Source organism: Zingiber officinale, chromosome 9B, assembly GCF_018446385.1.
Source record: "Zingiber officinale cultivar Zhangliang chromosome 9B, Zo_v1.1, whole genome shotgun sequence".
NCBI lineage: Eukaryota > Viridiplantae > Streptophyta > Magnoliopsida > Zingiberales > Zingiberaceae > Zingiber > Zingiber officinale.
The window spans coordinates 45,137,458-45,209,546 of record NC_056003.1 but is presented as its reverse complement, the minus strand read 5'-3'; the positions used below and the strand labels follow the sequence as shown (position 1 = coordinate 45,209,546).

The following is a 72,089-nucleotide window of genomic DNA, read 5'->3' as shown; positions in this document are numbered from 1 at the left end:
AAATATTCTAAAATTCCAGAAAAATCATAGAATATTTCTAAAAATCATTTTGAGAATTTTCGGGCATTACAGCATACTTCTGTGGAGTGCTGCTCTATAAGCTCTAGCAGAGAGGACAGAGCTGGCTAGTCTCTTCTGACAGTATCTTTCAGTTTTTCTTTTATAATGTTGAAGCAATGTCGTATGCTGTGTTTTGAAGGAGAAAAGGAGGAATCTAGTTCCCATATCTTTTGGCCAATAGATCTTCTCAGTGTAAGTTTCTCCTACTAGGAAGTAATTGTCTGGATCTGTCAAGCGATCCCAAGCCCAATTAGTTCCTTGTACTGATGCTGTCCAATGCTTTAATTGATCTTCAATAGTAGGGAGAGCTTCCCAATGGAGATCGGGGTCAGATGGGTAATCTTCAAGTTCTGTTTGGATACCCCCGACTTCATTGATATCCAGCTTAACCAGATGTTTGGCTGGTTCAATATTAAGGTTAAGTCATTCCGGTGGAGAGCTATCAAAAGTACATACAACAAACATTTCCTCTTCTTCGAGGGCCAGAGAAATAATAGTACCAAGCTTTTTAGGAAAATCTTTAACAGAATCTAGATCATATACCCAAACTTTGTATAGTAGTTTGTAGTCCATAAGAAGAAAATGAGTGATAAGCCTTCCTTTGTATGAAATTGCTTTATACCTTTCATAGTCTAAGTTGGCTTTTCGGAAGGAATATAGCAGCTGGCATGGACATCCGTATTTAGCAGAGTCTTCACAGGTTGGCCCAATTTTCTAACATTTAAGTTTTGGGCCAAATTCTGCTTCATGTGTAATAGTTATCCCAAGAGGGGGATTTTTGTGGAAGACCTTTAGTGCTTCACATAATTCAAAAAATGTCTGTAGTATAGATTGTTCTGCTAGGTTCCAAACGTAGGAGTTGATATCCTCGGGTATGGTGTTGGGCAGGCCCAATATATGGGCTGCGGATGTTCTTTGAGCAAAAATTGTAGCAGCTTGTTCTTTTAACTGGGCCAGTGTTAGATAGTTGGCCCGTTGTGGTTTCTTTTCTTCTAATGTTGTGGAAGAGGAAGAAGACCCATGAGTTCCTTCGGTAATTTGTGTATATGTAGGAGGCTCTTCTGATTGTGAGCTAGTTGGCACCATAGTTGTTGTTTTTAATAAAGCGCTAATAAAGAAATTAGCACCAAGTTGAGTTCTGGCAGCATTAAAAGCTTCTTCAAGTGAATAATACCCTTTGAAGAAAGGATGTTCTAGGCCTTGTATGGCCATATTTGTTTCCTCCCAAGTAGCATATACCCCAGCTTGTGGCCCAGAAAAGACTACATAACAAGAGAATTTCTTGCCTGCTGGCTTTTGTATGGTTGTTAGAACCTAGTTTGTTAAAGCATTTATGACTGCTATCTTGTGTCCTGAGCTACCAGGGATGGTAGGAATGTGCCAAATGTTATCTATCAAACAGTGTTGAATGTGATCTAGTTTGTCTCTGAATAAAGAGCGAAATTGATCTTCTTGCTTTGTAAACTGTTGTAATTCTTGTATTCCAAATCTTAATGTTTTAGTAGCAAATGAGGTGCATACTTTCCTTGGTCGATCCATTACCTAAACAGAAAATGTTAGTGGAGTAAACGAGATAAAGTATCAGCTAAAGAATTGTTAATTCCTTTTATATGTTCCCAGTGAATGCGTAAACCTTTATTAATAATAGTATCTGTGAATTTTAGCCATCTCTTAGTACTTAATCCTTTTCTTAATCCTTTAGTTTGTTAACTATACTTGACTATAGCTTCGCAGTCGGTTCGAATGGTGATTTCTTGCTTATTACAAATGAATAATCGGAAGGCTTCTAGACAATAAATAACTGCTAATATTTCAAAATCTAACGAGGTAAGATACCCTTTTTCTTGAAATTTTCCAGAGGCATATCTGCATAAGGTTTATGTAGTTTTAGGGTCATACTTGGATGTTTTTCTAAATAAAATTTCTCCCCATCCTGTTTCACATCCATCTGTTTCGATGACTAAGTAGTCAGCATCAAGTGAGAGTGTTAACATGGGAATTATTTTTACTAACTCTTTAATCTGTTTTACAAGTGCTATATCTTGTTGATTAAAGTGTTTTTGTCCTGTTAAGGAGGTTTTGTTGTATAAGGGGCCGCTGATTTTTCTTATATTTTTTAAATAAGGTCTAGCATAATTTAGGAGTCCTAAAAAGGCTCTTAGAGTTTTAGTGTCTTCCATCTTATCTGGAAAAGCAAGGATTTTAGCAGAGATATGAGGTTGAAGGACTATTTGTCCCTGTCCTATCTCTGCTCCTAAGAAATCAATATGAGTAGTAGGTATTGCCATTTTCTTTCGAGAAATAATCAGACCATGTTTCTCAAATAAGTTAAATATAATATGAAGATGAGCATAATGTTCTTGTTTAGTCTTAGAGAAGATTAAGATATCATCTATATATACACAAGTGAAGAGAGAAAAATCTCGAAAAATGTCATCATATCCATTTTCCTTTGGAATATTTGAGGAGCGACCTTGAGGCTAAAAGGCATAACAAGCCACTCAAATTGTCCCTCGGGACAAGAAAAGGTTGTTCATTCAATGGACTCAGGATACATTTTGACTTGCCAAAATCCTGATTTCATGTCAAATTTTGAGTACCATTTTGAGTTTTGGATTTTATTTAAGAGTTGGTCTTTGTCGGGGATTTTATAGTCGTCTTCTTGACAATTATCATTTAGTCTCTTGTAATTAAATATCATTCTAGATTGGCCATGTTTTTGTTCTGATCCTTTATTAACTATAAAAGCTGGACTTCGGTGCCTAGATGTAGACCTTTGAATGGCTCCTAAAGTTAAGAGTTGGTTAAAATGCATTTTGCATTCTTCAGTTTCCCAATTTGTATATTTTAAGTCTTGGGCCTTAATTGTAAGGTCTGGATTAATGATTGATAGTTTACAGTATACTTTGTCTCTGTCCCAATATTTAGTAGGATTTTCTCTAATTATTTCTAGTTTTTCTAATCTAGAAATGAGAGAGTCTAAATCAGGTTTATGTGTGTTTATTAATTAAAGTAACTATTATGGGAATATAAGATCATGTGGGATCCAAGTGTCATCAGTTATAGGGCTTGACCAGCTAAGTGAGGCTAGTTTCCGAGTCTTGGTAGTCAGAAAAAGCTAGGGCACAGGTCTTGTTATCCGGTTGTGCCTTCTTACTAAGTTATTTACAGGCATTTTTAGGAGAACATTGACAAGATGTGTTGTCTGAAGGTAGGAGTTCTATGTGGGATTTTGTAGTTAAGGGATGGACAATAGAGGGATAGTCTAATACTATTGGGGATATTATGGGTGAGGAAAAGAAAAGAGCATAATCCTTAGTTAGAAGACAAGCTCTATCTGATGCTACTAGAAAATTTAAACCTAGGATTAAGTGAATATTAGGATGTAATAGTGGTTTAATCCATAGCTTAGGAAGTGAGAGTGGTGTGCCGTATTTACTGCAGTTGTCATAAAACCTTAGATGGGTGTTAGTAACAAATTGCGTGCAAGCTAACTGTTGGCCATCAAATTGTGTACTTAGTAATGGTTGTGATGCTGTTTTTATAAAAGTTTTTGGTAAGACAGAAAGAAGTGTATTTTCATCTATGGTAGAGTTGGTAGCTCCACTATCTAAAAAGACATATAGTGTGAATTCATGGCCATGGATATTTACCAAACATTTGACTCTAATGTCTAGAGTTTTTCCTGTATTACATAAACTAGAGGCTTTTATAAAGACTAGATCTCGATCTATTATATCGGTTGGTGTAAGTTGTAAACCTTTACCTTTATCAAGGGTAGCCTGAGAAGAAGAATGTGGAGGAAGGTTTTCTTTTATTTGTTTATCTAGGGTCTCAATTTCTATTTCTAATTTATTATTACGTGTTTCTAATACAGAAACTCTTGTTTCTAATAAAAAATTTCTAGTGCTTCCTTTAGAGAGCTGGCTTATGGGTATCGTAATAGAGAACAGTTATTGAAGACAAAGATTACAGGCTTGTTTTTTACATATTTTGCAGGTTCCTCTTTTATCTAAAGATGGATAATAACTACAAAAGAAACAAGGAATGTTATCAGTTCTTGTTTTGAGTATCCACTCATGTAGGCAGTTAAGTTCTTCTGTAGTCTTATTATTGAGTTGTTTAAACATTAGATTTGTATCTGGAAATGGAAAGTCATCCCCTAATTCATCTAGATTGTCTAGTGTATCATAGGGTATGTAATTTTCAGGATATAGGTTATACTGCTGATGCGAAGGTTGCAAGAAAGAGTTTACAAGACTGTAATCAGAAGAAGGAACAACTTCTTCTATGTCATCTACAGAAACAATAGAGTAGATGGAGGATGTATCAGAAATGTCTGATTGTACTTCTATTAAATCTAGATTTGTACAGGTAACTAGTTTTGCTTCTCGGGTATATAAATTCTTTTTATTTGGGCAGGTAGAGGATAAATGACCTGGTTCATTACAGGCAAAACATATGATAGTATTGACATATGTCTTCTTTGGTTTGAACTTCCGTACATGTTTTTCTTTATTTAAGTAAGGTTTCTTTTCTCTACTTTTTTTAAGATAATAAGTCTTTTTAGGTTTTATTGCCTTTGGCCTTGTTACCAATTTTCTGGGTGTTCTTGATGAATGATTTAGTCTTGGTCTAGGTTGGGTGAGGCCATATTGTTGAGGGGTATATATCTGGCTACAAAATCCATATTGTTGATTTTTTAATTGCTTTTGTATGTGGATATAGCTACATTTTTCTTTAAGTATGAAAATAATGTGTTGATTTCTTACTCCAATGTTATCGTATTGTGGTGCTACATTCATGTCTGTCCAAGCTTTATGTATTTCCTTTCCTAAGTCTCCTGGAAGTTTGCTAAAAAGTCTTTCCCCTAGTTCCGGGTTACAATAGTTTCCCGAGACTGCTGTTAATGCTAGAAAGTCATTATAAAAAGGTTTAATCCAGTTTCACCTAAAGAGTTGTAATTGTTCTAAGTCTCTCATAGCTTCTCTTTGTCTTATATCTAATCCAGTATTAGCATCTCTGGCGGTAAACAACCTATGAATTGTATAGCAAAAATTGAGTATGTTATTTCCTTGTGATGCCATCCTAGCTACTTCCTCAGGATATGTAGTTTTATAGGCTTCCCATGCTGCTCTCCCATGCTGCTCTGGCAATATCACCTAGGTAATTTTCTCCTACTCTTATCATGGCTTCTCCTGTTTCTATGTCTAGTTCATGTTTAGCTTGATAATCTCTTTTAAGAGAGACTATTTGTTGGTGCGGGTAGCCCTAACGGTCTAACCTAGGTTTTTGATGAATGACAAATAGGTTAAGTTAGTTTTGTTGTTATCTGACACTTTGATCGAGTGTGCAGGAGAAGTCCAGCTAGGTCGACGGGCTGACCGGATAGCTGGCGAGAAGTCCAAGCGGGTCGACGGGCTGACCGTGTTGGAGTGTATACTGAAAGCCTAAGCTTTGTAAACATTCATTATGAATAAAGAATCACATTTGGTCAAATTGTCTACATTTGTTTGTAGTTGTTCATATAATTTATATTGTAGATAACATAGTATGTGGTGTCACATGCAGAAGATGATGTTATCAGTACCTTATAAATTATAAACAGTAGCTCACGACTAAAATGGAAAGGAACAAACCATTAGAAGGTCGTAGTGTAATTAGGTATTAGTTTATCTTGACTATATAATTACACTAGTACACTCAGAGTGTATTGAGTAGGACCATTAGAGGTCGTTTCTTTTATACTGACTTTATAAAGGAACAAAGACCTCAGTTATTGTGGAAGTGTGTGCTCTTAATCCTAATATAATAACAAGCACATATGTTTGATATTTATTTCTTTAATTTATCAATGGGTGAGATTTAGTTCGATGAATCAATAAACCCGATAAGTTGGGAAATGGTATCACTTATAGTGTGTGTTGTTGATTATAGAAGGAAACTGTGTCCTAGAGATACTAGGTTGATAATGTCCTCAAGAGGAGCTCATAAAGATTGTCATGTTAAACCCTGCAGGTGGACTTAGTCCGACATGATTATAAGGTTGAGTGGTACTACTCTTGGACTTAGATATTAATTAAATGAGTTGTCAGTAATTCACTTAATTAGTGGACATTCGATATCTTAAACACAGGGAGACTAACACACTCATAATAAGAAGGAACCCAAAAATGTAATTTGGGATTGGTGCGGTAGTTCAATGATAGTTCTCTAGTGGAATGAATTATCATTGATAAAATTAAGTTGTGTGTAAACACGGGATGCTTAATTTTATCGGGAGACCAAAACCAATTCCTCCTCTCGGTCCCTATCGTAGCCTCTTATTTATAGAGTACTATACCCACCTATACCCACCTTCTATACCCACCAATAGGGGGCCGGCCAAATTAAATTAAAAAGGAATTTTAATTTTAATTTTTATTATGTGGAAGAAATAATTTATTAAAGAGAATTTAAATTAAAATATCTCTCTTATAAAAGATCTACAAAAGATTAAAGAAAGAGATTAGATCTCTTTCCTTATTTGTAGATTGGTGAGATATTTTATTTTCTCTTTAAAATTATTCACATGTTGATAAAATTAAAATTATAGAAATTTCCTTTTATCAACCATGAAGAGATTTTTAAAGAGAAATTTTATTTTTTAAAATTTCCGGAAACAAATTAGGAAGTTTTAATTGTTGATTGAAACTTGTCCAATTTGTTCTCCAATGATGTGGCCGGCCAATGTAGTTTTAATTGGGAAATTTTATTTTATTTTTCTAAATTAAATCATGTCAAGGAAATTGAGGAAATTTTATTGTAATTAAATTTCCTAATTTGCCTAGGCCAAGGAATATAAAAGATGGGGTGAGGGTGCCTTCATGAGACACAACATCTATTATTTCTCTCCCTCTTTTGTTCCTTGGTGTGGCCGGCCATCCTCTCCCTCTCTTCCTCTTGTGGTGGCCGAACCCTTCTCTTCCATTGGAGCTCTTGTGGTGGCCGGATACTACTCGGAGAAGAAGAAGAAGAAGGAGAGAAAGCTAGCATCTCTTGGAGCTTGGTTAGTGTTTTGATTTTCTTCCTTGGTGAAGCTTCCTCTTTGTTGGCCGAACCTAGCTAGGAGGAGAAGAAGGTGATTGGTGGTTTCTCGTCTCGGAAGATCGTTGCCCACACAACGTCCGAGGTTAGAAGAGGAATACGGTAGAAGATCAAGAGGTTTTTCTACAAGGTATAACTAGTAATTTTTCTTTCCGCATCATGCTAGTTATTTATGGAAATAATACCAAATACAAGAGGCTTACGTTCTAGAATTTCGAATATGTTTTTCGATGTTGTGTTCTTTTATTTTTTTCTTTTCCTTGTGATTTGATTGTTCTCTTTGGTTAACCTAAAGTTATTTTAGGAAATTAAATATTATCTTTCTATAAAAGGTTTTGTCTAGTCGGTGGTGGTTGCTCCCATATCCAAGAAGGTCATGTGCCTCGCCACGTCAGTACTGGGAACCAATTATGGAAATTAATATTTAATGGAATTAATAACTTAAGGAGACTTGGGTCGAACGTGTTAAGTTTCGCAGGAGATCCAAGTCAAAACCTAAAAGAACAAATAGATTAAGTTTTGGATCAAGCGTGTTAAGTTCCGCAGCAATCCAAAATTTAATTTAAAAGAACACATGGTAGCTAGGAAAAGGTTAGACCTTTGTACAAAATTTTTGCACAGTGGAACCTATAAGTGTTCGAGTAGCAACCAAAAATTGGTATCGAGCTAGGGTTTTGCCTCCGTATTTGGTATTTAGTTTAATTATGCATATGTCATACATAATTTAGGAGTTAATAGTAGGATGTGCTAACTTTGTGGATGCAGGATCCAACTATTATGGCTTTTAGTTATTATGTGTGTGATTGGACCCTTGGACATGTCAAGGGCATTTATATGTGTGTGCATGATTGTATTAAAATACAGCAGGAGCTGTATTTAGTTTTATTAGGATTTTATTTTTGATCTAGATACATGTACATTCCTTTTATGGAATATAGGATCAAAAATGTAAAATTCTATTTATGTCGCGGATCGAATCTTGCAAAGCGTGGAACCTTCTAAGGACCAGATGCGACAGCTAGACCCGGTAGCGGTGGCCAAATATGGCAGCAGCTTGGGATGACAACACACGGAGGACAACTAGAGATAAAAGCCATAATAGTTGAAAATTAGATTTTCTATTTATTGCTTTTATATTGTGCTATGTGTGCATGTTAGTTTACAAGTTAAGTAGGCTAGCATAGTTAAAATTCCTCATTTATAAATAACTAAGTGGGAGAGGGATTTTTAAGTAAATCCCATGGTCTCCATTAGCTATTATTTTCTCTGCCTCTTTTGTTTCTTGGTGTGGCCGGCCATCATCATCATCATCTCCCTCTCTTCCTTTTTGTGGTGAGAATTAAGAGGGTGTGATCTTCCCCAACGGAAGGGGCATAATCTTATTAATGGACTTAGTGTCAAGTAATGGTATACACTTAGACACATCTAATAGTATCCTCCCCAACGGAGTCACTGCTATTATTTGTGTGACCAAATAATACCAACTATTGATTTTATTTGTCAAAAGTTAGGTTGACAAGATAATAAAATTAATGGGTTAAAACCCTCCTTTTACAAATGTTGAATTTGTAAACGTCCACACTAACGTGGCATACAAAATTCACGGTGTTATAAGGTGTTGGTTAATTTAAAATAGTATTGTTTGAGGAATCAATATTATTCTAAATTTAGAGTTCTAACCAAAAATTATTTGTGATTCTTAGGATGACTTTCAACCCATTCGTCCATCATACTTCAACAAAATAGACTTCGGACCTAATTACATAGATTGGAAAAGGAACGGACATTGTTACATTGAAAGCTATAAATTTGATCAACCTTGTCTGATGCACCCATCGGTGAATCTACCCAAGAGGAGATTGAATATCATAAGAGATGGGTAAAGGCGGATGAGATGGCGCGGTGTTACATTTTGGCTTCAATGTCAAATGTATTGCAACATCAACAAGATTTACCAACAACTTATGATATTATGAACAATCTCAAGGAACTCTTTGGTCATCGGGATAGGGCTTCTAGACAAGAAGCTATGAGAAAGATAATGACCGCCACCATGCAAGAGGGTACCCGTAAGGGATCATATCCTAAAGATGATGGCTTATCCGAGCGAGATACAGATCCTTGGAGGAAAAATTGATGGGAAACCCATATCGATATGATCCTCCAAACGCTACCTAGAAGTTTTGAGAACTATAATATGAATAAAAGGATTTATTCATTAGGGAAACTACTGATAGAACTTAGAAGGATTATTTCGTCACAATTCTCAAATTCACTTTCGAAAATGGTTCTACTTCTAAACCGAAGGAAAGAAGAAGAAGAAACAAGTCGCTAGCAAAGAAAGTGAATAAATCTCAGTATGGGATTTAAAGTTGGAGTGAAGAAGCCGAAGGGCAAGTGCTTCATCCGCAAGCAGACAGGGGCAGACTGTCCTCGTAGGAACCAAAACAAAGGTATATCTCATGCTCTAATTGTTGAAACATGTTTAGCGGTGTTATCTACCAAACCTGTGTAGATACAGGAGCCACGATCATGTCTGCAATTCTTTGCAGGGTTCCAGAAACCCGACGACTATGAAAGGGAGATTACCGTCTACATGGGCAATGCTACTAAGGTGGCAGCTATTTGGGAGACGTCTACTTATCTTTTAGTAGAAATAAAAATTTGGTTTTAAGAAATTGTCTTTATGTACCCTTTAGAAAGAATTTAATTTCAGTTTCTAAACTGCTTTTAGATGGATATTCGGTTTCTTTCAGATACGATGTAGTTATTAAGAGAAATAAAGTGATTATCTGTTCTGGTGCATTAGTTGGCAATTTATATACTTTAAATCCAATTTCTCCCACAAGGCAAAACATGGAAATTTATAACTCATCTTCTAACTCTAATAAGAGAAAAGAACCTTCAGAAATGAACCAAGCATATCTTTGGCATCTAAGGCTTGGTCATATTAACTTAAGTAGGATTCAGAGGCTTATAGCCGATGGACTTTTGGGTTCATTAGAGTTGAAAAATTTTCCAACTTGTGAATCTTGCTTGGAAGGTAAAATGACCAAGAGGCCTTTTAAGGCCAAGCGGTATAGAGCCAAAGAAGTGTTAGAATTGGTTCATTCTGATTTGTGTGGTCCTTTGTCTGTCCAGACAAGAGGAGGTTTTGAATATTTTGTCTCTTTTATAGGCGATTATTCAAGATACGGATACATTTACCTAATGCGCCGCAAGTCCGAGTGCTTTGATAAGTTCAAAGAGTACCAGGCTGATGTGGAGAAACGATTAGGTAAAAGTATCAAGACACTACGATCTGATCGTGGTGGCGAATACCTCGTTTAGGAATTACTTATCGAGGTCGGGATTCAATCCCAATTATCTGCACCTGGAACACCCCAACAGAATGGTGTAGCGAGCGAAGGAATAGGACTCTTATGGAGATGGTTAGATCGATGATGAGTTATTCAATTACCAAATTCATTTTGGGGATATGCTCTGGAAGCAGCAGTTTCCTTCTAAATCAGTTTCTTCTACTCCCATAGAATTGTGGAATGAGCGAAAACCCCTAAGACATATTCGGTTTGGGTAGTCCACATGTCTTTGAAACCAGATCTTGATAAGTTAGAATCTCGCATGAAGTTCGCGTGTTTGTAGGGTATCCCAAAGGAACAAAAGGTGGTTTATTTTATAGTCCTAAGATCGGAAGGTCATTGTTAGCACCAATGCCCGCTTTTTAGAAGAAGACTATATAATGGATCACAAGCCCGAAGAGGAAAGTTGTTTTAGAAGAACTTAGAGAGGACACGTCTACTTTAGTACCAACAAGACAAGATACAAGAGACTGCAACACGTGTCACATGATACACAACTACAGGTGCCTCGTCGTAGTGGGAGGGTTGTAAAGCACTGAAAGATTCATGTTTTGGGAGAGTCTTGGACTTGATCCGGGTAAACATGAACCTGATCCTAACGAGACACTCCAAGATATAGATGCACAGATCTTGGCAAAAGGCAATGAATTCGAAATAGAGTCTATGTACTCTAATAAGGTCCGGAGCTTGTAGAACCACCGATGGTGTAAAAGCCGTTGGATGCAAGTGGATCTACAAAGGAAAAGAGGGATGACGGAAGGTAGAAACCTTCAAAGCTAGGCTTGTTGCGAAGGGTACACTCGGAAAGAGGGAATCGATTATGAGGAAACCTTTTCACAGTAGCCATGCTTAAGTCTATCGGATACTCTTATCCATTGCTCCTCATATGGATTATGAGATTTGGCAAATGGATGTCAAGACTTTCCTTAATGGAAGTCTTGAAGAAAACATCCATAAAGCAACCGGAAGGATTTATTGAAAAGGCAAAGAGCATCTAGTGTGAAGCTCAATCACCATTTATGGACTAAAGCAAGCTTCAAGATCTTGGAACATCCGGTTTAATGAAGTAATCCATCATATGGATTTATTCAAAGTCCGGATGAGTCTTGTGTATATAAGAAGTGTAACGGAAACGTGGTGGTATTTCTTGTACTATCGTAGATGATATTTTGTTAATTGGCAACAATGTCAAGGTATTATCGAACGTAAGGGTATGGTTGTCCAAACAATTTGATATGAAGGACTTAGGAGATTGTGCACACATTCTTGGGATCAAAGTTATAAGGGATCGTAAGAAAAGAATGTTGTGTCTATCCCAAGCTTCATATATAGATACAATCCTTGCTCGCTTTAGCATGTAAGATTCCAAGAAAGGTTTCTTACCTTTTAGACATGGAGTAGCTCTATCTAAAGAGATGTCTCCAAAGACATCGAAAGAGATAGAGGACATGAAAGCAGTTCCTTATGCTTCAGCTGTAGGAAGCCTAATGTATGCAATGCTATGCAGACTTGATATCTGTTTTGCTGTGGGCATGGTCAGTAGATATCAGAGTAACCCTGGACAAGGACATTGGACTGCGGTAAAGCATATATTAAAGTACCTGAGAAGGACTAGAGATTATATGCTAGTTTACCAAGCAGACGATCTGCTCCCTGTGGGTTACACGGATTCAGATTTCCAATCAGATAGGGATAACAGTAAGTCTACATCAGGCTATGTGTTTACTTTAGGATGGAGGAGTGTTAAGTAGAAATGTGTTTCGGACTCAACCATGGAAGCTGAGTATGTAGCAGCTTCTGAAGCAGCTAAAGAAGCAGTATGGCTCAGGAACTTTCTAATGGACTTAGATGTGATTCCTGGTTTGCCCAAAATCATCACAATTTATTGTGATAATAGCGGTGCAGTTGCAAACTCGAAGGAACCACGAGCTCATAAGGCAAGTAAACATATAGAGCGCAAGTACCACCTGATACGAGATATCGTGAAGCGAGGAGAAGTTGTCATCGCCAAGATTGCATCAGCGGATAACCTGGCAGATCCTTTCACTAAGGCCCTGCGAAATCTTTTGATCGGCATGTGGAGGGAATGGGAATCAGATGTATGGTAGAAGATATGACAGCTTAGTCATTAGTATAAGTGGGAGATTGTTGGAGTGTATACTGAAAGCCTAAGCTTTGTAAACATTCATTATGAATAAAGAATCACATTTGGTCAAATTGTCTACATTTGTTTGTAGTTGTTCATATAATTTATATTGTAGATAACATAGTATGTGGTGTCACATGCAGAAGATGATGTTATCAGTACCTTATAAATTATAAACAGTAGCTCACGACTAAAATGGAAAGGAACAAACCATTAGAAGGTCGTAGTGTAATTAGGTATTAGTTTATCTTGACTATATAATTACACTAGTACACTCAGAGTGTATTGAGTAGGACCATTAGAGGTCGTTTCTTTTATACTGACTTTATAAAGGAACAAAGACCTCAGTTATTATGGAAGTGTGTGCTCTTAATCCTAATATAATAACAAGCACATATGTTTGATATTTATTTCTTTAATTTATCAATGGGTGAGATTTAGTTCGATGAATCAATAAACCCGATAAGTTGGGAAATGGTATCACTTATAGTGTGTGTTGTTGATTATAGAAGGAAACTGTGTCCTAGAGATACTATGTTGATAATGTCCTCAAGAGGAGCTCATAAAGATTGTCATGTTAAACCCTGCAGGTGGACTTAGTCCGACATGATAATAAGGTTGAGTGGTACTACTCTTGGACTTAGATATTAATTAAATGAGTTGTCAGTAACTCACTTAATTAGTGGACATTCGATATCTTAAACACAGGAAGACTAACACACTCATAATAAGAAGGAGCCCAAAAATATAATTTGGGATTGGTGCGGTAGTTCAATGATAGTTCTCTAGTGGAATGAATTATCATTGATAAAATTAAGTTGTGTGTTCGGGGCGAACACGGGATGCTTAATTTTATCGGGAGACCAAAACCAATTCCTCCTCTCGGTCCCTATCGTAACCTCTTATTTGTAGAGTTCTATACCCACCTATACCCACCTTCTACACCCACCCAATAGGGGCCGGCCAAGCTAGCTTGGGAACAAGCTAGGGCCGACCTAGGTATGAATTTGGGTGGCCGGCCCTAGCTTGAACCCAAGCTAGTGGGGGCCGGCCAAATTAAATTAAAAAGGAATTTTAATTTTAATTTTTATTATGTGGAAGAAATAATTTATTAAAGAGAATTTAAATTAAAATATCTCTCTTATAAAAGATCTACAAAAGATTAAAGAAAGAGATTAGATCTCTTTCCTTATTTGTAGATTGGTGAGATATTTTATTTTCTCTTTAAAATTATTCACATGTTGATAAAATTAAAATTATAGAAATTTCCTTTTATCAACCATGAAGAGATTTTTAAAGAGAAATTTTATTTTTTAAAATTTCCGGAAACAAATTAGGAAGTTTTAATTGTTGATTGAAACTTGTCCAATTTGTTCTCCAATGATGTGGCCGGCCAATGTAGTTTTAATTGGGAAATTTTATTTTATTTTTCTCAATTAAATCATGTCAAGGAAATTGAGGAAATTTTATTGTAATTAAATTTCCTAATTTGCCTAGGCCAAGGAATATAAAAGAAGGGGTGAGGGTGCCTTCATGAGACACAACATCTATTATTTCTCTCCCTCTTTTGTTCCTTGGTGTGGCCGGCCATCCTCTCCCTCTCCCTCTCTTCCTCTTGTGGTGGCCGAACCCTTCTCTTCCATTGGAGCTCTTGTGGTGGCCGGATACTACTCGGAGAAGAAGAAGATGAAGGAGAGAAAGCTAGCATCTCTTGGAGCTTGGTTAGTGTTTTGATTTTCTTCCTTGGTGAAGCTTCCTCTTTGTTGGCCGAACCTAGCTAGGAGGAGAATAAGGTGATTGGTGGTTTCTCGTCTCGGAAGATTGTTGCCCACACAACGTCCGAGGTTAGAAGAGGAATACAGTAGAAGATCAAGAAGTTTTTCTACAAGGTATAACTAGTAATTTTTTCTTTCCGCATCATGCTAGTTATTTATGGAAATAATACCAAATACAAGAGGCTTACGTTCTAGAATTTCGAATATGTTTTTCGATGTTGTGTTCTTTTATTTTTTTTCTTTTCCTTGTGATTTGATTGTTCTCTTTGGTTAACCTAAAGTTATTTTAGGAAATTAAATATTATCTTTTTATAAAAGGTTGTGTCTAGTCGGTGGTGGTTGCTCCCATATCCAAGAAGGTCATGTGCCTCGCCACGTCAGTACTGGGAACCAATTATGGAAATTAATATTTAATGGAATTAATAACTTAAGGAGACTTGGGTCGAACGTGTTAAGTTCCGCAGGAGATCCAAGTCAAAACCTAAAAGAACAAATAGATTAAGTTTTGGATCAAACGTGTTAAGTTCCGCAGGCGATCCAAAATTTAATTTAAAAGAACACATGGTAGCTAGGAAAAGGTTCAGACCTTTGTACAAAATTTTTGTACAGTGGAACCTATAGGTTTTCCGAGTAGCAACCAACAGACCGGACGCTTGGCAAGAAGTCCAGCTAGGTCGACGGGCTGACCGGATAGCTGGCGAGAAGTCCAGACGGGTCGAAGGGCTGACCGGACGTCTAGCAGGTAAGTGATGTAAGTCACTAGAGGGGAGTGACTGCGAGGACGCGTTCCCGGGAAGGGAACATTAGGCGTCGATCCGGCTTAGATCCATTTTGGATGTCTAAGTCGAGATCGGAACTAGATTCCGGTCTCGGAAAGACGGAATCTAAGTCATACTATTTTTGCTAATTCATACTCACTTTGCTTTTGCTAACAATCTGTGTTGCAGGGTAAATTTGCCTCCGGACTAACGTTTGTCCTGCAGGACGGTTTCTGCGGGAAAACAGGGTCCGGGCGCCCGGAAGGGATCCCGGCGCCCGGAAGGGATCCGGGCGCCCGGGAGGCAAACTTCATCCAAACTCGCGCGTCGCCACGTGGAGCATCTCGGTTTGAGCAGCTACGTCACATTCCAGGCGCCCGGAAGGAATCCAGGCGCCCGGAGCAACATATAAAAGAAGCCCCAGGCAGGAGCTTCAAAATCAACTTTTGCATCTGAGAACTCTGAGATTACTCGCTCTGCTGCTCTGCGCTCCAACGACGCTCACAAAGCTCCGACGACACAGTCCCGCTCTTTTAAATTCCTTATCTATCGGTACAGCTTTGTTTTTCTTTTCATTAGCATCTTTTGTACTTAAACTGTAATTATCCGAATTGATAGTGAATTGCCCAACGAAAGTACTCAAGGAATACGGGCCTTCGAGTAGGAGTCGTCACAGACTCCGAACGAAGTAAAAACCTTGTGTCTACTTTACTTTTCCGCTGCGCTTATACTCGTTGTTTTTCGAATCGATATTCACCCCCCCTCTATCAAATCTAACGGTCCTACAAGTGGTATCAGAGCAGGTACCGCTCTGATTTGGTGCAACCACCAATCAGACTGGGGGTGAAATTTTTTTCTTCTTATTTTTTTCGATTTTACACTTAATTCCAAACTGGTTTATCATTTTGTTTAATATTTTTTTGTTGCAACTAAATCTAAATTGGTGCAACACCAAGCTAGATTCTTCTACTATTTTTTCTTCCCACACTACTAATCCAAGACCAAGTCTTGGGATATTTTTTTGGTTATTTACTTGTGCACAGGATGTCCCAACAAGAAGGCTTCAGCACAGTATGACCTCCACTCTTCAACGGGGACGATTTTCCGTACTGGAAGAAGCGCATGGAGGTTTACCTCAAAACAGACTTCGACCAGTGGATGAGCGTTACGAGACCCTACAAAATTCCAGCAGACACCTCCGGGAATATACTGGATCCTGAAGACTGGACAGCAGATTTGAAGAAAAAGGCGTCAACACTCTACAGTGCGGACTAACAAGAGAAGAACTTAACAGAGTCGGTCCACACAAAAACGCTAAAGAGCTGTGGGACAAATTGATCGAGCTACATGAGGGAACAAGCGACGCCAAGGTAACAAAACGAGACCTGCTTTTAAATAAAATTTTTAATATAAAAATGCAGGAAGGTGAAACGGCGAATCAGCTTCACGCGAGGATCAAGGACATCCTCAACGGGCTTCATGCGATAGGCCACCAGATGGAAAATAGAGACTTAATAAGGTACGCATTAAATGCTTTTCCACGTAATAGTTTGTGGGCATCAATTGTAGATGCCTACAAAATTTCTAAAAATCTTTCTAAGTTAAAATTAGACGAGCTTTTCTGTGAATTAGAATTACATGAACAAACTAATGCTGGAGCCGAGAAAGGTATAGCTTTATTTGCAGGTTCCTCCAAAGAAAAGAAGAGCAAACCTGAATATGAAGAAGATTCCGACCAAGACTCCGAAGACGAAGAACACCTGGTGAACTTGGTAAGAAAAATGTTCACCAGGAGAAAAAGGAGCTTCAGCAAAAAGGACCTTCAAAAGATCAGTTCTCCCTCAGATCAAAGGTGTAACACCCAAGCACGCTTAACTTTGGAGTTCTTAAGTTTGGGCTTCCGAAAAGGAAGGTGCACCTTGGTGATATGGATAGTACCATCTAACCTTTTAAGCCATACTTAACTAGAATCTCATAACCAGGGTATTACAATCACCCCCCACTTAAAGACACAACGTCCTCGTTGTGTAACCACGAATCACACCACAAACAAATCCCAGAATCTTCCTCGCTAGGTGGTGCCCTGGGTGCTTCTGCCACAGGCGCACTCACGGTCGCAAGGTCGCTCTGATACCATCATGCTACCGAAAGAGGTAACGAAGAACCCTCTCTCCAAACACCTCAAGGAAATCACTAAGTGATGACCTGGCGTGCTTTGTCCTCACTCGCACGCACCCTGAAAAACTTCCCAGGAGGTCACCCATCCTCAGATTTCTCCAAGCCAAGCACGCTTAACTTTGGAGTTCTTAAGTTTGGGCTTCCGAAAAGGAAGGTGCACCTTGGTGATATGGATAGTACCATCTAACCTTTTAAGCCATACTTAACTAGAATCTCATAACCAGGGTATTACAAAAGGAACGTGACTTGCTTCGGCTGCAATAAAAAGGGACATTACAAGAACGAATGCCCAAAACTGAAGTTCGACAAACTGAAGCCAAACAAAAAGAAGGCCCTCAAAGCAACATGGGATGACTCCTCGGACGAATCAGAGGAAGAAGAGCAGAAACATCAGAGCCACCTCGCACTGATGGCTCGCGAAGCTGAAACAGAAGACGAGTCGGAAGACGCTTCCGAAGGCCCGAATGAGGTATATTTTAATTTAAACAAATTTTTTTTTAGAATTATTTCCTATTTAAATAATAAATTAATTAAATTAGAAAATGAAAACAAATCACTTCTTGAGGAAAATCAAAACCTCAAGGAACAAATAAAAAATTCAAATCCAACTCAAGATCTAACACTTGAGGAGGAGAATTTATCATTAAAAACTGAAATAAACAATTTAAAAGATATGTTAGAAAAATTCACAACAAGATCAAAAAATCTAGACTTAATCCTAAATAATAAAAAAGCATGCTATAATAAAACCGGACTAGGATATAAGTCGAATTCAAATAAAACCTTCAAATCATTAATAACCCAATACAAATCAACCAATCTAGCTTGGGTTCCGAAAGCGTGCTTAACCACGCAAATAGGACTTAATCAATATTATATACCTAAAGAAAAAATACATTATATAAAATCGAATAAACCAAACCAAAATCCAAAATACAAACCTAAATCAAATTCAAAATTTAAACACTTTAATCAACAAAATTATCACCAAGTTAACCATAACTATAAAAGGAATTGACACAAACCTAAATCCAAAATTTAAATTAATGGCCAATAATTCAGGGGGAGGCTCCAGAATAGCTGGCACCTCCAAAACTAACTTACCTGACAGGATAACCTAAAACAAACTAACCCGGAAGGATAATTAGGATTAGAGACCAAGTTTAACTTGAATCATGGTACTGGTGAAGTTTTTGGATGACAGTACGTTAGGAAAACTTGGGCATCGCATGTCTAGAAAGATATGGTTTCGATCTGGTGCATTTGGCCAAGTGGAACTGACCGAAGCTACCCTTAAATGAATCCTAACCAGTTAGACCAAGATTTAGTACTAAGCTCCGTGGATAGGACTACTCGGAAAACCTCGAAAGGTTGTTTACTACTAATGACGTCCATGTGACTTACCAAGCTTAGAAGTTTATCCGAAGAATGCCTATCTGTGGAGACCAAAGCTAAATCTGAATCTAACACAAGTTAAACCAAAACTCCATAATTAAAAATCCAATTCCATCTTACAAAATCATAGGATTCCCTGATTGATAATATAGATCGGGTGAGATGAATAAGGCTTAAATTTGTTAACCAAAAAAAAAAAATTAATTTCAAAATTTTAAACTTAAAAATTAATTTCAAAAGTTTAATTTTAAACTTAAAAAAAATTAATTTCAAAATTTTAAACTTAAAAATTAATTTCAAAAGTTTAATTTTAAACTTAAAAAAAATTAATTTCAAAATTTTAATTTTAAACTTAAAAATTAATTTCAAAATTTTAATTTTAAACTTCAAAATTAATTTCAAAATTTTAATTTTAAACTTAAATATTAATTTCAAAATTTTAATTTTAAACTTCAAAATTTCAAAATTTTAATTTTAAACTTAAAAATTAATTTCAAAATTTTAATTTTAAACTTAAAAAATTAATTTCAAAATTTAAATTTTAAACTTAAAAATTAATGTCAAAATTTTAACTTTAAACTTAAAAATTAATTTCAAAATTTTAATTTAAACTTAAAAAATTAATTTCAAAATTTTAATTTTAAACTTAAAAATTAATGTCAAAATTTTAATTTTAAACTTAAAAATTAATTTCAAAATTTTAAATTTAAACTTAAAAAATTAATTTCAAAATTTTAATTTTAAACTTAAAAATTAATGTCAAAATTTTAACTTTTAAACTTAAAAATTAATTTCAAAATTTTAATTTTAAACTTCAAAATTAATTTCAAAATTTTAATTTTAAACTTCAAAATTAATTTCAAAATTTTAATTTTAAACTTAAAAATTAATGTCAAAATTTTAACTTTAAACTTAAAAATTAATTTCAAAATTTTAATTTTAAACTTCAAAATTAATTTCAAAATTTTAATTTTAAACTTCAAAATTAATTTCAAAATTTTAATTTTAAACTTAAAAATTAATGTCAAAATTTTAACTTTAAACTTAAAAATTAATTTCAAAATTTTAATTTTAAACTTAAAAATTAATTTCAAAATTTTAATTTTAAACTTAAAAATTAATTTCAAAATTTTAATTTTTAAACTTAAAAATTAATTTCAAAATTTTAATTTTAAACTTAAAAAATTAATTTCAAAATTTTAATTTTAAACTTAAAAATTAATGTCAAAATTTTAACTTTTAAACTTAAAAATTAATTTCAAAATTTTAATTTTAAACTTCAAAATTAATTTCAAAATTTTAATTTTAAACTTCAAAATTAATTTCAAAATTTTAACTTTAAACTTAAAAATTAATTTTAAAATTTTAACTTTAAACTTAAAAATTAATTTCAAAATTTTAATTTTAAACTTAAAAATTAATTTCAAAATTTTAATTTTAAACTTAAAAATTAATTTCAAAATTTTAATTTTTAAACTTAAAAATTAATTTCAAAATTTTAATTTTAAACTTAAAAATTAATTTCAAAATTTTAAACTTAAAAATTAATTTCTAAATTTTAATTTTAAACTTAAAAAAAATTAATTTCAAAATTTTAATTTTAAACTTAAAGAAAATTAATTTCAAAATTTTAATCTTAAACTTAAAAAATTAATTTCAAAATTTTAATCTTAAACTTAAAAATTAATTTCAAAATTTTAATTTTAAACTTAAAAATTAATTTCAAAATTTTAATTTTAAACTTAAAAATTAATTTCAAAATTTTAATTTTAAACTTAAAAATTAATTTCAAAATTTTAATTTTAAACTTAAAAATTAATTTCAAAATTTTAATTTTAAACTTAAAAATTAATTTCAAAATTTTAATTTTAAACTTAAAAATTAATCTCAAAATTTTAATTTTAAACTTAAAAATTAATTTCAAAATTTTAATTTTAAACTTAAAAATTAATGTCTAAATTTTAACTTTAAACTTAAAAATTAATTTTAATTTTCAAACTTAATTTCAAAATTTTAACCTAACCTCTAAATCTTTAAAAAAAAAAAAAAAAGGTCAAACACCAGGGGCGGGCGCCCCCGGTATTACCCTCCGGGGCGCCCGGAAGGGGATCCGGGCGCCCCACTCAAAATCAACCCCGGGCGCCCGGAGCTCCCTATAAATAGGGGGCAGCAGGCGCCCCCAATCCTTGCCCCACAAATCCTTACTTTTGCCAAGGTTCACTCCGAACCTCAGTGCGAGAGTATTTTCAATCAAATTTTCTTACGGTGAAGACGCCGTTGCGATTCAACCGAGGTCGTCAGATCTATATTTTGTCGATGGCTCCTCGGTAAATCTTCTTCCCCTATCTGAAAATTTATTAAATTTGTCTTCTCATTTTTTTCTTAGAATATCTTTTTTTATATACAGTAGAAAATGAACAAATACTGGTGCTGGACCCTCTAATGCTAGCACTGACCCTAGGTTTCCCACAGATGAACTAAGGCTTAAGTTTGAGTCAACCATTTATAAGGCCATTAGGACTAAATGTATAAATAGATCATTCTTTCTAGGTTCGTGTGCCTCCGTTATAGAGGTTATAAACCACTATAACTTAAGGAACTTTGTCGAATGTACCAGTCCAGTGAACATAAGTCTGTGTGCTAAATTTTGCAATAACCTAGTGAAAGTAGACGATCTCACCTATACCACTAGGGCAGCGAGTACTGATATCACGTTTTCCACTACGACTATCCGAGAGTTTTTAGAGTTACGTCCATCTACTTGTTCTTTCTTGTGCTATCCACCCAGGGATCTACCATTCAGAGATCCCTACTCACATATTACTCTCAATACGATTTATTCGTATTTTTTTGGGGGAGAGCGAGATCCCACTGTGACTCAGTTTAGGTCGGTAGAACTTCGAGTCCAGGACTATGCTCTTTATAGGGTCTTAGTCTGTTGCATTTTACCACTGACTACTAGGGACATCGCGGTGATGCGCCCATTCCATTCATTCTTACTCTATGCCCTGAGTCATCGGCTAGAGATTGACATCAGCCTACACATCTTCTCCACCATTATCTACTCGGATGGATACGTGACTGATAGACGAGTCCACATGCCGTTCTGTCACATTCTGACAGCATATATGTCCTCGTTGCGCATTGATGTCACTAGAGGAGACATTGCCTATATGACCGAGTTCGATGTCATAGCAGCTAGGAACTTCTCCCTAGCTGGTATCCACATAGATAGGGATAACGAGACTATGTCTTGGCGGAGGGGGGCACAGCACCAGCCCGATCCAGACGCAGAGGGGGACGAGTTCATGCTTGCACTGTTTCCAGAGGAAGCCGCACCAGCTCCACCACCGCCCCCAGCTCGAGCACCACGTCACGCTCCCAGCACTCTAGCCGACCGTATGACCGGACTAGAGAGAGCTATGGCGAGTCTCCAGCAGGAGAACTCTGATTTTCATCGGGACATACGGCGAGAGGTTGCCGAGTTACGAGCTGCTGGGGAGACCCGACACACTGAGCTGATGGCGCTTCTCCGATCCTTGGGATCTGGACCACCCCCTTCATCATCTCAGTAGTTCTAGTTATGGCTCACTTCTGTAGCTACACTACCTGTAAAATACTTTGGATCTATCTAGTGATATTTCAGACTTGCATTGATTATGTTCTATCTTGGTAGCCTAGGAATTTTGAATTTCAGAAATATTTTAAAAGATGATTGTTTTTAACTCATAGGTTCAAACATGTATCAGTTTTTAAAACCTCCCTATTTTTAGATTTTTAAATAAACTTTTAGCCTTAGACTAGTTCAAAATCCTTAGAGAGAATGTACTCATAGGACTAGTGTTTGAGCATCTCACCAACACCTTAGGTTTACCTTGCTTGTGTTTGACAAACATAGAAAGGGGTGAGATACATAGGCCAACTGTCTGGACTTAAGATGCTTATTTCAGTGCATCAGCATAAGTCTGGACGTTAAATACAAATCAGACATTAATCAGATTAAGTTCATCAGTCAAGTCAAATACTGACTGCTTATAATCAACTTAATCTGACTAACCAAGTGAAAGCTACTATCTTCTGATAGTTAGTTAGTACCTAATTGGTTAGACAGTTGTGTAATTTTAAGTGTCAAGTTCAGGGGGAGAAATTAATTAAAGTTTTGTATGTTTTTGTACATCTATTTTAAAACTAACTTATTTTTGAACACCAGTCTTCAAAAAGGTTAAAATTTAACTGAGTGTTTTGGAAGTTTAAAAATCCCACTTAATCTTTGAACTTGATTTTAAAGTTGAAAATTATTACAAATCTAAACTTTTCAGTTTTGTAACATATGCTTGAAACTTAAACTTTCCAAACTTAGCTTTTATCAAATTAGCCTTAACAATTTATTTTGGATAAAATTTTTACTTGTCTTTTGAAAAATTAAAAATTTTGCTTTGTTTTGAAAAATCAAATTTGAAAATTGGAATTTGAAAAGTAGAAATTACCTTTTGACAAGTAAATGTTACTTAAACTTGAAAAGTAAATTTGAAAAATCAGATTTGAAAAATTTTACACTTTTGAAAAGTTAAACTTGATTAACTTTAAACCTATACTTTTCAAAATTAAACTTGTCTCCCCCAAGTCAACTTGACTATTTTTTTAACTTGCTGTTAAAAATTGTACTTTTATCAGTATCTTTGAATTTTTGAACTAAACTTTTTATTACTCTACACTATGCTTGTTTATCCTTGTTTTTTTTTATAAATGCCAAAGGGGGAGGGTTAGGTGGTTAAGTTAGCTAAACCAATTTGAAATCACTAAAACTAACTTTAAAACCGATGTACTTGTTTTATTTTTACGTCCTTTCACTAACTTAACCAGGTTGTCATTCCATCAAAAAGGGGGAGATTGTTGGTGCGGGTAGCACTAACGGTCTAACCTAGGTTTTTGATGAATGACAAATATGTTAAGTTAGTTTTGTTGTTGTCTGACACTTTGATCGAGTGTGCAGGAGAAGTCCAGACAGGTCGACGGGCTGACCGGATGTCTGGCACGAAGTCCAGCTAGGTCGACGGGCTGACCGGATAGCTGGCGAGAAGTCCAAGCGGGTCGACGGGCTGACCGGACGCTTGGCAAGAAGTCCAGCTAGGTCGACGGGCTGACAGAAGGATCGACGGGCTGACCGGACGTCTGGCAGGTAAGTGAGGTAAGTCACTAGAGGGGAGTGACTGCGAGGACGCGTTCCCGGGAAGGGAACATTAGGCGTCGATCCGGCTTAGATCCATTTTGGATGTCTAAGTCGAGATCGTGACTAGATTCCGGTCTCGAAAAGACGGAATCTAAGTCATACTATTTTTGCTAATTCATACTCACTTTGCTTTTGCTAACAATCTGTGTTGCAGGGTAAATTTGCCTCCGGACTAACGTTTGTCTTGCAGGACGGTTTCTGCGGGAAAACAGGGTCCGGGCGCCCGGGAGGCAAACTTCATCCAAACTCGCGCGTCGCCACGTGGAGCATCTCGATTTGAGCAGCTACGTCACATTCCAGGCGCCCGGAAGGAATCCAGGCGCCCGGAGCAACATATAAAAGAAGCCCCAGGCAAGAGCTTCAAAATCAACTTTTGCATCTGAGAACTCTGAGATTACTCGCTCTGCTGCTCTGCGCTCCAACGCCGCTCACAAAGCTCCGACGACACAGTCCCGCTCTTTTAAATTCCTTGTCTGTCGGTACAGCTTTGTTTTTCTTTTCATTAGCATCTTTTGTACTTAAACTGTAATTATCCGAATTGCTAGTGAATTGCCCAACGAAAGTACTCAAGGAGTACGGGCCTTCGAGTAGGAGTCGTCACAGGCTCCGAACGAAGTAAAAACCTTGTGTCTACTTTACTTTTCCGCTGCGCTTATACTCGTTGTTTTTCGAATCGATATTCACCCCCCCTCTATCGAATCTAACGGTCCTACACTATCCACTGTTCAAGATAAGTATCATAAAGTTGAGGATCATCGCATTCTCCAATATTTAACAAGACCGAATTTTTACCAAAATAAATAATTTCAGGTGGTCTTCTTTTTCTTATTGTTCTTAATAAAGGATTATTATTAGTATATGGGGTAATCTTTGTTCTTGGGGGATGTCCTTCCCCATAATCTATAGTTCTCATAGAGCTTTCAGGGTATCTTACTTGTAGCGGTTGTGGTCTGAAGTTACTAGTGCTACTAGATTCGGCTGGATTCATTAGATTTACTGTTGAGAAGTAATCTTGTTTTTTAGCAATTATGTTATGCTCTTCGTCGAAATATAACATCCAGTCAGGCTCTAATTTATGGTGTAAAAGGTCAAAAGTTTCTAATTCTTTTAAATCTTCTTTAGTGAAATAGATGACTATTTCAAATGGAATGTAAACATATTCATTTAGATCGTCATAAAATAAATAATTATTTTCCGCATTATTGCTTTTAGGAGTTTCCAGTATGCTATATTCAATGTTCATTAAATTCATATTAGTTTGATTTTCTTCATTATCTTCTTCTTGTGATGTTGAAGGTTTATGATTATGAAATCTTACTATAGAACTTCCATGTCTATCTTTATATTGGATTCCGTTGGTTGTAAGGTTTGTGGTTTATTGTTTAATTCTAAATTAAGAGTCCAATCCAATCCTGCAAGTAATGTTGATGAGAAGTCCTTAGGTTTGAGGAAATAAATGCCTTTTGTCGTAAGGGTTTCAATAACATTAGTAATTTGAACTTTAAAACTATTGTTAATATTTGTCATGGTTTTTCCTAAAAAGATTATGTTTATTTGAATACTATGTCTTTAAAAGTCTCCATACCCTCTGGCTTGTACTGAAATTTTAATATGTTCTATAAAGTCCAGGATTGTCATATTGAAGTTTGGACAGAAATAGGTAATTCCTAAATTGCTATTCATATCTACTTCAATGAGTCCAATAACTGCCTTATCATTGTCAGAAAATCTTGAGTCGTAAAGGACTAAAAATACTTTAGCTCCTATACTTTTTCTAGTAAGTCCTCTTAGTCCAAACACTATTAATCCTAGATGTATGTAATGATGTTTTCTTTGTAAAAGTGTTCTTGCCGATTCTTGTGTCATGAGTGTAAATCTTTCTTCACCTCCATCTGGTAGATGAAGTGGTTGTGTTCTGTGATGTCTATAAAGTGATGTAGAGAAGGATAATAGTCCTTGATTATATATTCTTTTTGGGTTTAAGCTATTTAATTGTTCGTTAGAAAAAGTGTCTAAATTATGTTCTATGTCTATAAGTTCTTCTAATTGACAAGTAGCAATATTTGTTGAGGACCTCCTGGGTATTACAGATATGTTTTTATTTGGTTGTCTTAAAGTTTGTGATAATCCAGAAAAACTTTCAGTTTGTTTCTTTGTTCGTAGATCCATTTGAAATGACATCTTGAGTCTTATAAGTAAGAAATTTATAAGTAGTAGGTTGTTGTCGGGTAACTGTTTTTCCTAAAGATAATTTACTAAGGTCTTTGTTAATACTTTCAAGAGTTTCTTTTAGATTACTTGTGTGAGTATCTTTATAGATATGATTTTCGAGAGTAAGTAGTTGAGTTTCTAATACCGTGAGCCTATAATGTAAAGAAGTAAGTAGTGCTAGTATGTTGTTATTTTGTTGTACTAGTACTTGGTCGCCTTGATTTACTAGTGATACGTTACTGTAACCAGTTTCTTTACTTTTAGCAAATTGTTGGGAAAACTCAATAGCTTCTTCGTAATGAGTGTTTCTAAATTATATTTTGTTCATAAATTATAGGGTCCTAAAGGGTCTTGAGGCTCTGATACCAAATTTTTACGAACGTAGATTAACAGTAAATAGTAATAGTAAATAGAAGTAAACAGTTATAGTTCTTGGTAAATAGTAATAATAAACAGAGTAAACAGTAATACCAAATTTTTAAGAACGTAGATTAATAGTAAATAGTAATAGTAAACAGAAGTAAATAGTAATAGTAAAACAGTAATAGTTCTTGGTAAATAGTAAATAGTAAAGAAAAATATAGTAATAGTGAAGTGTAGAAATAAAGTAGATAGTCACAATACCGTGATAGTATGGTTAAATATAATATATTGACTTTTTAAATATATATATATATATGTATATACACACACACACACTAAGTAAAAAAATTAGTAGAACCAATATGTGAGCAGGTTGGAAGTGTTAGAGGAGGTGAATAATGATTGTACTTGCAATTAGCAACTAATTCTACTTCGACTATAAGCTTAGCAAGGTCATGCTTGCAATTGTAACTAATTCTACTCTCACTATAAGCTTAGCAAGGTCATACAAGATTAGTGCATACAATAAAACAAATATAAAATAATGCATGGCACAATTGCTAATAAGGAAATTTACATGGTTGGAAAATCTCACTAAAAAATAATCAGTTTTAGCAATGGAAAACCTAATTCTATCGTTGGTCTATCACTAGTTTGGGGATTAAAATTAGGGTTTTGTTCCTAATTTTGATTCTCAATTCCCCGACCACACTTCTCGATCCTCTCTTTGGCGATTTTGTTCGATCCTCTTTCCAGCATGCAACCTCTTCTCCTCTCTATTGGTGCACTCCTCTCCCCTTCCCTCTCCTCTTATCCTCTCCATCGTCACGAGCTCGGGGCTCTAAGCTTCTTGGCTAGGAGCTTAGCCGACCATGAGCTCAGGTTCACAAGATTGGCCAACCACGAGCTCACGGCCTGCCAGGAGCTTGGCCGACCGCGAGCTCTAGGCTAGGAGCCTGGTCGAACGTGAGCTCGTGGCCATTACCTTGGTTGTCCATGTGATCATGACTGCAAGCTTGGTCAAGACGTGAGCTTTGTCGGTCGTGAGCTCGGAGCCATGAGGTTGGTCGGCCACGACCTCGCAGCTATGAGCTTGGCCAACCGCGACTTTGCAAGTTGAGCTTGTCTAGCGACAAACTTGGCAAAGTCGAACTTATCTAACCATGAACTCAGTCGTGGCCTCAGCTAATCCTAGCCTCAATCTTGGATAGTCGCGAGCTCATGCTATTATATCTCTTATTATATTTAAGGTATTATCTAATGTGATTGATTTTAGCTAATTTTTGGTTATTTTCGTTATCTTCATGAATATTGTATTTTCTAGTCTACACGAGTTAGCAGTGGATGTGACAACATTTCTAATCTTTCTCTTTTAGTGATATTACGCTTCTTTTGAGGTTCAAACACAATGCTAATTTAGTTTAAATTTAAGTCCTATTGATAGTATTAAGTTTAAGTGTTTAAGATTAAGTTTAAACTATATGCATGCTTAGTTTTAATAATGTTATAAATTTATTTCTCATTAGATTACAATGTATATTGATCCTGTCGGAAATTTAAGAAGACAAAACTGTCGGAATGACGTGGCTGGAATGTTGATCGCATCTTCATGACCCGAATGATGAGCTATCTTCTATGTTGACTAAGTCGTCAGAAATCCTCTGGTCAACACTACATGTAGACAACGATCGGATTGCCCCGATCCCTGACACCCCGATGCTCGAGGTAGGTCCCAATAATATATAAGAAACAGGCTAAATGAATAATGGAATAATGAAGAAAATAGAGAATGAGTACGGTGACATACCCTAGCCCCGGGGGGGGGGGCACTCTCGGATGGATCGGTGAGCTGGTCACGGTGTTGATCAAGTCGTCGTGATCCGGAAGGGTAGAGGAATGTGGGCTGGAGGAGCCGAATCTGACGGCACAAAGTCGGATCTGACGACATAGAACCAAATACAGCACGGATCTGTCGATATGGACCTAGATGCGGCCTAGATCGCCGGAATATGACAACAACAGGCAGACCAAAATGCAACAACGACTCACAATAATGGCTCATAGGCCGAGGTATAACAACACATAGGTCAGAACACACTATCGGCTCGAAGGCCAGATCGGCACAAAGTCGGCACAGAGCTAGGATAGGGGCGAAGTCAGCGCGCGGACTGTCCATATGTGGGTTGCCAATTGTAGTGCGATGATGACAACTGCGGAGTGCGATGGTAACACCCTCGGCGCTGGAACGGGTTGAGAGTAGCAAGCGACAGCTGCTGAAGGGCGCCTGTCGGAGTGTTGGCGAACTCAACAAGAAAGGGAGGCAGATCGCGTGCTATCGGCGCACAGAGGGGGGAGGCGGCGTCGTCGTTCGGCTGTGGACAACGAAGAAGAGGTTGCCGGCGAGCAGCTGTGGATGCCAGAAAGGAGAGAGGGGGAGATGTGCCATCGACCAATTAGAGATGGGTAAAAGAGGTGGTATTCGCGTGAGGGAGAAACAACGCACATCGTGGGACGAGGGAGGCAGCGTTGACATCCGACGTCGGTGTCTGAAGGCCTGTCCAGTAGTGGAGGCGGCGACGAGCCCTCCGACTAGGCGGTGTCGAACAAGGAAAAGGGGCCTTGCTTTGGGGATCGCGGCGAAAAAAGAACCTCCTTGGCGGCATCGATATGGAGAAGGGGAGACGATCGTGCGTGCCTAGTGGCGGTGGCGGTGTGAGCTCGGCGTCGTTGGCCTGGCGGCCATGCATTGCTGGGGTGGTGGCAGAAATCCTCCACGAAGAAGAAAACACCCCCTCCCCTGCTCGTGATAAACAATATCCCTCTTAAAGTCAAAACCCTACTAATGTCAAATGACCAAAATGTCCTTCCACCTCTTATCTCATCATCGTATCACAAGTCTCCCCTTCAAGTCTAGTCGAAGGAGGCACAAATCCGACTGACTAGATAGTTTGTAACAAAGGATGAATCACTCTTGATATCAAAGTCAAATCACTGAACCCATCGTATAATGGCACGTGTTATGCTTCCGCAAGTGCACGGATACGCCGTCAGTAATAAAAGATTATCGATTCCACGAGGACTGGTTATAAGCACTAGCGATTGTTCACGTAGAATTAGCTAAACTACCGTTGGTTGTAAGTTAACTATTTCTTAAGAAGAAAGGAAATGAGGAAGTAGAGGTGAGAGCTAGCAAAAGAGAGAAAGATTAACTTGGCTTGGGAAGAGTTCTAGGAGTTCGGTTTCGTTGTGATGGAACCTGATGTATCATGTTCTATCTTTTCCTCATTGTCAATCAGCATGCATTCACCGAAAGTTAAGGCTACTGTCCTTAAGTACTAAACAGAGAAGATCCTTGTGAAATCCTGTTATGATTAACTCCTGTCACTAGGGCGTCTCGGTAGATCAGAAGAATATAAATTTAATCGGTATCATTAGGGATAGAGATAGAGGTTTAGTTTGGTCTCTTACTTCCTTATGGAGAAGTTGCTTCTCCTTTCAAGGGAATATTCTAGATGTCCATGAACGGGTTACCCCTGTCATTAGGGCCCCTCGAGTATACAATCTAAGATCCTCTCTTTACGAAATTAGTAATTTTACACAATCAACTAATATGACAAGGTAATCTCAGCAACAAGTCTCATGCATATCAAATAAAAAAAAGTCAAGCGACATCATCCAATAAGTAAAGGCATAAACATGAGTCTTATATCAAATCCTATCCACAACTGCTCTCTGATCCTAGAACAAAGGGATCTACTCTATAGACGCAGGAGAAAAACCCAAAGATATAATATAAGTAAGCATACAATCCTCAAACGAGAAGAGAGAAAGAGAAAAGATGCTTATCCAGTAACGTCGAGTAATCTTCAGATCCAACCATTTGCTTCTGGAGTTGATGCGGTGATGAAGGTGATCTCAGATCGTTGAACGGAGGTCCGGGATAGCATGGAATGACACCAAGGTAAATCTCTTCTGACGACTCCCCCCCTCCCCCCCCCACCTCCTCCCCCCTCCTCCTCCTTTTGAGGAGAAGAGTTAAAGGCCTTTATATAGGCTAGGGGCACGGGTGCTGCACGACCCGTGCCACGATCGTGCGAGATCAACACAACCAAGCTCTTCTTCTCTTCGAGTTAAGTGGCATCTGCACGGCCGTGTCTTGCTTTGGCTCGGGCTGCACTTCACGGCCGTGTGGTTCTTGGCTGCTGGTTGTGAGGCACGACCATGCAAGGTTACATGATCGTGCTCTACTCTCTATCTGGAATGGCTACACGGTCGTGCAGGGTTGCATGACCGTGCTCTGCTTTGCTCCAGTGCATCGACAATCGTCGTTTTTGCTTCAAAAGTTGCCCCTGTCAACATAAAATCAAATAAAGAGCAGATCTCGGATAAAATAGTAATAAATACTGAATAAACAATAAGAGAGATATTCGTGCAAAGAATATATACAAATAAAGCAAGTGAATGTGCATTAAAACATGCATAAATGATCATAATATCTACACACATCACACCCCCAGACTTGAACCTTTGCTTGTCCTCAAGCAAAACACTGCAATCTATGTTCATGAGTTCTTATAGTGTACCATAATCCCTAGTGTACTCGCCTAACTCTATCAACTAGTTTTATTGATAAACATGATTGTGGAGTAACCTACGTATGGCCTAAGCATAAGTTCTTTGTGCTTTGTACAATAAGTAACTCAAACTCTTCAAGTTTTAATTTTCTGTCCTATTCAAGTTGTCATACAATCGAGTTCCTAATGTTCCCGGTGATAGGTACTTATCTGCCACACACTTGATTCATTTTCCTTAAATTACACAAGGTCTAAAAGGATACTACTCGGAAATAAGAGAAACATAACATTTATTTCCCCAGTAACCTAACTTGGTCTCAAAGGGGTAAATTGTTAGTTTCCACTCACGATAACTGTTTTTTATCCCTTATTCAACTTTTTTTTCTCTTTATATATATATATATTGTTTTGGTGCTATAGAGGTATAGCACTAATCACAAATGCCGGATGCATATGTTGGGATTTAGATTTTTCTAAATGAGCCTTCATGATCCGAGGTTATCCAATAACCAAAATATAATTAAGGAATCCCCAGCTGGGATTTAGATTTTTCCAAATGAGCCTCCATGATCCGAGGTCATCCAGTAACCAAAATATAACTAAGGAATCCCCATGGAAACAAAAGTACTAAGCAAATTGGATGAATCATAATTATTTCAAAATATTTCTACTATTCAAGCTTAAGTACTTAAGTTAAGTGAAAGTAAGATCCTTAAGGTTAGGCCAAGACTTATACTAAACTCCGTATAATACTTAGCTTATTTCATGCAACTAAAGATAGAGAAAGGAGGTACACCAAGCATACTAACACTATCTCTACAACACATGAACTAAGAAATTACATATGCTAGTCATTTTGCTATTGAACAAGTCAACAGAGGAAGTAGAAGGTTTGATGTTCTCAAATATGCCTCAAAACTTCAAAATAAAAATGATGAAAAACTACAAGTAGGAAAAGGAAGTGCAAATGGGACTGTAAGAATTATGAAATTAAAAGAAATAAAAATGAAATGCAAGTAGATAAAGCAAACTGTAGAAAGAAAAGAAAAGGACTCGACTTAACTCAGGTTGTGTAAACACAACATCCCCCTAGACTTAGACTTTTCATTATCCTGATGAAATTAATACGACCGACGAGGCTGAAGTTCGGGGAGATCGGGAAGCTCAGGATAAGCCTCAACGACCTATCTCATGTCCCTTACACGTTTATGATACGAGAATAACTCATCAATATCACTCTGAAATTCCTCATATACCATCTGAAGTCTTCGTTCCAAACCATTCTCTTCCTATAAGTCACCATGAATTCAAGCATTCGTGAGCATAAATCTCTCTCACTCTTAAAACAATCCTGCAAACGCTTAAATTGCTCGTCCTTCATGCGAATATTTCTAGTAAGCAATCTATTAGTTTGTTCCAAGTCATGATGAAGAGAGTTAATAATAGGATGAAACTCTTGGAAATTGAACCGAAAAATATCTCGACTAACCAAAAGCATATCTCTATGAACGGAGGATGGAGGTGGGTTAGACTGTTGCCTTGCTAAAGTCAAACACCAGTTCTCCTTAACATGGATTGTGGTCAAAGTCGGGTTGGGCAATCTAAGGGGAAAACTATCTTTAATCACAAGACTATACCCATATTCCTCTCGGCGAATCAAATGAGTGGTTAAACAAAAATTTAAATTCATTCGATAGACATCTTCAATCATTTCAAGACCACTAAGATCATAACCTAACACTACTGCAATATGAGTAGGCAATCCTCCTAAAATGATAGGAGTAGGGGAAGAAACTCTCCCTAATTTTACCAAGTGCCTCAAAAAGAAATATCCATAATTAATACCCACATTCTCTATCATTGCCCATAAGCAATACAAGTCAGAAAGCCTTACAATTCCTTCTTTACTCCCCTTCCAAATATCGTGTTCCTCATCATCAAATGGACGTATCAAAAAATTAGGTTAACGATACTAGTGTTATTCGAAACATGTGGATTAAAATGAGACCGTCCACCAATTTGTTGCCATAAGTTTAAATTTTCAAAAGTAGGTAGGATTATGTAAGCTCCATCCCTAGTCAAATCATAGCATGCATTAAAATCCTCAAGACTCCATTCATAGTCATCATTAAATAAATGAAATTTTAATTTTCCTCCTCTTTGAATATTATCAACAGTGATGGAGCTTAAAATTTCCAAAATGATACAAGGATAAGTTGGGTACTTCATGGTCATCAAGTTAGTCCAACCTATTCTATCAAGCAACCAATCAATATCATTCCTAAACCCCAACATTTCCAAGGTTTCTTGGTCCATAAACCTAGTGCTCAAAATAGAACGTTTAGATAAAGAGTGATAACGATGTAATTCAGGCCAACCAAGGTATGCCAACTCAATTACTTGTGTGACTTAATTCAGGCCATTTTGGGCGCCTGGATCCTTTCTAGTCTCCCGAATCTCCGAGTGCCTAGAATGCCTTAATTCCAGCTTTGATTTCCTACATCATAGAGTTAGCACAATAGATATAATATAAGTATACAAATATTTTAGATAGTTCCAGGATTGTCCGGTCCTAACCTTTGGATTTCACTGAAACCCTAGGTCGGACCGACACTTATTGTTCTCTTAACGGAGAGTGCATCCTTATATACTCTTCTTAGAAGAGTTTACTTGTTGCCAAACATCCGATCCTTCTAACCTGTTTGTACTTTAGCTCAACATCCGATCTTGACCTTTAGGACTTCTTGCTAAATGTCCGATCCTCGACCCATCAAGACTTCTGCCTGGTGTTCGCTACCTTCAAGGCTTTTGCTTGATGTTCTCGATCTACCAAGGCTTCGCCCAGTCCACTTGACTAGGACTTCTTTGCCTAATCCACTTGACCGGGATTTCTTGTCCAATCCATTGACCAGGACTTCTTTGTCTATCCTCAACTAAGACTTTCCTACATACTTAGTTCAGTTCATCAGATCATAAAAACTCTTAACTTTAACCTTTGCCAATATCAAAACATATGTTTGATTAACTAGTGCTTCCAACACCAACACTGTTGATTCAGTTTGAATCATGAAACACACAATATATCAAATCAAAGCTTGTTCAAAGATCTTTGATTTGATATATTATGCATCTTGTGATAAATTTTGAGAGATTATACTTTTGACTCAGGTTGATCTACGAGACACACAATATATTAAATTGAAGATATATGAATGACTTTCAATTTGATATATTGTGTGTTTCATTATTCAACCTGAATCAAAAGTTATAACCTTTCTAAGTTTATAACATGTATGTTGCTGATCTTAGAAGATCAGCAACAACGTTGTGTCTGATATGATTCATTTCAGGCTCACATTGGGATTTAATGCTAATTCTTCCAATAACATTTTAATGTCTCTAGAGAAGCTAAAATAAGCAATGGATGACAGTGTTGGACTCCTTACAACCTCATAAATCCATAAGACCTAAAATGAGTCTAATTGAACTTGTTTAGATTCATTAACGAGTTTTGACTGAAATTTACTGATGGACCTAGACAAGTTTGATTAGACTCATTTTAAGTCCTATGAATTTCTGAGGCTACAAGGAGTCCAATGGTGCCCTCCATTGCTTATTTTGACTTCTTCAAAGATGTTAAATGTTATTGGAAGAATTGATATTAAATTCCAATGTGGGCTTATCTGGCCCACGTTGGACCTGATATGGAATTATATCAGATCCAACTTGTAGTTGTAGCAGCTACGATTTCGTAGCTACTACAACATGTTGCTGATCTTCAAAAGACCAGCAACAACGTTGTTGCTAACTTAAACTAAGAGACCATAACTTTTGACTAATATTGAATCACAAGACACACAATATATTAAATCGAAGATCTCTGAATGAAATATGATTTAATGTATTTTGCATCTCGTTGTTTAATCACAATCAAAAGTTATGATATTTAAAGATCAGAAGTAAAATCAGCAATTGAATACATTGTGTTATTGATTTTTCAAAATCAGCAACACAACATTTTATTACTGATTTTCCAATAGCATAAAATCAGCAACACAATATTGTGTTGCTAAAAAATCAATAGCACAATGGTATGTTGCTGATTTTGAAAAATCAACTACATTATGTTGTTGATTTTTTTAGTGGTATAAAATCAACAATACAATACATTGTGTTGCTGATTTTTCGAAATCAGCAACACAATGTATTATGTTGTTGATTTTTTAGCAACAACATTAGATTGTTAATTTCAATAACAACATTGTGTTGTTGATTTCTGAAAATCAACAACGGTAAAAAAAAAAAAAAGTGGTTCGGAATTTTTTGGGATGAATAGTAAAAATGAAGAGAGATAAGTAAAAAGGAAGTGAGAGAAGTAAAAAGGAAGATAGATAAATAAAAAAAGGAAGAGAGACTACGTTGTTTGGACATTTCTAAAACCACTTACGTGATGGGGAAATTGCATAATCACTTACGTTGTTGGTAAATTGTCAATTGTCATGCCATAAAATTATAACAATAATAGCAATAACAGTTTTATTGAGTTTTACAATAACAACATACATTACAACAACAATATCATATAATATTATAATATGATAACAACTACAATTTGCGCATTGTTCAAATGACCAACTAGGACGATTAGTATCATATACTACTAGAACTTGAGGCTGCAAATTGAAAAAAAAAAGAAGGCAATTGAGGGATATGTAGCAAAGAATTCACTTGATGCCAAGTTGCAGTTTCAAATTGATCGATTCATCTTTCATTATATATGTTAATTGTCAGAGCATGATAGAGGACCTAATGGAGAGCCACGTGAAGGAGCCTAGTTCGGTGAATGCTACCCAACTGAAGTCGTTCTATGCGCTGGGATAGTCCCCCATGGCAATGTACGTGAATTGGACTCCCACCACGATCCACCAAGCCAAGTTGAGCGACACCGCTGCATCGGAGAGGCTATGGCCGAAGTGGCCGACGAGGAGTCAAGTAAGGGTGACGTGGAAGATTAGGGCAACGACAGTGACACCGCTATGACCAAGACCTTGCTCTACGTCTGCAAGAACTTAGAGATGGGGAAGTTGAGAGCGTAGGCAAATAATTGCGAGATCATGTAAAGGGTAAAGCCACCGACGAAGACCATGATGTCGTCGTCCTACTTAAATAGCTGGAGGAGAGGAGTGGCGAAGGTACAAAGCTTAGCCTTAATCTCAAACTTTTACTAGCTTATCATATCTCTTTGTGTTGCTAGGCGGAGGCAAAGGAATGACAATGAACAGTCGCTGTCAGTGCTCCGACGATCGAGGAAATAGAGATGAAAAAAAAGACGGGGAGATTAAGAGAATGTTTGGTTTGAGCATTTTTTTTTAATTTTTGATAAAATATGATTTTCTGAAAAATAATATTTAGTTAGTATTTTTCATACCTATTTTTTAAAAAAAGACAATATCTTCCGATAAAAAAAAAATAAAGGATGCCTCAAAATTATTTTCCATGAAAAGGAAAAAACGTGGATACTTAGACCCATCTAAACCCATCGCACAATACATTTTTCCTCCCATACCCTACTTTCCCTTTCGCCGCTCCTCCCCATTCACCGCGCGGTTGCTCCTCCTCCGCCCACCGTTGCTCACGCGTCGCCGCTCCTCCTTTGCCTCCTGTTGCTCACACGCCGCCGCTCCTCCCCTTTCGCCTTGCGCAGTCCCGACGTTGCCGCCATGTGTTCCCACCGCCGCCGTAGCCGTTTTCTGGTGCCCCCAGTGATTTTGCAACCGTCTTCCTCTCGGTCACGAACAGAGCTCGCTGGCTGCCGCATCGTTCCCTTCGACGGTATCCATCGCCCTATCTCCTCTTTCGCAGCCGTTTCTACTAGTGGAGAATAAATTTATTTAAATTGATTTTTTAACTATTATTTATTTAGCTTACCTAATTTATTTAAATCTTAATTCAAGTTCCGAATTAGAGAATTTGGTAATTTACTGAAGACATTTGACCTTCCATCTTTACATTTTGATTTTGTCATAGTACACCCCTTTAATCCCATGCCTTCTTCCTTGATATTAGTAGTTTCGGACAATAGGACTATGGTGGAGCTCTAGAGAGTATTCGTACTTTATGATCAGTTGCAGATTCACAATACCTTCTTATTGATTATGGTGAAACTCCAGAGAGCATTTTTACTTTATGATCAGATAATGATCTTTCTTATCTATTGGAAGAGATGACCAAAAAAACAGGCGTCACTAAGGATAATGCTTAGTCCATCAAAAATTAAAAGGAAAATAAGATAGAACTATTTGTTATTAATTTGAAAGGGCCTCCAAAGAAGCAAGTGATACAAAATTTTCTACAAGTAGCATTGTCAATATGTTGGTATTTTCATATGTTTTGTTTACTCTAGAATTACATTAAAATTTCTTAAATACTAAGGCAATTTTTTATAGAAGACATTATGGGAGGAATAATCTCAATATTGAAGTCAAGAAATATGAGTGGTCAAAGACTAATGTTGTCATGTTTGTTTGTTGAGATCATTTACCAAAAAGTGAAGCAAAATAAGTTACAAACATCTACCTTTAGTAATACGGTCTGGGAGAAGATTAATAAAGAATTATATCTGGCTATGGAGACAAATTATGGTGTAGATAGGCTCAAAGGTAAATGGAATTGCCTACGCACCAGACAATGACTTTTTGCTACATTGCTTGCTCATATTGGTGTGACAATGGATCCAAACACCAGTAAAGTGAATGCTCCAGAGGAAGTGTGGGCATAATTTTATATGGTATATGTTTTTATCCATTCAACTATGTATTTGTATTGTATGTTAGTGTATAATAAAATGCTAATTTTCCTAATCAATGGTACAGAAAAATAAAAAGAGTACAAGGCAATACGAAAGGAAGGTTGTATCATTTCCACATTCTTAGTGAAGTTCTCAGTGGGACAACTACAACAGGTGATGTGTACAGGGCTTCTACTTAATTACCTCCCATATCTGATGAAGAGAGAGAGCTCAAAGAAACATTTATTAATAGAGGTGTTAACTCATATGTTGAAGTCGTTGATGACGAGAATGAGGATGTTGGAGGGGAACCTAATAATCGACAACATTGTGGTGCAGAATCATCTAATAGTCGTTGACGTAAAGAGATGAAACTTTCAAAAATTGAAAAGTATGAACCTTGTATGGATAAGTGGAGTAATACCATACAACAGCTGAGTGGATAATCTGTTGATGGGCAAAAATACCTAGAGTTGATGGCTACTACATTAGAACATGAACAAGATATAATCGTACTCTTCTAGAACTAGCGTGTTAAATGATCCTTACTTTATAGACACGTCCATGCAAATTTTAAATGGGACGGATAATTTATCTACCCAAGTGTACACAAAAGCTACAGAAGCTTTCGTTAAACCTGGTCTACGTGAATTTTCATGAAAATTCCATCAAATAGGAGAGTTGAATGGTTGGATTGCCTCAATCTTGAGCACATGTAGGATCATATGTTGCCAAGTTTATGGGGATTGCTTTCATTACCTAGCTGAAGACTATTTAATGTTAATGGAGTTTTTTTTTTATTTCGTCGCTTGAATATTTAATCCTTGTTTGATATTTTGGAATGTAATGTTGAAGACTATGTTGAGCTTTTTAATTTTAATTATTTATTGGTTTGAGATGAATCTATCAATAATTTTATGCATGTGTGTTGATTTTAATATTGGTTTGTTGCAGATCATGTCAAGCTCTGATGATGAATCTGACGAGGTATGCTCAAATATTAATTTGCTTATAGTTTTGCGTATCGCAAATGAATTTTTTTCATGACATGATGACTGATTTTCTTAGATACATTGATCGAATGTTGTCGGACTTCATCTCTTACCAGGAGGATGTACGTACAAGAAATACTTGATGGGCATCCCCAAGTTTGCTTTGACAATTTTTGTATGTCAAAACATGTGTGTGAATTTTTGTAGAACATTAAAAGAGATGAATCTATTGCAAGATGGAACGAAAGTTACAGTTGAAGGTGTCACTATGTTCTTACTAATCATCAGGCACAATATACGACATCAAATATGTGCAGATCAATTTCAACATTCATTCTACACTAGTAGCAAGTGGTTCAAATGAGTTCTATGAGTTGGGCACATATATATTCGATCATATGAACACAATGACATCCATCCGTACATATTGAACAATCTAAAGCGGTTTTTGTATTTTAAGGTATATATTGTACCCTAATATGTCTAGATACATTAATAATATATCCTTAACAATGTTCTAAAAATTGGCCTAGGCGGCCGCCTAGGCCCCGCCTAGGCGCTAGGCACTAGCCAGCCGCACCGAAAACATGTTAGTCGGCCAGCCTAGTCGGTTTTGGCGCCTAGGGGGGATTAGGCGGCCCTAGACGTCGACTAATCGGTCAAATCGTCTAGGCGCCGCAGAAATAGTGCAAGGTTTTCATGATTTTTTTATTAGTTTGGGCTGTTAAATTTAAAACCCAATTTTTTTTTAAAAAAAATTGAAATGTAATCTTGAGTTTGTGTCCGATGATAATATTAAGTTTGTGTCCGATGAAGAACAAGTTGTTGAAAATTATAGAGGATAAAAAATGGAATAAATTTGTAATATTTTATTAGTTGTGTAATTTTAAACTCATTTTAAATTTGATTTATTGTGTTTGAGTTATAGAATGTGATTTATTATATAATTTATGTTGATACCGTGAAATCCGCCTAGTCCCCGCCTAGGCAGCCTAGGCGCTAGGCGTTGATCTAGCGCCCGACTAGCGCCTAGCGAATTTTAGAACATTGATCCTTAATAACACATTGTGTATTTTTAGAATTGTCTTGAAGCTATCGATGGGACTCACGTGTCAGCATGGGTATCGACATCAATTTAGACATCTTTTCGTGGTAGAAAGATTATTGTTACACAAAATGTGATGTTTGCATGCGACTTCGATATGCTTTTCACATTTGTGTATACTGGTTGGGAGGAGACAACAAATGATTTCAGAGTGTTCATAGATGCATTGACAAGGCATGAAAATAACTTTCTTAAACCTTGCAATGGTAAATAATAGATAAAACTCTCTATATATTCATTTATGTTGGTGTTTTACATCATTAATATGGAAACATTATCACAAATCAATTTCATCTTGTTGATTCTGGTTATCTAAACTTGCTGGGCTTTCTCGCTTCATATCGAAGTCGACGCTATCACTTGAGAGATTATCGAGGGCAAGGCAGACCAAGGGGGAAGGAAGAGTTATTCAATTATAGGACAGTACATATCGTAATATTATACAGTAGTGCATTGGGGTGCTCAAAGCAAGGTTTTGAATTTTAAAAGATATGTCAAACAATCTAATTACTAGGCAAAGATTAATTCTAGTAAAAAAAATAAACTAAAAAGAAATATGGGTATTATGGGAAAGAAAATAAGAAAAGCCACGTGATTTGATCAATTTCAAAATGGGTACATTTTTTAGGTAATGAGCAAAACCAGCTACATTGTTGGTAAATTATTGTTTTTTTTAAAAAAAATAAAGTGTCTTTTTTTTTATGATACCCTTTATTTTTCTTTCTATTTTCTTATTTTTTCTATTAGATAACGAAAGGTCACGATGTCGGAGTTCAAAGATAGATATCACTTGATGGTTTCCACACGCTAATTGCCTTGCAAAGGCCTCAAATCTAGGGTTGTAAATGAACTAGGCGTTTGTGAACAAGTTTAGTGCTCGGCTTGGTAAAAGCTTATTTATGTTCATTCAATATACACAAGATTAATTAAATAGACAAGCTTGAATAGATCGTTAAACTAAACAAACAAGTTTAAACACATATGTGTTCAGCTCGTTAATGTTCGTGAATAACGTTCGTGAATAATGTTTGTGAACAATGTTCGTGAATCATATTCATTAATAAAACTTTTTTCAATATGCTAAATAAATAATAAAATAAACAAATAAGTTTAAATTATTAAGCTCAATAACCAATCAAACAATTAAAAGTTTCAAACAATCAAACAAGCTTGAATTGAAAGCTCGATAAAATCTAAACGAACCAAACTTAAACCAAGTTCAAGCCAAGCTCGAACCAAGCTCAAGCCAAGCTCGAACGAAGCTCAAGTCAAGCTTGAATTGAGAGCTCGATAACATCTAAACAAGCCAAGCTCAAGCGAAGTTTTAAACAAGCTCAAGCTCCTAAAAAATAAACTAAACAAAGTTTGAACAATCATTTCAAAAGTTTGGTTTATTTTAAGCGCGGTTCGGTTACCTTATCAAATAAGCTTAAATACCTCAAAGCTCGGTTCGGCTCAGCTTGACTCGATTACAACCCTACTCAAATCTAGGTTTCCACGTGCTAATTAGGTTGTGGAGGCCTCAAATTCCTTTGTTTTTTTTTCCTTTTAAGTAGGCACTAAGTATATCACTTACACTGATTAATTCTGAAATGATCAATTCGGCCCCACAAAAATTTCCTACCGACCTTCAAGTTAAATAAAAAAATACTTGCAACAGACCTATCACTCTAGCGTTCATAGGTCAACCGCTCATTAAAAGAAATTCATTAGTTAATTTGCCAAAACTATGACTCAATCATTAAATATTTGATAGAATGAGAAGACACTCTTCCCCTACACCATTACCTCGGAGGCCAACTTTAAATGTAAACACGCCGAGTAGGGGAGAAAAGGGCAGCGCTTGACCTCAATTCGTCATGGAAATGTCTTCTTGTCTATTTATCTGGTTGCTTGGTGCTCCCCCTTAGTAGCTGAGGAATATTAAGCCCTTTGGAAGTCTGAAATGTTAGACCTTAAAACAAGTGTTCCTTGAGCTCCACTCTTCTTCCATTTAGAGATTTTTGACTTTGGTTTATAAGAACAGTGAGAGGACAATTGTAACATATAGCCAACGTCAAATAACAGTTGGGACACATGCTTTAGTATTGCTATTGCATTCAGAAGATAGAAAGCAACACAGCACTGAATAAGATTCATGCTGATCGAATACACAAAAAATGTTCATATTGAAGAAAGCAAGCAAGCAGCCAAACTGAATATATTAACATATTACCTGATCGAATATACTAAAAAATGTTCAAACTGTGCAGACTTGTACCCTCCAGGCTTGTGTTTTGATAAAGATATAAGAGCATTTATAATGGTTGGCATAGATAACCATTGCATAAGACCTTTTCGCTAGTGTGATGCATTTCAGTTCCCTAGAGTCAGATTTGTTAGAGAGTTTGCTTTGTCCAATAACTGAAACAGAATCAGTTCTCTCATTTGTTTGAAATGACTTCCTAGCAGTAATTGGCTGCTGCAATGAACAGTACGATGAGAAGTGTAAATGGTTTCACGGCAAGTTTTTACAAATGTTCAGTTAGCAAGTTTCTCAAGGAGTATAAATTTGTGTTACGGATGCTACTTTAGATCATATCGATGAAAGTAGAGAATAGCCAGGAATCAAACTGGAACATTTTTTAAGTATTAGAGGACTTCTTATCATACCAATGGAAGTTTAGAATACCAAGAAAACCAAAGCATCTTTGAAGTATAAGGGCATCCACAACGCCGCGTTAAAGCGGCGTTATAACGCCACTGTTGCTTTAACGCGGCGTTGTGGAACGCCGCGTTCATTCAATTAGCTTGAACGCGTTCAGTATTCTGAACGCGTTCAAGCAGCATTGGGGTGGGTCAGGGCTGGCCCACCCCATGCTATATTTTATTTTATTTTTTAATAAAAATATAAACTCTAAAATAAAAAAAATAAAAAAAGCAGAAGACAACGGCAAAAGCAACGGCTAATTCAAAAAAAAAACAGCTATTTAATTTAAATTTTTTAATAAAATGATTACTTTTTAACGGCTAGTTAACGGCTAGTTTGAAATTTTGACTATAAATATCCATCCATATGTGCACATATTTTCATTCCCACTTACTACTCTTTCAATTTCACTCTCTAAATTCTCTCCCCGTCTATTTTTTCAAGTTCCTACCATCTTATTTTCTATCCGAAATGGATGAAAATAATAGGGCATTTTTTTCCAATTTCTTGAATTCTACAAACAACTCGCAAGAATATTCATCTTCCCAGAATCCACAAATTCCACCAAATTATCAATACCCATATCCATTTCCCAGTATGCCGTTTCCTCCACAAAATCTTCAAAATGTCCAAGGGTTTGGAAATTATGCCCCTCGAGGTCCATATCAACCGCTTCCAGCCGAATATTGGCAAAACATGAGTCATCCATATTTCACGCCGTCGGTTGTTCATGGATATGGTACCCCGCACACAACTGGTATGTCTTTCACTCCTTCAATGTCGAATGAACCTGCAACTCCGACTTTTGTCCCGGAAACTCAACTTTCCGACCGTGAATCCCCAATTGAGGTGGTCAATTTAGAAAAGACGGTTTCAAATGCTAAGGGTACAAGAAAGCGTTCAAGTTGGACAAAGGTTGAAGACGAGGTCTTAGCGAGAAGTTTTGTCACTATCAGTGATGATCCAATAATCGGCAATGATCAAAAGGCGGATGCTTTTTGGGGACGGGTTGCAAGCTACTACAATGAGAATCTTCCCCAAGGTTCAAACACCAGAAGTGCAAATGTTATACGGTCACATTGGCACAATACAATCCAAAAGAAGGTATATCGATTCAACGCAAATTACAATAGTATTTATAGTTCATATCGAAGTGGTCACAGTGATGAAGATATATTGAGGTTTGCGTATGAAAAATATCTATCTGAAAACAAGGGTGTTGCATTCAATCTCGAACATGTGTGGAGAATTGTCAAAGACCGTCCAATATTTACTCCATAGTCGGGAGCAAGCAACACCTCCTCCAACCAAGATGTGAGTATAGACCTGGATTATGAAGATACTCGTCAATGGGACAAAAGGCAGCAAAAAGAAAGGGAAATGACAAGGTAAAATCGACCATGGAGGATCTGACAATAAACTACAACAATATTATCACAAAGTTCACTGAGTACACAAGCGTGAAGAAGTCCAAAGTCGATTTGAAACAAAAACAACTCGAAGTAGAGGAGATTAAGGCAAAAGCTGCATTGTCTAAATCTGAAGCTAAGAATCATCGCTTGAAGTTGAAAGAGTACGAAATATTGAACAAAGACACCTCACATATGACAAAGGAGCAACTTATCATACATGAATGCCTATGCAAGGATATTAGGTCGAGATGGAATATCTAAATTGTTTACTTAATGTTCATTTTCTAGTATTATTATATTTTCGAGTGATTGTAATTTTTAATTATTGTATTTCTCATTTCGATTAATGTGATTTTTAATTATTATATTTTTGTAAAATAGTCGTTATAAACAAGTCGTTGGAAATTAGCTGTTACAACTAGCCGTTGGAAACTAGCTGTTACAACTAGTCGTTGGAAACTAGTTGTTACAACTAGCCGTTGGAAACTAGCCGTTACAAACTAGGCGTTACAAACTTACCGTTACAAATTAGCCGTTGCAACACGACGTTGCATACTCATCATTGCAAACTAGCCGTTGCATGAGAAAAACAATATATATAGACCATCATCCCATTTCTCAAACACATATACTAAAACGTATTTCCTCCAAATGTCTCATTCTACAGGCAGCTCTAACTCAAGTTCCAGCTCGACAAGACGAAGTCAATGTTGAAATCGATGAGCAAGCTTATGATTCGGGTGAAGAATTGATGTTATTGGTTTTTCAATAACACCAACAACTTATGGAAGCATATCAGAGGAGGGGCACACGCAGAAGAAGGTTCGTCCAAAGAAATCGTAAAGTCGGGCACGAGAGGCTCGTCAATGATTATTTCTCTATAACCCCGGTGTATCATGATGAAATATTTCGAATGCGAAGAGAGTTATTACTCTGCATAGTGAATGTATTAGAGAATCAGTCAGCATTTTTTCAACATAGGGACGATGCTGTACGAAGAAAAGGGTTGTCACCACTACAAAAATGCACCACCGTGATTCGTCAACTAGCTTACGGAGTCCCTGTCGATCATCTTGATGAGTACCTACGTATGAGTGAATCAATTGCCATCAGGTGTCTTTTCAAGTTCTGCGAATATGTGGTTGAAATATTTGGTGATAGATACTTGAGAAGGTCAAATGCTGATGATGTTCAACGTCTTCTTCAAATGTATGATGAGAGACATGGCTTCCCTGGCATGTTAGGTAGCCTTGATTGTATGCACTGGAAATGGAAAAATTGTCCAGTTGCTTGGAAAGGTCAATTTACAAGGGGGCATGAGTCACCAACAATCGTACTTGAAGCGGTCGCGTCTCATGACTTGTGGATATGGCATGCATTTTTTGGGGTCGCCGGTTCACGTAACGATATTAACGTGTTATATGAATCTCCCATATTCAACAACGTCTTGCAAGGAAATATGCCGGCGATTAATTTCACGGTGAACGACACTACATATACGAAGGGCTATTATCTAACAGATGGAATATATCCCGAGTGGGCTACTTTTGTTAAGGCTTTTCCTTGCCCGGAGGATCCCAAGAGGAAGTTGTTTAAGGAAAGACAGGAGTCTGCAAGAAAAGATGTTGAACGGGCATTTGGGGTGCTCCAATCTCGATGGGCGATTATCAGAGGTCCAGCTCGGTATTGGTATAGGAAAAAGTTAAAACAAATCATGTTAGCATGCATTATTTTGCATAATATGATTGTTGAGGATGAGGGAGGTCACGCGACAAATTGGTACAGCGAAGAAGGTGACGAACCCGCACAACCTATCCATGGCTCAAATCGAGGATTTCAGGATTATCTTCGAACAAATTCTGAGTTACGTGACACTCAAGTTCATCACCAACTTCGCGCCGACTTAGTTGAGCATATCTGGGGGCAATACAACAACAATCCATGAATTAATATTTAAAATAAATTTTATTTTCCCAACTTTGTAATTTTAGCCGCTCAGTTGTAATTTCGTTTTCCCAATTTTATAATTTTAGGTGTTCAGTTGTAATTTCATTTTCCCAACTTTATAATTTTAGGTGTTCAGTTGTAATTTCGTTTTCCTAACTTTACAATTTCGTTTTCCTAACATTCTAATTTCGTTTTCTCACCAACATTTATTTTATTTAATAAATATATTTAAAAAATTAATATTATTTTTGAAAAATAATAAAATTTTATTTTTAAACGTAAAATTATTATTAAAAATAATAATAATTTAAATATTTTAAAACATATTTAATACATATTTATTTAATATGATATAATGTTAAAATGAGTGAGTGGACGGTGGGACCCATGAATAATGGGTATTAATGTTAAAAGGGATGTGGGTGAAAGAAGGATGTTGTTATAATGAATATGTGGCAGTGGGCCCCATACTTTTTGATGATGTGATGGGTGTTATAATGTTAGAGCATTGGGGATGCTCTAAGAGGGGGAAAAACTGGAATCTGAAACATCTTTTTCTAAAACAAACTTCGTCATTTAGTTTCCATGTGTAACAAAAATCACTTGCCACCTTTTCCTTCATTGATTGTCTATGAATAGAAAGTATCTAGCAACTGCATATTGCTTGAAACCTTTATGACCGGTCTAATACATAATTGACAGGCTCCAATACCCTGGTTGCTTTCAGGTTTCTATGAAATAAATCAAGCACTTACTGAAGCTAATTCCAACATTGTATGTGATATGAAGTACCTAATGTGCACAAGCAGCCCTAATGATTTGGAGGGATGAAAACTACGCTCGAAATTTGGTGTTGGTAAAGTGGCAAATGGTCAATTTTGATCAAACTTTATTCAAGTAGAACGCATTATTAGTTAATGGAAAATCTTTGGGCACAAATAATTAACATAAAAAATTTTAAAATCAGTATTGGGTGAACGATAAGAATGTCCAAAGATAATTACTCGAGAGTGCTGCTTCTTCCATTTCATTCATTCAATTCTCAAGTAATCTTCTCTCATCCGAGTATCTTTGAGTAGAGAGAGTTATGAAGTATCAAAGGTTTATAAGCTGATAAGATTTGAAGTTCTATTAATTTAAAAGAGTGGTGATTGTATTTTGAGAGACAGTATCATCTAACTATAAGCACTTAAATAGACAATTTCTTCGTAAGGAAAAAGAATCTTACTCTTATCTCAATTGACCAATGATATAAAATATTATGAAGACACCGACCTCAATTCTGATTGCACAATCCCACAAAATATATAATGTCTGCACTAGCATATTCATCACTATAAGCACTTAAATAGACAGTCTTCTCAAGGAAAAAAGAATCTTACTCTTATCTCGATCAACCAATGATACTAAATACTATGAAGACACCAAACTCAATTTCAAGCTGAATGATCCCACAAAATATATGTGCTATGTTTGCACTAGCATGCTATAAGCACTTAAATAGACAATTTCCTCTCAAGGAAAAAGAATCTCACTCTCGATCGACCAATCATATTCATGATTCCGGATAATTCCAGTTGAAGTAGAGTTCAATAATAATCCAATGTTATTGTGCTGTAGAAGTCGAGCATTGTCATCGAGTTTACACATTCAGTCTAATAATTTGGAGGAATTGTATAGTTGATGAAGAGTATATATATATTTCAGTGAAGGGCCAAGACATGCAAGATATGTGCATGATGATTATGGAATTGAAGTTGCTAGTGCAGCAGAAACAATTTTTGTCAACAATATAAGAAAATTTTTAAAAAAATAGACTAAATATCTCTATTCACAACAAATAACCTTGACCACAACGCAAGGCTCAAAGGGTGGTCTCAGTTCTCTAACATATAGTTTTGCCAACTTTGCTAAGGCAAAAATGTCCTTGAATGAATTAAATACTTGAGCTGAATCAGCCATAATAACCACAGGCTATTGGTCCGAAAGAACACAACTTCAGTTAAGTGACAAGGACAACAATCCCTCCTTGCTTCTGAACGCCCAAGCACTTCAAATCTCCTGGAGAAAAGTACTAATCAATTGGCACAACACCAACTTATTGGCGTTCCATCTCAAGGAAGCCTCCTTTGGCCAAAGGCAACCTCAAGCATGCCCGATGTATCACTATATCAAATGCAAAAGATCACATCACAATTCATGTGACCAATAGCGGTCACAATGATCAGGCCGAATAAGGATGGAGAAGCACAAGACTAGATAAATTGTCTAACAAGCTAACCTTCATTCCTCTAATCAATTTGCTTTCCCTCTCTAACCTATTTAAACTCACTATTGCAGTTGGATGTCAAAGGGCTTATGCCAAGAAACACTTGGCGTCGGCTTTTGCAGGAACAGACAAATTTTTTCAAGACATCTAAAAGGTCAGAAAAATCCCCTACAAGGTAAAATCTAATTTTCTTACCAACTTGCTCTCATACTTTGTTGGGTTTAAACTCACTCTTTAACTCTCAAGCATTGGAGGACCCTCATTGGTATTGGCTTTATCAAGGAAAAAGAGGCAAGACTACTGTCACTCAAACACTTCAAAAAAGACTCAGTTACTCCTCCAGATGTATTTTTTTATTTAGTCACTAAAGCTCAATAAGTGATACTTTTTCACGGAAACAAACTACCCTATGAACCTTAAATATTAACAGTTGCACTATAAAAGGGCCTAACTGATTAGACAAATGTCAATGTTGTAGTCGATATCAAGGAATCATAAAAATTAACAATGGCACTAGAAAGGGCGTAGCTATAACAACAACAACTAAGTCTTATCCAGTAGGTGGAGTCGACTATATAAATCCTTTTACGCCATTGATCTTTATCTCTCTACTATATCAACATCTATACTTAAATAAATTTTATCTTATTTTATTGTTGCTAACCAAATCAATTTTGATTTTCCTTTTTCTCGTTTGATATGCGTGTTTGTCTAGTTTCACATCGCCTAAAAATATTTATTAATCGTCTAAGTACATCTGTACCATCTTAAACATGTCTATCAGAGTTTTTCCTTAATAGATGTAACTCCGACTTGTTAGATCGGAAAGACGCTAGAGGGAGGTGAATAGCGATCGTCGCTTTTTAGAAAATCAATAATACGCTGCAGAAAAGAAACACGAAAGTTCACATGCTAACATAAGTAATTTTTTACTTGGTTCGGAGCCTTCGACGACTCCTACTCTAATGCCCGCACTTGTTGAGTACTTTCGTTGGACAATCACTATCAGTTCGAAAATGAGTTACAAAGATTTATGAGGACAAGAACTGAAATGAAAATGTTACCGACAAATAGAAAAGAAATTTGAAGAAGTCTTTGTTCTTCGAACTTCGAAGTAGTCTTTTGGTATCGTTGGAGCCTTTTCGAAGAAGCGCATAAATATGAAAGTCGTAGAAGATGATCTACTAAAGCTATTGGTCGAAGGCTTTTATATAGGCCCATTTCGGGAGTCCGGAATCCCTCCGAGCGCCTGGATCATTGCTGATGTAGCGATCTCATCGAAAGTTGATCCGTTAAGTTTCTCCACCATCGGGTGCCTGGACTGTTGACATGGGTTCGGCCAGTTGTCGTGCTCTAAGTTAGCTTCTGGATGATTTTTTTGGCCCGGGCGCCTAAACCAACTCCGGACGCCCAGATCCCTTCTGGGCACTCGGACACTTTTTCAACAACTTTTTTCCTGCAAAAAAAGAGTTAGTCCAGGCAACAAAAAAAAATATATTTTTCTTACAAAACAAAGTTAGCACAATACAGCAAGATAATAGTAGTAAGTAGATTCTGTCTCTCTGAGATCAGGATCTAATCAAGGTCTCAACTTAGGTTTCCCAAATAGACCTAAGCTGGACTGACGCATACTGTACCCTCAATCGGGAACGCGTTCTCACTAGATCTCTCCTCCAGTTGTTTACCTTTTACTTACCAACTATAGTCGCTTGACTCGCCTTTAACCCACCAGGTCTTCCCGTCAGTTGTCAGGTCCCGCGGACCTAACCAGACTTCCCTCCAGATATTGGGTCCAATGGATTTATCTGAACTTCACACCAGCTATCGAGTCCCGCGGGCCTAGCTAGATTTTACTCTGGTGTCAAGTCCTCAAGGTCCGTCAACTCCTGCACACTTGGTAACAAAATTAGACCACAAACACTCTAACTTTAATTCACTTGTCATTCATCAAAGCCTGAGTTAGATAGTGCAAATTGGACTAACAATCTTCCCTTTTTTAATGTAATGACAATCTAGGTTAAAGTTAAAAAAACTAATATTGAAAAATAATATGTAAAATGCAAACATATGATCTAAGTTAGTTTTGAATTTGATTTACTTGATCAAGTGTGTCTGTTTTTTTTCTACATTAACCCTTACCCTCCCCCTTTGATATTCATAAAAAAAGCTAAGGTATAGGAAAGACAGACATAAGATAAGTAATGTCAGATATTATTACAAAAGTTAACTGAAAGTAAACACTTTGTATGTATCGAATTTAGGGAGAGGTTTGAACAAAGTTCAATTTGGCAAAAAAAAATTTTGTAAATATTTTTAAAAGCATTTTCAAAGTAAAGTTTTGTCAAAAATTATGTTTCAAATAAGGCTTTGAAAAGAACTTTCAAGTAAACTTCTTCAAAACTTTCTGGGTAATATGTTTCTAAACTTTCTAAGTAAATTTTTTCAAAGGATTTTCAAAAAAATTCTAAATGAGTTTTTTCAAAGTAAGGATTTTCAAAAAAAAAATTCTAAGTGAAGTTTTTTAATTTAAGGATTTTCAAAAAAAAAAATCTAAGTGGGCTTTTTCAAAGTAAGGATTTTCAAAAAAAAATCTAAATGAACTTTTTCAAAACAAGGATTTTCAAAAATAATAAATTTTTAAGTGAATGTTCTTAAAAAAAAAGTTTTCTACGTAAATAGTAAAATTTTCTAAGTAAAGAAGAAATTTTTAGTAAATATTTTAAAAAAATTTCAAATAAGAAACATTCTCTAAGTTAAGATTTTTAAAATTATTTCAAAGAAAATTTTTTTAAGAAAGGTTTAAAGTAATTTAAAAGAAATTTTTTTAAGAAAGATTTTCAAAGTAAAGAAAAAAAATTTCTGAAGAAAGATTTTCTAAGCAAGATTTTGAAAGTAATTTTAAAGAAAAAATTTTTAAGAAAGGTTTAAAGTAATTTAAAAGGAATTTTTTTAAGAAAGATTTTCAAAGTAAAGAAAAAAAATTTATGAAGAAAGATTTTCTAAGCAAGATTTTGAAAGTAATTTTAAAGAAAAAATTTTTAAGAAAGATTTTTAAGAATAATCCTCCCCTTAGTTTAATATCTTTATTGAAAAATAATCATTCAATTACCAATATCCTTAATACATATCTAATCATTAGTTACTAACTATCTACTAGAAAATAGCAGTGTTCATTTGGTTAATTAAGTTAAACAAAATTTGATCCAATTTATTCTTTATTAAGAAGGATTGCTTAACTTAATTATTGTATTTTGGTATTTTTTTTGTCTAGACTTATGTTGATGAACTAATATAAGCATCTGACGTCCAGACAAAAAATTTACACATCTCACGTCATTCTATGTTTTTGAATACACAATCAAGATAGATCTAAAGTGTTTATGAGATGCTCGTTCCCTAAATCTATTGGATTATGTTTTTTATGGGTTAGATCTAGACTAAGGTCAAAATAATTTTCAAATACTAAGAAAATGAGAATTTTTAAAAAATATAAGAAAGCATTTTTCCTAGAATTTATAAATTATTTGATAATAAGAATCCTAGTCTATCATTCATAGTTTTCTCACATTAAGTTTAAGTTCAAAGTAAGTATATTAAATAGGTTTATGCTTGGATTGCTAATATTTAATTGAGATTAAGTTAATTGATTGGTAATTTAATTGATTTGAAATAGATTAGTTTAAAGTTTTAATTTGGTTGAATTAAGGCATTTACTTGAGTTTTCACTCAAGATTATTTTAAATTACCAATTAAGATTAGATTAATTAAAGTTAAATTTATGTTAAGTTAACTTAATTTTAAAGCTTAAGTGGATTAATATTTAGGATTTAATTCAATAAATTTTAATGCTTAATTAAAGTTTTTAATTATTTTAATTTAATTTTAATTTAATTTAATTTAATATAAATTTAGCTTTAATTTTAATTTTAATTTGACTCTATTCATCTCACTCAGTCTAAGTTTCTAGACAAAGGGATCCTATGATTTTGTGAGATAAGTTAAGTTAAATTTCAGGATTTGGTTTATTTTAGATTCAAGTTTAGTTTTGGGTTCAACAAACAGACATTTTCTGAATAAACGTCTAAGCTGTGGTGAGTCATCTGGATATCATTAGAGTAATCATGCCTTCAAAATTTTCCTACCCATTAAATTTAGTACAAAACTTTGGTCTAACCAGGTAGGATTAGTAAGTGGTAGCTTCAGTTAGTTCCACTAAGTTAAATACACTAGGTCGAAGCCATATCTTCCTAGACATGCATAGACAGAGTTTCCCTAATCTATTATCATCCAAAACTTCTCAGTCTTGTTTGTCAAGTTAAACTTTTATTTTTTTTAACTTAGTCCTAATTACCCCACCCGACTTCATGAGGGATCGGTCGGATTTGTATGCTTGGGCGAGATTAACCATTTGACTGCATAAAGGATCGGTTGGATTTGTATGCCCGGACGAGATTACACATCTGCACAATAAGTAAGGTTGATACTAAAAACTCATGGTTGATTTTAGGGAAGATTTAAAGTCTCCGGTTCCCCTTAAGGAAGCCTGTCTGGTCACTCCTTAAGGTCCCTGATTGACTGTTCAATGGTTTAAAGTCTTCGGTTCCCCTTAAGGATGGCTGACCGGTCACTCCTTAAGGTCCCCGATCGACTGTCAATAGTTTAAAGTCTCTGGTTCCTTTTAAGGAAGCTTGATCGGTCACTCCTTAAGGTCCCCAATCGACTGTTATGGTTGAAAGTCTCCGGTTCCCCCTAAGGAAGCCTGATTGATCACTCTTTAAGGTCCTCGATCAACTGTTTGATGATTTAAACTCTCTGATTCCCCTTAAGGAAGCTTGGTCGATCACTCCTTAAGGTCCCCGATCAACTGTTATGGTTTAAAGTCTCTCGTTCCCCTTAAGGAAGTTTGGTCGGTCACTCCTTAAGGTCCCTGATCGACTATTCGATGGTTTAAAGTCTCCGGTTCTCCTTAAGGAAGCCTGTCCGGTCACTCCTTAAGGTCCCCGATCGGCTGTTATGGTTTAAAATCTCCGGTTCCCCCTAAGGAAACCTGACCAGTCACTCCTTAAGGTCCCCGATCGACTGTTCGATGGTTTAAAGTCTCTGGTTCTCCTTAATGAAGCTTGGCCGATCACTCCTTAAAGTCCCCGATCGACTGTTATGGTTTAAAGAAGAGTATATGTCTTCCCCAAATAATATTGCCTGCACTTTCTCTGTTATTCATATTAACAATGTTTGAACAAGATACATAAATGACTTACAGGTATATTTGTTAAGTTTTATATGGTTGCAAATGATTAGCACTCCGAGACCGTTCGAGTTTTCTCCTTTCTGCATCTTGGAGATAATAGATGCCTAATATAAGTTTCTGTATGATTTTATAAGGTCCTCCCCATTGGGGTTCTAGCTTGTTAACATCTCCCATAAGATTGATGCGCTTCCATACAAGATCACCTACTTGAAAGAACCATGAAATAACTCTTTTGTTATAATTTTGTCTCATTCTTTGCCGATAGGAAATAAGTTGGGTCGTCGCTTTGTCCCGTGCTTCCTCTATTAAGTTAAGTTCCATGAGACGTCGATCCGCATTGCTGTCATCATAAAGCCTTATTCGATCAGATTCTACTCCGACTTCAATTGGAATCACCGCTTCACCCCCATAAACCAAGTGAAAAAGAGTGATTCCTGTGGCTTCTCGAGGAGTAGTATGATATGCCCACAATACACTAGGTAATTCATCTACCCAGCTACCACTAACATGACCCAATTTGATTTTGAGTCCTCTAATAATTTCTCTATTGGTTACTTCGACTTGTCTATTGTTCTGTGGATATGCCACAGAGGTAAAAGCTTGTGTGGTGTCATAATCAAAACATCATTTTTTAATTTTCCTATTTTGAAATTGCCTTCCATTATCAGAAACTATCTTATGGGGAATACCAAATCTGCAAACAATATGCTGCCATAGAAATTTAATAACTACATGTTCAGTGATTCTGGCCAATGGTTTTGCTTCTATCCATTTAGAAAAATAATCAACAGCTACTAATAAGAACCTCCTCTGAGCAGGTATAAGAGGAAAATACCTAACTATATTCATACTCCATTGATCAAAAGGACAAGATACTATAGAAGTCTTCAATAATTCAGTATGATGATGAGGAATATTTTGATGTTTTTGACAAGATAAACATGTTCTTACTAGTTGAGCCGCATTTATTTGTAAAGTAGGCCAGAAATATCCAGCTAATAATATCTTTCTAGCAAGAGATCGACCTCCCATATGACTACCACAAGAATCTTGATGTACTTCTTGTAGGATATATTGTATGTATCCAACGCATTTGAGTAGAGGACTAGAGAAGACCCTTTTATATAAATGATCCCCAATCATAGTGTATAGGCTTCCCCTCTTCTTGAATACCCTTGCTTGTTCTGCATCAGTAGGTAAAATTTCTTGTCGTAAAAATAGAATAATAGGTGTTCTCCAATAACCCTGGATTTCTAGATTAGCATGTTGCTCAACACAAGATACTAATAATGTTTGCTCCACTGGTTTATCCAAATTCCAAGGTATAATGATAGAAGCTAATTTAGCTAATTTATCTACTACCTGGTTGTCTGTTCGGGGGATTTTCTTTACACTTTATGAAATTTAATTTTTAATTTGTTAAATACCTCTGCATATAGTTTGAGTCTTCCATTGCTAATTTTGAAGTTGCCTGTCAATTGCTGTGCTGCCAGTTGAGAATCATAATGAATTACAACACGAGCAGCTCCCACATACTTAGCAGCCTGCAAGCCCACTATCAATACTTCATATTCGGCCTTATTGTTGATGGTTCTATAATTCAATCTAACAGATAACTGTATTCGATCATTCCTATGAGATATAAGAAGAATTCTAATTCCACTACCTTGTTGAGTAGAAGATCCATCCACATAGATGATCTAAGTTTCCTCTATTTCTGGACTTGATATTTCTGTTATGAAATTCGCCAAAGCTTGAGCTTTGATGGTTGCCCGAGACTGATATTGTATATCATATTCACTAAGTTCGATCGTCCACCTAATCAATCTTCCAAGCGTTTCTGGGTTAACAAGTACCCGACCGAGAGTGTTGTTAGTTAATACTACAATTGGGTGTGACAGAAAGTAAGGACGTAATCTCCGAGTTGCTAAGACCAATTCATAAGCTAACTTCTCGAGTGTCATATATCGACACTTTGCTCCTTTTAATAAATGACTCGAAAAATGCACAGGTAACTGTTCTTTTTCTTCCTGCCTTACTAATACTGAACCAACAGCATGATCGTTGGCTGATAAGTACACCCACAAAGTCTCTCCTACTACTGGTTTAGCTAATACATGGAGAGTAGACAAATATTCTTTTAGCTCCTCAAATGCATTGCTGCAATCCTCATCCCATTGGAACTTAGTTGCTCATCGGAGTACCTTGAAGAAGGGAAGACTCTGATCGACCGACCAGAAGATGAAGCGGGACAAGGCGGTAATCCTCCCCGTCAATCTTTGGGCCTCCTTTAGGTTCTTCGGGGGAGCCATGTCTTGTAATGCTCTTACTTTGCTGGGGTTGACTTTTATTCCCCGTTCGGTCACCATGTATCCCATGAACTTCCCACTCTTGGCCCCAAATAAACGCTTGTTGGGATTGAGTTTGAGCTCATACCTCCTCAGGGTCCTACAAGTTTCTTCAATATCAGCACATAAACTAGAAGCCCATATAGATTTAATAATAATGTCATCCACATAAACTTCCAGGTTCCTTTCAATCTACTTCTGAAAGACCTTGTTCATAAGTCGCTGATAAGTAGTTCCTGCATTTTTTAAACCAAAAGACATAACATTGTAACAATAAGTACCCTTAACAGTTATAAAACTAACATTTTCTTGATTTGCCTTAGCAAGTGGAATTTGGTGATACCCTTGATAAGCGTCCAACATACTGATGAATTCGCATCTAGCTGTAGAATCCACCACTTGATTTATACGAGGCAGAGGATAATAATCCTTTGGACAAGCCTTGTTGAGGTCCTTGAAATCATTACATACTCGCCATTTATTACCGGGCTTAGAAACTACGACCACATTAGCCAACTAGTTTGGAAATTGTACTTCTCGAATATATCCAGCCTCCAATAGTTTATCTACTTCTTCGTTGATAATTTTGTTTTGATCGGCTCCGAAGTCCCTTTTCTTTTCCTTGACCGGTCGGGCATCTGGATATACATGAAGAGCATGCTCCATAACCGTTGGTGCTACACCTTTTACCTCTTTAGGTGTCCAAGCAAACACATCACTATTTCTCATCAGGCATTGAACCAGGTTTTCCTTGAGATCAGGAGCCAAATCAGATGCAATGTGAGTAGTAGCTTCCGGTCGGCCGACTTGTATCTGCACCTCTTCCTTCTCCTCATATACAAGAGTGGATGACTTTTCATAAATGGCATTGATATCCATGCACTAAGCTTTTCGGGTGGCATTAACTTTCGCCCTTACGACCTCCACATAGCATTTACGTGCTATTATTTAGTCTCCCTTGACTTCCCCTACTTGATTATCCACAGAAAATTTTATTTTTAGACAGAAAGTAGAAAAACCACCTGAATCCATTGAAGGCCGACCGACCTAAGATAATATTGTATGCTGATGGGGCGTCCACCACCATGAAAATCAATTGCCGTGTCTGCATAAGGGGCTCCTCTCCTAAAGATATGACTAATTTTATTTGACCTAGTCGTTGTACTTCATTACTTGTGAACTCATATAATGGAGTAACCATAGGTTGAATCTCACTTGGTTCGATCTACAGTTGATCAAAAGTTTTCTTGAAGATAATGTTAACAGAACTATCAGTATCAATAAAAGTATGAGCAATATTGTAATTGACTATAATAAAAAAATGGAACGACCACATCAGCAGCCCCCCTAGAGCCGACCCCACGGATATAGAGGGAAGTAAATGTAAGTACACAGTTGAAAGCGCTATAATAGCTTTAATTATTAGTGCATCATCATAGGGCACTTCTACCCCTATTAGATCTTTGGGCCCAAAGTTGATCTCTGGTCCTACCGCTTTCTTGGCACTACATCCAACAACATGGATGGCTAATCGCCGAGTGTGCATTTTCCTCGCTCGATTGGAGTGACCATCAGTGGGTCCTCTTGCTATCATATTTATGCTGCCTTGAGCAACGTTGTTACGATTCTCTTCTTGTCGGGTTGATGGTTGCTCTAGTTGTACTTGATGCGACATTTGTGCTTGTACAGCAGGGAGAGGTAATATCCTCACTTGTGGTCCGCTCGATTGATATTCAATTTTGAGAGGACTATTCTGTTGTGGATATCGCCAACGATTTGGGATTGGTGAACGTCGATGATAGTAGGTATTACTCGCCTGCTGATTCTTTAGAGCAAAACAGTTTTCTGTGTTGTGGATGCTGGTCAGATGATACGTGCACCAACTTTGCGGGAAATGCGTGGGAGCATCTACATGTTGTACTACTTGAGGCCGAGGCTCTGGATGACGATAGCGCGGATCCGCCCGAGGTCCTTTAGGGGGCTGGATAGGTCCCACCGTACGTACTACTGCCAGAACCAGCGCAGAAGTGTTGACATCTTTCCTATGGGCAGCTTGAGCTTCTTCCACATTAATAAACTCCAAAGTCCGCTCGATTAATATATCAAAATTGGTAGGAGAGTTTCTGACCAAATCCTTAAAGAAATCATTATCATTAACCCCCTGAAAGAAGACGCTTACCAAGATTTCCGTGGTGGCTGAAGGAACATCAATAGCCACTTAGTTGATCCTCTTAATATAAGCTCTAATAGATTTTTTAGGGTCTTGCTTGATAGAAAAGAGACTCCACGAAGTTTTATGGTACCTCCGATTGCTAGAAAAATTATGTAAGAATACCTTACGAAAATCCTTAAAGCGACGAATAGAATTCTCCGGCAATCGCTTGAACCATCTCTGAGCTGCTCCTCCGAAAGTAGTGAGGAACATCCGACATTTAACTCCATCGGTAAATTGTTGGAGGAGCACCGCATGCTCAAATTTAAGAAGATGATCCTCGGGATCAGTTGTTCCCGAGTATTCTCCGACATTTAAATTCTGATAATATTTTGGCAACGGATCATCTAACACTCGTTGAGAGAATGGAGTAATAATTCTTTCAGGGGAACTATCACTGGCTACAATCTTTTGCTTTCATTTTTCCTTTACAAGGGTTTCTCCAGAAGATTCTTGAAGAATTGCTCTTCGTCCCCCTTGCTCAAGAGGTGTTCGGAAGTATGCTTTAGGACGTCGAGTGGGAGAGAGAGGAGCAGAGAACAAATGAACCGAATCTCCCCCCTTGATCTTCCTCTCTCTATGATAAGAAGTTATAGACATCGCCGAAGGTGGCACTATAGGTAACGTGTCACCAGTATTGACTTGTTGTTGTTACAATATCTTCTGTACTTTGACGTTGATGTGCAACTCCATATCATCCTGCGATATAGTAATGGTGTTGGGTTTGCCAGCTTCCTCCATCTTCGTAGCTTCAGATCCAGGTAAATAGTTCTCATAGACGGTGCCAAATTTAATCCTGTTAAAAATCTGTGAAGACGGGCGCTGGTTCCGATGATGAAGATAACCTTCTGTAGATATGGAAGAAGCCCTCCACGATCCCTACACACAACGAGACAAACCAACAAAGCGTTAGTGACCTAAGACTGGGGTGAGAATCTCTGGCTAGGCCTTCCGACGCTCAAGTCAGTTTCTCTCGCAAAAGGTGGAAGGAAGAAGAACAGTAACTAAAGTGAAACAAAGTTTGGATGCTAGAACTTGCCTCTCTTGCCAATGGAGAGGATTCCCCATTTTATACTAACTCATGTGGCCTCCGTAGTCGTGAAGTGGTTCTTGGTTCGTTAGGGTTTGTTAGGAGATGAAGTCATCTTTTATACTTCATGCAATAATCATTTAAGAAATCTTTTTTATCCAAATGTACCTTATTTATCGTTTGTGACTTATATTTGTGATGGAGGACACATCATTATAACTGAAGAAGCTTCTAGAAGATATTTCCCGCCAAATATTATGTTGGGTCTGTCTCGGTCGGTCGTTCAAGCTGTTTGTATATGCATATTAGGAATACCTTCTATTAAGCATGTCTTTATGCTCAGGCGGGCTTTACCTGACCAGTGTGTATGAACATAGGGATGCTCGCTCGGCCTACGGTCGGCCGGTAATATGCTGAGGATTATATATAAGGCTAAGTGCTTTTATACTTGGGCGAGCTTTACCCGACCGAGTGTGTTATGAGCATGTGAGTGCTTGCTTGGCTTGCAGTTGGCCGATAATATGCTGAAAATCATATATAAGGTTAAATGCCTTTATGCTCAGACGAACTTTACTCGACCGAGCATATATAAGCACGTGGGTGCTCGCTCGGCCTGCAGTCGGCCGATAATATGCTGGAAATCATATATAAGGCTAAATGCCTTTATACTCAGGCGGGCTTTACTCGGCCGAGCATATATGAGCACGTGGGTGCTCGCTCGACCTGTAGTCGGCCGGTAATATACTGAAAATCATATATAAGGCTAAATGTCTTTATGCTCGATCGGACTTTGCCCGACCGAACATATATGAGCACGTGGGTACTCGCTCGACTTGCAGTTGGCTGGTAATATGCTGTAAATCATATATAAGGCTAAATACTTTTATACTTGGGCGGACTTTGCCCGACCGAGCATATATGAGCACGTTGATGTCCGCTAGGCCTTCGGTCGATTGGTAATATGCTGAAAATCAAATATAAGGCTAAATGTCTTTATGCTCAGGCGGATTTTGCCCGACCGAATATATATGAGCACATGAGTGCTCACTCAACCTTCGATTGATTGACAATATGCTGAAAATCATATATAAAATTAAATGTCTTTCTTTTAAAATTTTTTCTATCTTTTATAAAATCCTTTCTCAAATTTCCTTTTAAAATTTCTTCTATCTTTTAAAATTCTTTTTTCAAAATTTATTTTAAAATTTCCTCTTTTAAAAATTCTTTTACAAATGTATTTTCAATTTTTAAATTATATTTTCTATGTTAAAATATTTTCAAAATTTTTTAAATCCTTTCAATTTTTTTTTTAAAAAGGGTTTTGACAATTCTTTTCTAAATGGTTAGTTATTTTTGACCTCCCTTATGTTCTTTGATTTATGTAGGGAGAGAAGATAGGTTAAAGTTAAAAAATTAGGTAATTTTTTTTTAAAATACCTTCCCATACATTATTTTTAGGGGGGAGATTAAGTTAAGAGGAGCCTTTTATGGGAAGTCAGGTTGAAAATTATCTCTTTGAAAATTGCTTGATAAAATGTGCTTCTTAACTTTAAATGAAGTTATCATAATAAATAAAAAAAAAGATTGTTAGTATAGGGACCACCGGATAATAGAATTTAAGTTTTGATATTGACAAAGGATTCAAAATTAAACTTAATCGTGATCTAACAAAGTTGATCAAGCATGCAGTAGCTCAATCAGGAAAGTCCTAGTCAGTCTAGGCAAGTGAAAGTCCTAATAGGTCAGATGGACCAATGACTAGGCAAGCAAGAAAGTCTTAACAAATCAAGGACACTAGGCAGTTAAGTCTAGAATTGAACATCTAGTAGGAAAGACTTATGAGTCAGTGAGGACCGGAGGTCAAGTCAGGATGTCCTGGGGTCAAATGATCGGATGCTGAGCAGAGAAAACCAAACGAGTCTGGAGAACCAAGAGTTTGGCCAAGGACAAGTTGAGGTAAGCTCTTGGAATGAAGTGGTTCTTCCAAAAGGAAGAATGGATAAGGACGAGTCTTCTTTAAGAGGACATCCTTAGGCATCGATCCGACTAAGGGATTCACTCAAATTTCGAAGTCGAGATCGGACAACTATCAAACTCAATCATGTTTTAAATTTCATATTATTGTTTATTGTGCTAACTTGGTGTTGCATGGATTGGTAGACTAATAGGCTGGATCAATAAATCGAACAGGTTCGATAGATCGATTAGCTGTGTCAGCTACGTCCTCATATGTGTTGACGTGACATCCGATGTGAATTGGATAAATCTCAAATGGTTGACGTGGCAGAGGATAAGGACAACTTGGCTAACGTGACAACAAGATACACTTTGACTATGTGGTAGAGGAGCGATTAAGGATAAGGACGAAGATGCTGATATGGCAAAAGAACCTCATCGGCGTGCTAATATGGCCAAACGGGAGTGGCCAAGGCTGAATCGGTAGATCAATCAACCAGATCTGGATATGATTTTCATGGTGATCAGTATAGTGATTGAACGAACGGTAGACCAATCCAGGTTTATAAAAGAAGACCTCGACCCGAGGCTTCTTCATCCAATTTGTTCAAGTGCTCTCGTTATGTGCTAATCCGACAAATCGTACTCGACTCCGAAGATTTGTTTTTTTTTCAATATAAATTGTCTTTTCTTATTCATCTTTTCATGCTTTAATACTTAATGAGCAATATACTTGTTACCGTTCCTCATCTTTGTAAAAAGACAAATTTCCGTCTCCGAGTTGTTATTCGAAAAAGGAGATCTATTAGTGGATTGTTCATTGAAAGCAATCAAAGACTACGAGCCTTGGACTAGCCGCCATTGGCTGTGAACCAATTAAAAAGAAAGTTGTATTTTTGTGTGCTTATTTTGTTTACTTCCGTTGCTATCTTTGAAAATCATAAAACAAGTTTTAAAAATGAGAGTTAGCCATGAATACTATTCATCCTTCCTCCTCTCCTCTAACGTTTTTACGATCCTATACAAACCACATTCAACAATATTAATCCTCTTTGCTAGTTGTTAGTCTACTGAAAGCATGATTTGATTAATTGAACGTTGACAAAAGATCCATCTTCAACTTGCACAACCTAGCTCTTGGTAAATGTAACATCATATATGCAACTAGGACAATGGCCCATCAGAAACTAGTGATACAGTGCATAATGGTAAGACCCGGTTGTCAGAAGTCAAGAGGACGTGGAAGTCAGAAGTCAAGGGGGTGTGGCAGTTAAAAGTCAAGGGTATGTGATAGTTAATATACGGAGTAGGACCATCGGGGCCATCCGACGTATAAAGCCAGGGCGGGGTCTAACAGTCAAGAAACCAGGTCTGCGCCAGGACGCGTGATCAGGGCAAAGCCCGGCCTGGCTTTACCGGTTGGGTTTTCTCAAGCTAGCCCGCATAAACAGACTGGCCACTCTCGATCGATCCTGAATCATAAAAGCTGGCAGAGAGGGACTCCGATCGCACCCCCTCCATCCATCCAGTCTGTTCATCAGCACTTAGCGGACCGACCCGAACTGCCTCAACCACACCCGGGCAGGATAGTAGGCACTACACGACAACAGGTCAGGAAATCGTAACCACCTGTCAGAGAATACCTGCTGCATGTCAAGGAATATTCCAACGGTTGGGATCATCTACAAGTGAAACCTTCCTCCAGTCTATAGGAGAAGGCCACGTGTCCTCCACCACCCGACAAGTCCTGACACCCGACGCCCTCTGACAGGGGTCAGTTTCCAGAAGATACACACTGTCATATAAAAAGGAGTGTCCTCTCCCTTGCGCAGGTACGCTCACTCGCACACTTGTCTCCTACTTTTCTTCTTCCTTCGTATACTGTTCTTCTAAGGAAAAAATACCTGACTTGAGCGTCGGAGGGCCTACTCCGGAGATTTTTTCCCTAGTTCTCAGCCTCTAACATTTCGTGTGCTTGTCCGAGTGTGCACAGAGTTCCAGTACCGTCGACTCAGGCCGAGCAGTCCTTGAGGGCCACGCGGGGGGTTCGTTCGTTGAAGCCCATGTGACTGTAGCATCACAGTCTCCTCCCCGTCAACACTCACGACATTTCATTCGGCTCAGATTCCGGACAGGATCAATTTGACGTTGTCTGTGGGAATTTTCTCCACCTATTCTAGAACGTGAAGATGGACGACGTCGGGAGATTCTCCACCATTATCACAGTCCCGGAGGATCCTGACGAGCATATTATCTTCTACCCTCACTCCACGGGTATTCGGGAGTCGAGGAATTGAGTTAGAGTTTTAGCTGGCCAATAGGTTAGTTTTTCCATTATATTTTTTCCCTGACTCCACGGGTATTCAAGAGTCAAGGGACCGAGACCAACCCTCAACCGATTGGCACGGCTCCTCGATCAAGTACGCTACGAGCTCTGCTTTCTTTTTACAGTTATAGGATCTGCTATAACTCCATGATAAGAGAGTAAGACCCTAGTTCCTTATCAAAGACTAGGGTCTTTGATTTTTGATTGGACACTAGGGGCTCAGCTCTCCGATCATACATTAGGGGCCCGACTCCTCGATCAGACACTAGGGACACAGCTTCCCAATCAGTGACACAGTATAGCTTCCCGATCAGGATCTAGGGGCCTTGCTCTTTGATTACAGGTTAGGAGCCTTACTCTCTGATCAGGGGCAAGGGGCACAGCTCCCCGATCAGGTGTGTTATATGCTCTGCACCCTTCACCATGGGGCTCTGCATTCTCTTACTGCTATAGGCACTACACTTTATTACTACTATATGCTCTGCATCCTCCGCCTGTTTTACATCCTCTTACATTCACAGGCTTTGCTCCCTTTACCCACGGTGCTCTGCTTCCTTCTATTGCTATGAGCTATGCTCCCTTATATTACCATGAGTTTCGCTCCTTTTGAGGATCAAGGCTCAGATTATTGTCTTCTCCCCTCGCTCTACGGGTATTCGGGAGTTGAGGGACCGAGATAGATCCACAGTCGGTCGACACCACTCCGCGGTCAAGTATGATAAACGCTCTCCTCCCTCATATTGCTACGGGCTCCGCTTCTATGAACTTCAGGGCTTAACCTCCCCCGTTCGGGGTCAAGCGATCTTCACTAGTCTCGGACTAGCTTATCTGATCTCTTATCTCTCTCGTTCGGGGTTGAGTTGTCGCCACCGGTCTCGGACCAAAGTATCACCACCGGTCTCGGATTGGAGTATCGCTAACGATCTCTCGGTCGGGCTTCCAGATCAATTCCTGGTCAGGTCTCTATATCAAGTCTTGATCAGACCTCCAGGTCAACTCCTGGTCAGACTCCAGATCAATTCCTAGTCAGGTCTCCAGATCAACTCCTGGTTAGACTTCCAGATCAAGTCCTGGTCAGACCTCCGGATCAATTCCTGGTCAGATCTCCAGATCAAGTCCTGATCAGACCTCTAGATCAAGTCTTGGTCAGACCTCCAAATTAATTCTTGGTCAGGTCTCCAGATCAACTCCTGGTTAGACTTCCAGATCAAGTCCTGATCAAAGCTCTAGATCAATTCCTGGGCAAGTATCCAGATCAAGTCCTGATCAAACCTCTAGATCAAGTCTTGGTCAGACCTCCAGATCAATTCCTGGTCAGGTCTCTATATCAAATCCTGGTCAGACCTCCATGTCAACTCTTGGTTAGACTTCAGATCCATTCCTAGTCAGGTCTCCAGGTTAAATCCTAGTCAAGCCTCCGGATTACTTCCTGGTCAGGCCTCCAGAACACTTGTTGGGCACGCCTCCAGACTCTCACCCCAGCGCGAGTTATAAGTGAGCATACTTTTACCCCTCCAGACTCTCTCCCCAACGTGAGTTATAAGTGAGCATGCTCTCACGCCTCTAGACTCTCGCCCCAGCGCGAGTTATAAGTGAGCATGCTCTCACACCTTCGGACTCTTGCCCCAACCCGAGTTATAAGTGAGTTTGCTCTCATGACCAACGACCTCTCGGTCGAGCTCTAGGCTCTTGCCCGAGCGCGAGTTATAAGTGAGCATACTCTCACGCCTCCAGACTCTCGCCCCAGCGCGAGTTATAAGTGAGCTTGCTCTCACGACCAACGACCTCTCAGTCGGGCTCCAAACTCTCGTCCCAGCGCGAGTTATAAGTGAGCATGCTCTCACGCTTCCAGACTCTCGCCCCAGTGCGAGTTATAAGTGAGCATGACCTCACGCCTCCAGACTCTCGTCTCAGTGCGAGTTATAAGTGAGCATGCCCTCACACCCAACGACCTCTCGGTCGGGATTCCAGACTCTCGCCTCAGTGAGAGTTATAAGTGAGCATGTCCTCACGCCCAACGACCTCCCGATTAGGATTCCAGACTCTCGCCTTAGTGCGAGTTATAAGCGAGCATGTTCTCGCGGACAACTACTAGCCGGTCGAATTTGCACCCTAGTCAGGCACTCATCTCACTCGCCGCTCTGCCCGGCACTCCTCGCACTCACTGTTCACTCGCCGCTCTGCCCCGCACTCCTCGCGCTCCCCGTTCACTGGTTGCTTTGCCTGACACTCCTCGCACTCGCTTCATGCGCTGTTATGCCCGGCACTCCTAGCACTCCCTGTTCACTCGCCGCTCTACCTGACACTCCTCGCATTCGCTTCATGCACTACTATGCCCGACACTCCTCGCGCTCCCCGTTCACTCACTGCTTTACCTGACACTCCTCGCACTCACTTCATTCGTTGTTCTGCCCGACACTCCTCGCACTCACCGTTCACTCGCCGCTCTGCCTGACACTCTTCGCACTCGCTTCATTCGTCGTTCTGCCCGACACTCACCATTTGTGTTTCGCTCATCGCTATTGCTCTGTCGACATTTTTCGGTCGCTTGGTCGCATTCTTTGATCACCTGATCGGCATTTTTTCGATCACCCAATCGTGGTTACTGTCGCTCGCTCGACATTTTCTCGGTCGCGCGCTTAACACCGCTCGCCCATCGTATTTCGACCCTCTCGGCATTCTCTTTATATTGTTCGGTCGCGATTTATTGTCGCTCGGTCGACATTTTTCTCGGTCGCGCTCATGGCTTTGCTCGTTCATCATTCTCTATATTGTTCGGTCGCGATTTACTGTCGCTCGATCGACATTTTTCTCGGTCGCGCTCATGACTTTGCTCGTTCATCATTCTCTATATTACTCGGTCACGATTTAATGTCGCTCAATCTGTATTTTCCTCGGTCGCGCTCACGACTTTGCTCATCCATCATTCTCTATATTGCCCGCTCGACATTCTACCTATAGCCTGGTCGACATTTACCTTATTCGTCGCTCTACCTGGCACTCATCGTTCTGCTTGGTACTCGCCGTTCACTCGTCGCTCTGCCTCGCATTCACTGCTAGGTCGACATTTGTTTTTACGTGGCATTTGCTGTAACACCCGAAAAGTCTCAAATCAATTTTATAAATATTCTATGATTTTTTTGGAATTTTAGAATATTTTTACGGAATTTTTGGAGTAGCAGAAGTAGCAAAAATAAATAAAATCGTAAAACAGCTTAAGCGGGAATCGAACCCGAGACCTAGCGAACTCTATGCTTTATAGATAACTCTAGTAACCAAGTGAACCCAGCAGGGCCGTGCTGAAAAAAAAAGGGAATCAATTATATTTATATTTAAGTTGGGTGAATTAACCACTTAACATAAATAGGAAAATTATTAAGTGGGGAATTGTTTTAACGCAACTTTCTCTCCCTCAAACCCTTACACGCCGCCCCCTCTCCTTCCTCTTCTTCTCTCGGCGCACCAAGCCAAAGGGGCTAGGGTTCCATCCCAAGGGCTATAGGAGCACGTTCCGGCGACAACTCCGGTACGAGGACGCTCTCCTCTGTGAGAAGAACACATAGACGTAGGAGGATCATCGAGAAGATCGTCTTTTCGGAAAACCTAGCGATCAGATCGTAAGGAAAACTAGCGCAGAATGTAAGAAACCCCTCACCTGCAGTATAAGTAGTTTTTCGTACGTTTTATGCATTAGTCCAGTCATATGCAGAATTTTCAGCATATAGGGTGTGAATTAGCGCACACCAAGTGTTTGCTTTAATGCTTAGCTCAGTAAAATGCCCCTATAGGCATTCCAATAGTTTAGATAAATGCAGTAGAAGCATTTTATAGCATAGTTAGTCTTGCTACAGCTTTTATGGGACTACAGTCCAATGGGTGGGCTCCCACAGTCGCCTCTAGGTTCAGATAACCTAGAAATAGCAAGATAAGATAATTCAGTTATAAAACAGTATTTTACTTTTAGCAGTGACACTGTACTGGACTAGATGTCCATTGGGTTGGGCTCCCATAGTCGTCCCTAGGTTTAGATAACCTAGTAAACCCTACTAGATTCGGAATTTGCAACCCCGGGTTTAGTTAGGGATGCGCGCACAGCAAGTACAGTTGCCGGGCCCATCAGCAGCATGATTATGTATTTTCATCTATTTATGATAAATAGCTTTCAAAACTTCACAAGATAGTTTATGTGAATACAGAGCAGCTTAGCATCAGTTAGCAGTATTGTAGCTTAGCTTTTATTTCAGTTTAGTTCTTATGGATCCACATGATGGTTTTATGCTTAGCTATGATTGTCATGTATCGTAATGTGATTATGTCATGTTTTAGAATCCATGTTTAGCAATGTTCAGCATGTATTTCAAATAACATGTTTTAAAGGCATAAATTGCATCGTATGCATGTTTTGTGAGGTAGATGGTTTCTTACTAAGCTCTCGAGCTTACAGATACTTCTTTTCCTTATACTGCAGATAAAGGTAAAGGAATGATGAATTAGCGGAGGCTGGAGGACAATGCTACAAAGATGTGTGTGGGCAGGAACTTGGAATAAAGATCTTAGGGATCCAGCAAGTTTTGTTTTGAGCATTAGAACTCTTTAGCATTTTATTATTCCGCACCTTAGTATGTTAAATGTCATGAACTAGTGAATTACGTACGATGCCATGCTTGGAATACTAGTTATTTGATATTAGGATGTTTTCCCAGCCATTTAGAACTGATATATGTGATTTGAGCACGAAACAGTGCTGAAATCAGACTCCTGATACGAAATCAGAAACCCCGATCGATCAGCCGATCGATTGGAGGCTCCTCAATCGATCAGCTGATCGATTGGGAAACTTGTTCCGCGAACAGTAAGCTTCTAGATCGATCCGCCGATCGATCCAGTCGCATTCTGTGGCGAACAGAGAGCTCTGGGATCGATCACTGGATCGATTGACTAAGTTGAATCGATCAGCCGATCGATCCATAAATTCTTCCGTGCACGGTAGCACGCTGGATCGATCAGTGGATCGATCAACCAGTCTGGATCGATCAACCGATCGATCCGAACGAAGTTTCCATATACAGTAGCAAACTGAATCGATCCACAGATCGATCCAGTAGCTGTCAATCGATTGAGTTCAATCTGAATCGATTGGAAAGCTGGGTTTCGACCAGGAAACCTTGTGACTCAGCTCCTTGACCTTAGGGGATGTAGGATACCCCATGTATACCTTAGAATGCACCCCTTAGCACAGGCAGAACCAAGAAATTGTATTAGTTAGCAAAATCTTAAATTTCTTTCAGTTTTCCGCACATTAAGAATAGTTTAGCAACAGCATAATGTAACCCCCGGCCTTACAGCTTAGCCAGTAGAAGGCGGGGCGTTACATTTGCATAATCGCCCGATCGCTCTGCTTAGCATCGCTTGACCGTCTTCTCGATATCGCTTGGTCTCCCGCTCAACATCTGATCCATCGCTTGCTCGACATGCGCTCGACCCTATTTTTCGTTGCTCACTCGGTATTATTTTAGTCACTTGCTCGGCATTACCATAGTTACTCGTTTGGCGTTATACGATAAGCCTAGCAATTTGACTCTGCATTCAGGAGCGAATTCGCTTTATGTTGGGCTTGGTCTAGTCAGTCGAACTTGCGCCTCCTTCGACTAGACTTGAAGGAGAGTCTTGTGATGTGGATATATGGTGGGAGTCCAATGGGAATCAGGGGGAAGAGGGAGAGCATTTAAGTCTTTTCACATTTGGAGGATTTTGGGGGGGTGGGGGGCATTGTTCATGGAGAAAAAAAGGAGGCAGGTTCGTGGTTTTTTCGCCGTCGCCAAGGAGAGACCAACCACGCCGCCAGTCGCACACGTTGCCGCCACCTCCTCCCTCGTCGTCGGCGAGCCACCTCTCTCCCTCTACCTCTCTTTCTCTCTTTCTTCCTTCCGCGACCAAGCCACCTCTCACGAAAAGGGGGCTGATGCTTGAGTCTTCTCCGCCACCGCCACAACGTGAGGGACGAACGTCGCCACCCTCGTTCGGCGTCGCTTCGCCGGAGACTCTCGCAGCCACCTCACCGGAGACTTATACGCTACTCCCTTTCTCTCTCGCTTCTTCGCTTTGGTCCTCCGCCACTACTCTACTCTCCCTCTCCTCCGACCAATAGGTGTCGCCGGTTACTGTCTCCTCTCTTCTCCATGCCATCGCGACCAAGGGGGCGACTGCCCAGGAGCTCTAGTTGTCAGAGTCGCTGCCAACGCTATAGCTCGCCGCCACGTCCTCTTCTTCCCTGTAGCCCTAACCGCTGGAGCTGCCGCCATCGCGATAGCTGTTGCCTGCGATTGCCATAGCCCTTTGGGTCGCCGGCAACCAAGCGCAGTCCCTGCATAGCCTCCCTCTGCACGCTAGCAGCCCAAGCGCCGCCTTCAAGCTGCCTTCCTCTCTCTCGACCCATCGGTGGCTAAGCACAACCTCCCCAATACTGATTCGGCAGGTCCCCTAGTATAGAGCCGGTCACTATTGTCACTGTCATTGATTTGACCACGTTCCGCTTCCGCTGTGCTCCGACCTTCGAGCCGAGGCTATGTTCCGGTCTTCGCATCATTCGATCTGATTTGTTGTGTTTTGGCATTCATTCCGCCATTGTATCCTAGCCTGCATACCGATGTCCTATCCCGACCTACCTGCCGATGTCATAGCCCGGCCTGCATGCTGATGTCATAGTCCGACCTGCGTGTCGAAGTCGCATCCAGTTCACGCCGTCGCTTCTGACTCCGTGTCGCGTTCGGCTCCGCTTTGTCAGATCCAACTCTTCATCCGACTCGGAGTCTCTGCTTTTTCGGATCACGACCACTCGAGCAGCGTCCCATCCGAGGGCATCTCCCATGGGCCAAGGTATGTTCTTTATTCATGTTTTAGGCGCATTTCGTTATTATACATAATGTCTATTACTCATATATTCGTTGGATTTGTCTCGAGTCTCGAGGTACCAGAGACCGGGGCAACTCGATCGCTGGCTGCAGGTAGCGTTGATCAAAGGACTTCTGACGACTTAGTCAACAAAGAAGTTATCTCAGCACACCTCCTTCGGAACGTCATGATTCAATTAACATTTCATTACCTCATTTGATGATTCATCTAATTCAAATTTCGGACAGCATCAACTAGTGTTTGAAATGTAAGTCCGGAGGATAGAGGACTAGCCATTGTGCAATTGAAATAACATGATTTTAAATGAAATAAGCTGTACTTTATCAAAGCCAAACAATATTTTAAGAAGTATGTGATTGGGTCACCTCTTAGTGCACATGCAATCATTATTTAACATCAGTTCCTTATAAAAAAGCATTTCCAATATTTTTGAGAGAGCAATCAAAATAAGAAGTATTGAAGAAAACGTCACTTTCTTTCCCTCTAAATTAATGTCTATCGATTCCTCTGGATCAATGCCTTATCACATTTTTTTTAGCAAAAGGAATCCTCCCCTTTGATTTTGTTGATCGAATACACACCACTCAGATTAAATATAAATTTAGATCAATCATATTCTTCTCATCTAGTATATTATAAAGGTTTTGCATTAATGAATTGGATTGAAGTGATAAACTTGCTTGATATAAATGTCAATTGAAAATTAACACAATATCATAATCTATAGTGCATATTTTAATGCGGACATATTTAGTGCAATAAAATCTTTCAAACAAGATATTAGAACTCGTCAAAATGCCCACAGTTACTACCAGACAGATCAAATACTATAGATTCACTGACAGGCATTAAAATATCTACAAAAAAAAATAGATTGGATAAGAGTACCTTCAACAGAAATTCCCATAATTTAAATGCCAGCGCACCTTTGATCTGTAATTGGTGTAGAAATGTCTAGTTCAAACTACTGCTGCTGTGCTTGAGATACATTGCCTGAATTGCCAATGAGTAGCCCTTCTATCTCCTGGCTTCGTCCTGCCTTTTCAAAAGCGTCCAATAGGAAAACATTCAATTCAGCAGTAGAACTTATACAGCTTTTAAGCATCTGCTCGAACAACTCTCGTCCTCGGTCGAGATTTCCAGCATTACACAGTGCAGTAACCAAAATCTCATAACTTAACAGATTTGGTCTGGTCCCCTTCTCCCGCATCTTCTCAAAAATCTCCATTGCTTGACTGGTCCTTCCTATCTTCACCAGTCCATCAAAAACCTTATTGTAAAATCCCACATCAACTCTGAAGCCAGGGCTTTCCTCACTACGTTTAATCATATTCTCGAAGTAGTGAACAGCATCATCTGGCCTCCCATCCCCGAAGCAGGCAACAACTAAAGACCCATAAGTCGTTGCATCAGGGTTAACTGACTTATCAGGCATTTCTGCAAACAACTTCTCTGCCTCTGGAAGTAGCCCATTTTCGCAGAGCTTACCTATGATGTTATTGAAGCAAGCAACGTCCATGACACATGGTTTCACGGGCTGCCGGTGGAATGTCTCAATAGCCTCCAAGAATTTGCCTTCCTTGAACCGCTGGTTCACCATCAGGTTATAAGTGTTGGTGTTGATCGCCAAGAAGAAAGGAGGGTTGTGGTTGTCTAGCATATTCTCAAACATATTTTCTGCCTCGGCCAGCTTGTCGTGCCTCAACAGGGTCACTATGAGG

The 72,089-nt window shown here is 38.1% G+C and overlaps 3 protein-coding genes and 1 long non-coding RNA gene across 4 annotated transcripts in view; 3 read left to right on the top strand and 1 right to left on the bottom strand.

Annotated features, from left to right (window-relative positions):
* The first annotated feature begins 36,679 nt into the window (after nt 1–36,679).
* Nucleotides 36,680–39,173, top strand: LOC122022529. Its single transcript, XR_006122999.1, has 3 exons — nt 36,680–36,967; nt 38,877–38,909; nt 38,991–39,173. It is a non-coding gene; the product is annotated as an uncharacterized LOC122022529 (long non-coding RNA).
* A 4,132-nt stretch (nt 39,174–43,305) lies between these two features.
* On the top strand, nt 43,306–43,989 carry LOC122022977 (glutathione S-transferase T3-like). Its single transcript, XM_042581080.1, has one exon. It carries the CDS (start codon nt 43,306–43,308, stop codon nt 43,987–43,989), a length of 684 nt encoding a protein of 227 aa, XP_042437014.1.
* Nucleotides 43,990–44,880: 891 nt separating this feature from the next.
* On the top strand, nt 44,881–46,065 carry LOC122022976 (protein ALP1-like). Its single transcript, XM_042581079.1, has one exon. The coding sequence runs from the start codon at nt 44,905–44,907 to the stop codon at nt 46,063–46,065; it is 1,161 nt and encodes a 386-aa protein (XP_042437013.1). The 5' UTR covers nt 44,881–44,904.
* Nucleotides 46,066–71,093: 25,028 nt separating this feature from the next.
* Nucleotides 71,094–72,089, bottom strand: part of LOC122022422 (pentatricopeptide repeat-containing protein At1g10270-like) — a 1,968-nt gene continuing 972 nt past the window's right edge. The window contains exon 1 of the mRNA XM_042580413.1: nt 71,094–72,089. This exon is cut by the window's right edge and continues 972 nt beyond it. Within this exon, the coding sequence (XP_042436347.1) occupies nt 71,333–72,089 (757 nt within the window). The 3' untranslated portion in view covers nt 71,094–71,332.

Excerpts from the sequence above, each read along its gene's own strand:
- LOC122022977 (XM_042581080.1), top strand. The coding sequence starts at position 43,306 with ATGCCGTTTCCTCCACAAAATCTTCAAAATGTCCAAGGGTTTGGAAAT.
- LOC122022976 (XM_042581079.1), top strand. The coding sequence starts at position 44,905 with ATGGAAGCATATCAGAGGAGGGGCACACGCAGAAGAAGGTTCGTCCAA.